We start from the raw sequence: 72089 nt of genomic DNA on the forward strand, positions 1-72089 counted from the left end.
TTCCTTGGTGGTTCTGCTACAGCAACCATCAGCAAGGGATCTTTAATGCAAGTGTGAGGGTCAGTCATGGACTCTTTGCTCACAACAGGAGAGGAAACTGAATGCTTTCCACACACGCTGCCTCCGACGCATCCTCGGTATCAAACGGCAGGACAAAGTTCCAACAACAGTCCTGAAACGAGCTGGAATCCTTAGCATGTAGGCACTGCTGAAACAGAGACGCCTGCGTTGGCTCGGTCATGTGGTGAGAATGGATGATGGCTGGATCCCAAAGGATCTCCTCTATGGAGAACTTGTGCAGGGCAAGCGCCCTACAGGTAGACCTCAGCTGCAATACAAGGATATCTGCAAGAGGGATGTGAAGGCCTTAGGAATAGACCTAAACAGATGGGAAACCTTAGCCTCTGAGCATCCTGCTTGGAGGCAGGCTGTGCAGCATGTCCTCTCCCAGTTTGAAGAGGCACTTGCCCAACAGACTGAGGCAAAGAAGGAAGGCCCACAGCCAGGAAGACACACCAGGGACAGACTACATTTGCTCCCAGTGTGGAAGGGATTGTCACTCCCAAATCGGCCTTTTCAGCCACATGAGACGCTGTTCCAGAACCACTTTACAGAGCGCGATACCATAGTCTCCCGAGACTGAAGGATGCTGATGAGGATGAGGGTCAAACTAGACCTGACGATTCTGGGAACAAGACTATGTCACTTTTTAAATACATAATAGAAGCCACCACCTCTCCCCCCCCCCAATTCATATGGTGAACACCTTGCTGTTGGTGGTATTTTTAACCATTCCCCCTATGCTATTTTCCTAACTAATCCTCCTCTTCCTAAGCTGCCATTACCCACAAGACTAACCATACAGGCATCATATGAGTACTAAAAGTTTTTGCCCCAAATGGCAAAGAGAAACTTTAAGGGAACATCTTTATTCATAAACCTGTCACAGGAGAAAGGATCAGTACCATTAGTACCCCAGCATCAGTCTCTACCAAAAACAGCCCCCCTTCTTTCCATTAAGATTTGGCAAAACCACAGGATAGTTTCTCTCCCACTAACTAGTTCAGCCTCAAGAAGTGGTCTTTGTAGCTATTTTCAAACTGTATGATGCAGACCCCTTCCATGCTCACCAGGTATGCATACGAGTGAGACTGACCAGTAAGGGCACATAAGCGTTCCTCAAAGACAGCTGGCCCATCATTCCCAAGGTTCCACTCCCATGTGCAGCAGCAGGCATGGCGACTGCTTTCTAAGCCATGACCTTGGTTCAGATGCGGTAAACCTGTGGTCTACCAAACCTGACCAGTGCCCAATGAAAACAGTATGTTTGCCTTAAAACATGCCCCAATGTTTCCTACAGAGTATATGACAGACACTCAATGGCTCATCGACTTGCAAGTCAACATAGTCACTTTTCAAGATGAAAACTGTGAGGAGGAAACACCTGCTGTATTAGGCACAATTTGCTTTTTATTCATTAAGCAGCACCCTGATCTCTCACTGCCTGCAGTGCCAACTGGGATCAGGGCAACAGTGAGGGCAGAGGGTTAACCCTGTGCCCAACTATGGTCCAAAGCTGGCCATGTCTGCAGAAATGACAAGCACAGTAGACCTACTCATGCACCAAAAAAAAAATGCTGCCGCTTGCCTCAAACATGCATCATGAAGAGCTGAATATGTCAGCATACTTAGCTGAAATGTCACAACATTTCAGATTTTCCTAGTTTGCACATCAAGGGTATTTTAACATTGAGCAGAACAGATGGATGTTGCTTCCCCTTTCCAGTGCAATGTTGTTCAACCTTTTTCGTGCCACAACTCCAATAAGTATGAGACCGGGGACCCACTCCTGGTCCGGCTCCCTCCGATCCCCTTACCTTCCTGCCTCCGTCTACCCTGTTTCCTCCTAGTGACTTCACAACAACCCTGTGAGGTAGCAGCCTAAGCAGGGCCTAAGCAGGCATTAGTAGTTGTGGGACAAGATAATGAGAAGAAGTTGTGCAGGATTATATCAAGAATTCAGTTTTGAGACAACAGTACAATTATTGGATTGGATCTAAAACCTCTCTTGCGCAGGCTTTGAAACACTGCTGCAAACCCCCAAACTGAGGCTTTGTGGGGGTTGCGACCCACAGGCTGAATACTGTCCAAGTGGCTCTATGCCCAATCACAAATGTGAACAAAAGATACTAAAATATGTAATTTTATTCAAAGTAGATTCAGCTTTTCAACTTTTTTCAAATTCTTGAATTGAGACAATAGGACAGCTTTTTCTTTACAGGCATACAAGAGTTGGATGATACAATCAAGTTTTTCAACAGTGTTTTCATGCAATGTCAGCAGATTTCACCTACAGAAGGGGGTTTTACACACACCATATAGTTAAGAGCATTCTGCACTAACCTGCTTCAATCTAGCCCATCAGTTTTGCCACAACACTGATTTGACATATTGCTTTATATTGGATTGTAAATTATGAACATCTCCTACAGCCTGAGACAGAGAGGATGTGACCCAATTAGTAACACTACGCAAAGCGTTTTTGGAGATGACCATTAGAACGCTTAAAATCTGACTACCTGCCAAAACCAGACAAGCATGGGTGCGACTGCATATGACAGTCCCACTAAATTTGAAATGCACCCACCTTTGGTTCCAAGTATACCAATAGTATGTTGGAGAAGTGGTAAGGATTGTATGTGGTAAACTTCTATATTTTTCCTAGCAGGGTCCGATACATCTGTTCGAAAAACTGCCTTTTCAACCTGTTCTGCTTCGGATATTTTCCATTCCCATTAAAAAGAAAGGCCAAATCCTTAGACTGCATTGCAACAGGATTCATCCCAGCCTGCAGGATGCTTCAAATCTAGTTTTATCCCTTCTGAACACAAGATACAATACTACTCTTTGCTTCAATACTTTAATTTTCAAATTGAAATGTCACAGCTGGGAAGAGTCACATTATGCAGAAACAAAATAAAGAGGTCATCTACAAGCCAGTTCTCGTTTATCCAAGCATATTTTTTTAAAAAAGAATCTCAACAGGATCAGTCCTTTGTGCAATAAAAAGCACTGTTAGTCTCTTTCCCCACTATGGAACTGGCCTCTTCTTTGGTGCCAAAGGTGGAAAGAGAAGGGGGTGGAGTGTTCAAACATGAACAGCCCCTTGAGCAGCAAATCATTTTTACAACACTAACTTTTAAAAATTTATTCAGACCAAGGCACCTGTAAAAATACTTGCTGGTGTAAAACAGAGTGGGCTAATTGCTGCAGTATGTTGTGGATTCTGCTGCCGCCGCTATTCATTTGTCCTTATTAGTGAATTTTTATGGAGCTGGTAGTTTTGGGCACTCATTCTTCCTGCAGCTATAAACAGACTTGTGTGTAAATTGAAAAGCTGTTATCTACATTCTCACACAAAATGGTACCAATACCATTTGGGAGGAGACAGGTATATTTGAGAAGCAGGTTAATGGTGCATAGATTTGTTCTTCTAAGTGGTCGGGGATAAGGCCTTCAACCTATGTAATACTGGATGTGGTAGATCTCCTGGATGTGGTAGGAACTATGCAAATATTTGACTACTTTTAGAATGCCGCAGAACTAGTCTGAATTTCACTGGCATCTAAAAATCATTTCTGAAGTCAGCAATACTGCAAGATGTAAACAAGGCAGACCGTACGTTTGGGAATCCATTTCATTTTTCTCTCAAACAAAAAGTTTACATGATAAGGCTGATATCACACAAATCACTTTAGTGGATTATACACAATACTGATTCAGGAGGCATTTGAGGTGTAATAGGGCCATTTGCAAGAGTGCTGTCCATGTTCACATAATGTTCCTAGCTGAACACAGAAAACGCTTTTGGAGACAACTATGTCACTTTGAAGGGCTCACTGTGACATCTGTAAAGTTTGCAACAATACTTGGTGACTTTAAAAAGACCACCCCTAAAAACTCTGCTCTCAAGGATGAATTATGAAGTCATGCAAGCTAAGATCTCTTCGTTGAAGAGAGATTAAAGAACCACTTTTACAAAAGTATGATCAGTGTCCAAAGTACAAAGAACTATACCAAAACATGCTGGAAAAGGATGAAGGTCTCCCATAGAACTTGATTTCTCCTGTTTCCACAAAAGGAAGTTTCACCAAGTGCTGGTCCACTGTTTTTTTTTTCAGCAACTTAGTCATTAAATGCCTCTTGCTGATCACGGTTGTTTCTGCAATTTTTTGGTCAGACTTGTAAAACATAATATCACTGGTAGATGAACAGTGCCCAAAGGATGAATGAGACTTTTGCAACTTCTTTCCGTAAAACAGAAGGGTAACACACTTTTAGAATTCTTCCTCCCCAAAGTAAATTTTGATATGCAACATATTTTACTGCAAGACTTTCCAGCCACTCTTCAAAGAAAAACCAAACAGTGCAATAAATCAATGCAAGCAGGATTTCCCTGTTCTAGTTCTCTACATAGGAAGTGTCTTGACAGTTGAATAACAGGTATATTCCAATTTCTCCTGGAAATTCAAGGGGCAGAATTTGTCTCATTTTTGCATCAGTATTATGGGCAATTTTACAATATTTTAATCCAGAATTTAGCAAACTCAGGAAAAACTCAATAATTTAAAAATATTGAAGCATTTTAAACACTAATGTCTCCCTCACTCGCAACTCTTGTACTGCTCTGTGCACATGCCCATCACAGGCTGGCCATCAAAAGAACTTCTTAGCTGCTGCTTCTTGCTGACTCCTGAATGTAAAAAAAAAACACAAATAAAGGAAAACTCAGTTAGCTAAACTGAAAGTAAGAAGCCTTTGGCTTATTTTGAGACAGTGGTGCATCTCTCAGATATAGGAACACACTTGAATTCAAAGCTGAAAAGGCCAGAAATGCGACTAACTTGAGTTCTCCATCTTAATTTTGAATGATTAAGAGCCTAATCCTGTGGTCCGTGGCACGGCTCAGCGCCATGGATCAGTCGGAAACATGCCAAAAGGCACGTTTGTGGGGCTCACCGCTGGGCTCCTGCCAGTGCTGGGCTAGCGCCAGAGGGTGGCCCAGGTTCCGTGGCCTCCTGGACTGTCAGGCTGCGGAACGGGAAACGGGGGCATGGGGGAGGCGTTCCAGGGCGGAGGCTGGCGGGGTGGGCAGGAGGCATGTCGGAGGAGGGAGAGAGGTGGATCCACAGAGCTGTTCCCAGGCTGGTGGGTCATGACCTTCCAGTTTGGGAACCACTGCTTTAGACCTATAGGTTAAGAGTAGCTTTGCTAAGAGCAAGTTCAGTATCCAGAAGTGATAACTGAAAAGACATTTATTTAAGAGATGTATATCCTGCCTTCCCCTCTTCCTGACTAGCAAGCAAACAGCGCAATGGGGTGTGGGGGTGGACACAATTCTCTCAGTCCATGTTTTCTGGTACAGGCTGGGAAAAGGTGGCCAAGTCTCCCAAAATAAGACAGAATTAATATTATGTAGCGCTAAAAGGGACTATGGGTCAGCAAGGAGACAGATAAACTTATATTTATACTGAGTGGATGCTTCTTACCATTGGAAGTCCCACTTGACCCCCATGACTGTGTTTCAGTCTTACACAAAACAAGTGCTTAGATATTTTATGAGCAATCATGAAAGCTGAAGTTTGCTTTTTTTATTGTCCACATCAGGGGTCTCCAAACTTGCTCACTACTGATAGCTATGCTTAAGCTTGGTAAGAGTCCCAACATCACAGTTTCAGGGAACCTTGGAAAACATCTTGACACCATTTTTCTCTATTTCAGTGCGACTTCAGGGAGAATCCCTAGGTTGGGGCTTGTCCCTGCAAATGGACTCAGCCTTTGAGCTGTTCTGAGCACCACCCAACAAGACCCAGGGAGGAGAAACAAGGTTGGTAGAAAGCACAAGATAATGTCTTCACTTATAGACCTGTATTGATAACAGAGCACTTCAGCTATCCAGGTCATTGCTAGAAAGGTCTGACTTTTCCCCCCAACAGGTTCAGATAAAACATTTGTGCAGCTATATGTGGCTCCCTAGAGAGGAATGCTTTATATTTTGTGCTACTACTTTGCTTCTATTCAGGCACATCACCAATTATGTTCCAAAAGTGACTTACCTATACATGATGTAGCCAATGAAAAGTACTGTTTGGACTGTTACAAATATAAAGAAGTGTGTTGTAGATAAGCAGGATGGAAATTGTGGCAACTCTGGACATTTGGGTTTTTCATTTGATGGCTAGAAAGAAAAACAGAAGAGTGATTTCTCAGGAAATGCAATAGAGATGTTATCTGTTTTTAAGAAGCATTCTCAGAAGCAAATGGCTCCTTTAGCTTCTATGAGAAAAAGGCAAGATGCATTGATCAATTACACAAAACACATGCAATTACCACAAGTAAACAGTTGTACTGAGCAGCTGTAGTGTAGCTGAGGGGTGGGGCAATGCCCTCCCTTGCCCCTACACCCCCTGCGCTCTGGTTGCATCCAGAGGGTGTTCTGTGCAGCTTCCCCGGGCCTCAGAAGGCCTTCTAAAGGCATAAAAGTGTTACTTCCAGTCATCGTCATCCCCCAAAACCGGAAGCGACATTCTAAGGCCTCCTGAAGGTGTGGGGAGGCTGCAATCCTCAAAACACTCTCTGGACGCAACTAGAGCACAGCTTTGGTTGCATTCAGAGGGGGCACGGGGGTAAGCAGCCCTGGAAGGTGTGCTCCGGATGGCACTCCCTTCCAGCTATGCTACTGCTCAGCAGCCATTTAGCATGTGCAGGTTGGACCCAAGTTCCTGCTCTGGGTACCACATACATCAGGCTGCTAAGAGTTGATCTGACTGGCTTAGCTCAATCATTTAACTTGTTCAGGACATGTTTCCCAATCCTTCCCAACTACAAATATCCCTCAGAGGCAGCAAGCCAACTCACAGGAGTTAGCTGCTTAACATTAATGTAGATCCCAGTACCATGTTCCTCTGGACTAGATGTTCAATGTCCCTCTTTACAACGTGGAGATGCTCCTTGATATCATTGAAGTGCTGTGTTGTTTCATAGACGCTACCAGCAGATCCAGTATGCTGAATGCCACTGACTAGCCTCAGTGTTTCTCCCATTGAGTTTCTAGAAAGAGACAAAAGCTATGGTGATTTTTCTCCCAAGTGCAATGCCTCACTCTTTCCCATAATATGCTTCCTTAAGTCAAGATGGAAAGATTCCAATCTCTCCCCATGATCACCAGGCCAAGTACAAGCAGTTCACTTGACAGCACTAACTTTGTTGACTACTTGGGAGAGCCAATGAGGAACAACAAGCAGAGACACAGGCAAAGGGGTATTTAATCTCCCCTTTCCCAGTGGAACAACAGAATTGTCTCCTGGTGCACCAATTATCCCTGTGCATGAGGCAAGATGCAGCATATAGGAATGAGCAGTTGTGGTATAGGAGGGAAAATTCTACCAAAGCAGCAACCACTGGAGACAGAAGCGTTAACAGGAGCCTGTACCTTGTTTCATGTGGGAACATGCCAAACTGCAGAGCAAATGCAGCTGGTTGCCCAAAGGTCAATTCAAGATACAGTATTGGTTCACTGGCTGTAAAGTGCCAACCTGTGCTGTTGCCTGAACACTGTCCCTAATCAAGGCAACACTAGAAGATTCTAGGCAGCAGGGAAGATTCTGAGCCTGCCCACCCAATGGATGTTGCATCTTTCTAGCAGACCAAAAGCACTTTGACAAACCACAGCTTTTAAAATCTATGCACTTTACCAGGAACAAGAGCCCAGCAACCCCAGCTTCATCATTCCACTTGATTTGGCAAATTCTTTCAATGGTGTAAAGACCTCTGAACTCTCAAGGTTGTTCTATACCAGGGGTGACCAAACCCCGGCCCGGGGGCCACTTGCGGCCCTTGAGGTCTCTCAATGCCGCCCTCAGGGAGTCCCTAGTCTCCAATGAGCTTATGGCCCTCCAGAGATTTGTTGAAGCCCGCACTGGCACAATGCAACTTCTCTCAGCGTGAGGGCGACTGTTTGACCTCGCGTGTGAGCTGTGGGATGAGAGCTCCCTCCACTGCTTGCTCTTTCACATCTGTGATGCAGCAGCGGCAGCAAAGGCCAGCCTTGCTTTGTGCAAGGTCTTTTATAGGCATTGAGCAATTGCAAGACCTTCATTCGTTCATGTAAGTTCATCTTTAATATATTCATTTATGTAAACTTATGTAAATTTATTCAAATTTTAAATGTAAATTAATTCTTTCCCCCCCCCCCGGGCCCCCGACACAGTGTCAGAGAGCTGATGTGGCCCTCCTGTCAAAAACTTTGGACAGCCCCGTTCTATACTTTAAAAACTTCTACAGAAGATAAGGATGATGTAGTTTTGAACATGTTCCAGTGCAAATACTGCAAAACCCACTTTGTAAAAAATATTTATTTACTGCCAGACTTCAGAGACTGCTTGGAACTCAAGTCTCAAAGCTTTAGATGATAACGTTCTGAGAAAGCTAAAATCTGGTTGAAAAAAAGATAACACAAACCCAAAAATGCAGCTGTATAAGAAATGAAGAAGCTTTAGGGATAAGCTAAGATTTAGGGCTGTGGTTCAGAATTACCTTTTACATGACAAATTCATTTCCCACATGGATCAATGCAATACATAATATTATCTTGGCATAAATTCATTTCCGCTCTTATAGAAAAGAAAAAAGCTATAAAAACACAGATGCCGTAACTGGTGATATCAGACATTTGAACTGATTGGATAAGAGAGATACACATTTCCATTTATTATTATTAAGAATACTTATACCACTTTTAATCAATATGTTCATATACATTTTCCCTATTGTGATGCCTCCTTCCAGTTGCAAAGAGGATTACTGTCTACAGCTAGATATCACCATGTGAATGATAATCTCTTTCCCTGTAAGCAAAATCAAAAATTTGTGTCTTAAATTTGCTTCTTTTCATTTACTTGAAACTTTACATTTGCTTGGACGAAGGTTTACTGCAACTCTCTGCTTAGTGCCTTACTCCAGTCTTTAGCAAAGCTCTTTATGCAGCCGTAACAATCATGATTGCAACTGTTAATTACAATGGATTTACTGTAAATGCCCAAACACACTGGAAAGATTATATTTGTTTCTAAACTGCTATGTACCAAAGTAAATAGACAGCATAAAGGCCTCGCATTTCAAGTTGCATTTTAACTTATAGCCAAGTTTGCAGACATTAATGTTTCCATTAATTATATAACAGTCACAGGTAATCACAGCTACCTTTTGCACAACATTTGCCATCAATGTTTTTAATACTGAATTTAATACACCCCAAGAAGAGTTTTTAAAACATTTGGAACAAGATGCAGACCCAGATCGCCCCTTGAACATTTCTGAAGCTCAGAACCTTAAGTTCAGATGAAGCTGATGTGGGGTAGTGGATGGATATTTGGATCTGGGTGTAGGTAAAAACAAACTCAGACTCTACTGAATCACTTCTGTTCCAAAGCTACAGTGAAATAAAATGCTTACATGCCACAAGAAATTAAGGTTCAGAGAAAAAAAAGAGTCCATCAACAGAAATGTAATTTGTTTATAGGGAGCACCTAGGTTTAAGTATATGGTTCCTTTTGGGATTGACAAATGTGCTAATTATTAAGACCAAATCTTTAGAAATATAATCTCTTGAAATAATAGCAATGCAAGCTTTGGAGCCCAAAAGCTCTGATAAATATTTGAGACAGGATGTTAATTTTCACAAGGCTCTACTCAAAAGGGATCACAGCCCGATGTCTTCTATTGTCTGCATAAAGCCAAAAGTCTTTTTCTAATCAAGTGATTACAAAACATACAAATCTTGACATGAAAATTACATAGACAATAAGTATTTTCCCTCCAGGGATGAACAACAAGACAGAGGGATGTTCATTTGTTCTTTTTTTTTATCCACCACAAGACATTATCTAATCTCAAGTCGAAAATATTAAGATTATGTTCCTTAAAAGGGCTCCTAATAAGTAGTCACTAAAAGGGCAGGCTTCTGATGTTAACAAGCAAATCTAATTTACTTGCCCAGTATAAAGATTTGTCAAGAATATTAAAACAAAAGCCGTCCCTGAAGAACAAGGGCAAAAATGGAAGTACATTCTAATCTTTATTCAATAAAAGCTGACCTACTTAGGCACACTGAAGGAGCTGTCCTTAAACCATTAGTACTGGCAAACATCACTGGTTTGAAATTGATGCAAGAAGATCCCAATGCGACTTATAAGATATCAGAGGATTTCGTTTGTGTGAAAGGGAAAAAATATTATAGGGTGAAACAAAACAAATTCTGACATGCTGACCCTGAATTTTTCATTGTGAGCAGCATTCAGCACAACTATATAGCACAACCTCATGTGAGGCAAATGGTCCCCCCATGCAGTATCAGAGCTCCAATCTTAATCCACCAGTTGGTATCACGTGGGGAATGCAGATTTGTGCCAGCTCAAAGGTTTCATGATGGCTGCAAGAACCTGTGTCTGGCAATTCACCCTCCACCCTGCCTGTTATGTACCTGCCACACACCTTCTCTCCCCACCATTTTTGTGCTGCGTTAACTATATATTTACTATGCACATCAATATTGCCTACACAGGAAAGCGTTACTGCATAATTGCTCAGAACATTCCCCAGCTGGGGTCAGAAGAGTAGATAAGCCAATTCAGGTCTTCCTACAACATCAACAAGCTTTGTCTCACAGTTATTCACAATCCTGATGTAAAGACTGTTGGTTTTGTAGGCTCACATTTAATTCCACTTTCTATGATAACTGCCATGATTACTCTTTTAGTCCCCACATAATCTCATATGCTATTTCAATTATCACTTGTACTGAAATGTATATCTGTCAGCAGTAAGAACACTCCTAAAAATCTACATATAGATTGTTCTGTTCAATCAAGAACAAGAATTAGCATATAAAGTTGCCTTCTACCAACCCAGAGCATTAGTATATCTGGGTCAGTTCTGATTACACCAATAGGCAATGGCTTGCCAGGATTCCAAACAGAGTGTCTTTCCCAGCCCTCCCTGGAAATGACTGAACCCAAGATCTTCTGCATGCAAGCCATGTGCTCTGCACTGAGCTATAGCTCCATCACCAGGAAGATGAGCCATCTAAAAGGTAACAAGCCCAGAGTAACTTCTTGTAACAAAAATGTCAGGTGTTTGAATTAGTGGTGCTTGTGAAGACACCCCAAGTCTCTCTTCGGAGATGCCTTGCTTTTTCCATATCACTCTCAACTGAATGACAGCTCTGTACTGCATCTAACACCACGAAGCCTATACCAGACCCACCAACACTGAACTGTTATGACCTCCTGCACACACATGTTCTTACTTCATTTCACCAACTTGTCTCAGGACTTCTTCTTGAGTTTTCACTATGGTGTCAAGTCCTTGCTGGGAGACCTTAAATAAAAATACATTAATTAAAAATCGCATAACCCTGAGCAATTAAAAATGACAAAGTGCAGGACTGGGACATCCGCAACACATTCACCAACTACCTGCCCTTGCTGGCCTGGGACACCAGCCCCCCTTCTGGAGATCTCCTCTGTCAATGCTGAGACATATCTTCTCTGCTCATCCAGAATCATGTCCAGCTGTCTGTTGAGTTGCTTTATTTCAAGGTGAATTCGATTTTGGCCTTCAAAGATCTGCCTCAGTTCACGATCGCCAACAGTTTCAAAGAGATCATCCGCTTAAAAAAAATTGAAAGGATATTCTATTTATTTCTATATAGCCATCATGCACATACAAGACTCTTGAGAATGTTAGACTGGTCCCTGACCCAAAGGGCTCACAATCTAAACAGGAGAGAGAGAGAGAGAGAGAGAGAGAGAGAGAAAGGAGAGAGAGAAGGGGAGAAAAGTGGAAGGGGAGGAAAGTGGAAGGGGAAATGAACTGGGGAAGAATATGCAATTATTTCCTGTATTTAGCCTGAACAAGGTGAAGACTGAATATCATATTCTGGTTGTACACTCTCAAAAGTTCACAACTGGCCATCCACCAAGATCGCCATCACTCACACTTTCAAATTCTTACCGCTTCCATAGTATTTTTCAATGTGCAAGTACTAGCTACAATTTTTGTGCACTTCTCTCTCATAACTAGTATTATCTTACACACAGCAGTTCCAATGCCCTTGTTTAACACTACTGAGTACAGATTAAGGTGGCAGAAACAAGGTACGAGTTGACAACTGGTAAGCAAGCAGCTAGGTCTATAGCTAACAGCTTGAAGCACAGCTTGAAGAAACAGAAACCAATGGGTACAAGAAACACTGAAGCACAAGAAACAGAAGCCAAGTATATTGGGAATTAAACTACTCTTCTCAAAGTTCCACAAGTATTCTACTGCTGGGCTGCTGAGGTGCTCCAAGCACATGGATTGCTTGATGCTAAACAATCACTTTCAGTCTTCTTATTCCTCACTTTGCAGCTGGAGAATGGGATGGGCTGCACAACTGTAGCTGTGCTTGGCAGAATGCAATCACAGAGCTGATGCTCACCCTCTTCACAGCTTCAAGTTAGAAACCCTCTTTTCAAGTGGTAAAGCAACACTCTCTACAACAAGAGTGGTGAGCAGAACTGTGTGGCCTTGAGATTGACACTTCATGAGGGAGACAAGCCCTCAAACCCAGTCATGTCTTTTCCCCACTCAAGTCAGCCTCTTACTTGGATGCCCCTGCATATCAGGATGCTCTTTCTGGAATTCTTCCTTCTTTTTATCCAGCTCTTGTTGGAAGTGCTCAAACTCTTCTTGATATTTCTCTTTCTCCTTTTCAGGAATTTCTGTATCTGGGGGAGGCTATGAAACCAATATTAAAAAAGAGGAACATATTTAAAAGTGTATTTTTAAGACGTTTCTGGCAAAATTTCTGGCATGTGACACTGAGCTACACCTCCAACTCCACACTTATTTGCCAGAAGAGTTCATTTCCTCACATGAGTAAGTTACTCCTAAGGACTAATTGGAAGTCAGTAACATCACTACCATCCATTCCACACAGAAGCTTTTGCACAGACAGGAACCACTGAACTCAGGTTGACAACGTTTTTCAAGGTTTCCAAGGTGTGCACACTTGGATTTTTTTGCTAGGGCAAATCAACCATTTAGGCGGCTTGGGTAGAAGTTTAAAAAAATGGGTATGTTTCCAGCTATTGCTTGGAATCCATCAAACTCATGAATATAATGCAGAAATCACATCATCAGTGACATGCAGTGAAAAATTACAAGCTACTCCCCAACTCATGATGAGGGCTGGAAAGTAATCACCTGAGAATTCTCAATGTGTTCAACATGTTTTAGTTAAAAGACTGATGTTTACCACGAAAGTTATCCTCATTACCCCAAGAGCAAGCCATACTAATTTAAGATTAGAATTTAAAGTAAGAAAAGAAAAGCATGTACGTGTTGCTGCCAGAATCCTATTTTACCCTTAAAAAAGTTCCCCTGGCTATAATGATTCATTTCTCATCCCACCATCATTTGGAAATGCTCGCCCCTTATGCTGAGAATGTTGCGTCAAAGGATGCCTACCGCTATTTTGCCAGGCTCAGTCAACTGGAAAGTCAGGAAAGACAAGACGTCATGGTCATCTAGATAGAAGACCCACCAAACACATCAAATTATTAGTCCCAAGTGTCATAACACAATAGAAAAACAATACATATAGAGAAAGATATGCCTCATCTGACTTGCTGCATGATCACCACCAGAAAGGGACACTGGGAAACACCACAATTGCGGGGATGCTTGTGTGTACACATATTGCTTCCACATTCATTGTACTGTATAGCTGGTGTTTCACTACAGCAATTCCCACAGGAAACTGAACGGTTTTCATTTGCATGAGGAGTTTTATTCAGAATTAACCACCAAACATAAGATGTTTGGCCACAGAGATTGTTCCTGTTTTAGGTTTTATATTGTGCCCTGTGCACACACATGAAGATGGCAAATAAAATCAATACAATTAAACTGATTGTGTGAATTTTCCTAAGACAATATTGGGCAAAGAATTAATCAAAGATGGCAGAGACATTTCAGAGATGAGCAGTTGATGGTCCAATTATCATCGGTGCCAGATAAAGAGCTTATGCAAGCCAGATATGGTCTGCAGGCCTTACTGACACCCCTGAACTAGTTTATCCCATTTAATTCCTTTCCTCCGTACCCTTCCAAAAATATTTCCACTTACTGTCAGTCATGGTTATGCCTTTGACAGGTATGAAGATTGCAGAGATGTTATATTTTATCAAATAATTTATTCAAAGGGGAAAACTGAACCACAGAAAATGCAACCTTAGTTTGAAGAAATCACCTGCAAGACCACCCGTTGCTGCAGAGATGCCAAAGTACCCCTGAGAAGGAAGCACCATGTTTTCTACTTTGGCACAAAATTCATAGTCCTCTTTATCTGGAGTAAAGCCATTGTTTATCAATACCTAAAAAAGAGAGTTGTGCAGATATGAAGCTGTCTTTATGTAGAGTTTAAAAAGTGCTCCACCTACTCCAATTGACACCAACATTCCAAAGCCCCAGACCATTCTGGGCAGCCCTGCTGCCTGGGATCCTTTAACAACAAATACAAGACAGAACATTAGTTACACCCACAGAAGTCCTCCACTACCCCATTTGGACTCCAAAGGCAAAAAAAAAATGGCCTCTGTATCTTACTATCTCTACAAATTCTGCAAATTTAAATAACACAAAATTAAAATCTCAATTATTTAGACACACCACCTAACTATATATATAAGCTGCAACAGAAGTTCCAAATTCACATCTACAGTATTAACTAAGGAAGTTGCTTCTGAGGTCTTCAAGCCAAGTGCTGTCACAACACGTTGTCAAGTTTTTCACACCACTACCAATTCTCTGGTCTGGCTAGATGTATAGGGGAAGAATTTAATCTGCAAGATGTGACATACCAAACACACACACCAGTAACTAAACAAACTGAAATCATTTTAAAGAAAGCTGGATAGCACTCCTCCACGACATACATCAGCAGCATTCCTGGGGTGGGGGAGGAAGGGGAACAAATGCCCCAGGGTGCCACACAACCAGGGGCAGCACTCTTTCTCCCCCCACCCCTGTCTGGGGGCCTTTGGAGAGCCACAGAAGTGGTGCAGGTGGCCTCCCTGGCTCTCCTAAGGCCCCCAGACAACAAGGGGAGGTGGGAGAATTCAACAGACGAGTCTGGCAGCTTGCAAACCTGGCCCCAGCTGGCACAGGGGTCAGCATCGGCAGTGACACAAACCATATGCACTGCAGGCACTCGCCTATAAGTCAATCCCACAGATAAGTCGAGGGCAGGTTTTGAGCTAAAAATCATGGAATTTTCTATGACCTTCGGATAAGTAAGGGGTGTCTGACTATAGTTTTGTCTGATTTTACTCGAGGCCAGATCCTGAACAATAACCTACCACTAATTGTTACCTAAGAACTGTAGTCTCTAATTTATTAAAAACATAGTAAAAGATCATAAGATACATTTTTATTCTTTTTAAATTCTGGTCTTCACCACCTTTTTGTAAACACTATCAGAGTAAATGCACTGTAAACTACATACAAGTGGTTCCCAACCTGGTATTCCTGTACTCCCAGGGACACTCACCAGGATCTTTAGGGGTACTTGAAAAAGAATGGAATAATGGCAGAAAAAGGCAGGTCGTGCTCTGGAATGCCTTGCAAGGATCAGCAAGGCAGGAAGGGAGGTAGCTAGTTGGCTGTGAAAGCCCCACCAATAGCTAGTTTTTGGTCATCCATTCATGTATGAACCAATGATTGAAAACCAGCACAGTAAAAAAACTGAAACATAATATGGAAAGTGATCTATCACCCAGAATTTCTCAGCACACTTCTGGTGCAAAACAGTGCAAAGGCAGAGTCTTCTGTTCTTCAAACAGATAAAAAGAGAAAGTATGTGATGAATACATGAAGTCTGGGCTTTCATATAGAGGAGATGAAGGTTTGTATTATTACAAACATTTTGCTAATATGAAGTGTACAATTTATGGAAATGGGCTGCCAAGGGATATGCAAGTGAAAAAGGTTGGGAACCACTGCAGGAGATTCATGAATCAAGTCAACCTTTAAGGTGTCTGGTGTGTTAAGCCAGACGCTCTACATACAACATACAACCCATAACACAACAGAGTGTGCAATTCCATTCACAGCAGAGAGATGCAGTTGCATATATTTGCAACTCAGAAGCAGATTCACTGCTTTCCATGGGAGTTATTCTTAAATAATGGTGCACTGAATTGTAGCCTGGGACTTTGATTCAAATGGAAAGGAGGATCCCATCCTGGTGTTGAAAAAAAAGACCTCTGCTAAATGCATGCATGAATTTGCAAAAAGGAACCCGGCTGCAGCAGGAGGAGAATAAAAGGTTAACTTTGGCTGGAATTTCCCAGGAAAGTTACTATAGAAACATGATCTCTGCATCTCTGCTATGAGTGGTGCCTGCCTGCTGCTTTTCAACTTTTCAGAGTTGAAAGGCTCTGCCCTCTGATTGACCCGGAGATAAGGCGAAGTGATAATTTGAGCTTGATTACTTGGCAAAAATTTTAACTTATCACATTCTTAAATATAACTTGTCAGAGCTCAGAACCATGAGAAAGCACATGAGCATAGAGATATATTTTTAAGAAACCTGTACAGAAGAGTAGACAAGAAAAATACAAGAAGTATATAAGAATTACAAGAACTTACAGTCAATGTCTTTTGGTAATATGTGATCTTTGCTCGAACAGGGTAAGGCTTGTTACGAAAATCTCTCAGACATGATGCCAATGCTTGCGTGGAACCATCACTTTCAAGAAAGAACACACAAGTACAAGTTTAAAAGCCCTGAAAAAATTGCTTAGCTTTGAAAAGAATATATAGACTCACATAGTAGAAAAGTTTAATTAAAAAAAGAATTTTAAGGCAATCTCTTTAATCAAATACAGTAGGAGGCTCTGTTCTTGGTGCCCTGACAAAACTCTGAAATAAGAATGAAAGTCTAGGACCCCCTGGAGAAAGGCAAGTTAAGGAATATTTTCAGCCCCAATTTCCACTTTGCAGCCAATGCTGCTGACTGTGGAATCCGAGCAGGAGCATTCACAGCCAGAGTTAGACTTACAGCAGCTCAAGTGCTGGACAGCTACAGCAATAGAGACAGTGGCTGGCAGCTGGGACGCCTCACAGTGCCATGCAAGTGCAGTCACATACTCTGGATCCAAGTACTTGGGGGAGTTACTGTACTGAACTGATGACATCTTCAGTTAACTCCCTTAGCATGCACCCTAAACAAAAATCTGGAGGTGGGGGGGGGTCTAAATCAGGATTTAGTGAGCTCTTAACACTGGGAAGAAGGAATCTGGTTATGATTTGCCATAGTTTGCACCACCAAACCAGTGGTTTCCAAGCTGTATGCTGGAAATTCTGGTAGTTTACTGGTAATGGCAGATTGACGTTCATGGAAGACAGCATGCAAGAGAGCAGGACATGTGTCTTTTAAAAAAGATTTATATCCCACCTTTTCCTTCCCCATTGGGATGTGTCCAAAGTGGTTTCCAGTTATTTAGATTTGCTACGGCTGTAGCCCCGGCCCCAGCGGGCTCACAATCTTAAAGAAAAAAATGATTTGGGGGATTCAAAAAAAGAGGGCAATAAATTAAATTTTTTTTAATTCTCCTCCATAGGGCCATTAACAGCCACTGTGAGGGTGGAATGCCACACTCTATGCCTAAGGAGGCAGGAGCAACTGGAAGTGGGTAAGGGGATCTTTTGCTACCTTCATTTTCTCCTGGGGGGGGAGAACAACAGCTGGTGTTTCTTAGAATGTAGTGTTCCAAGTCATCCTCTTGGTTTGCAGAGTGCATTAATGAGGACAGGAAAAGACCAGAGAGACCATGGTGGTGAAGGATGGTAGAAAATAAGAATTACAAAAGTGGGTTTATTTTGTGCCCATATGCAAAGGTACAGATTAGGAAATATGAGTGAGAAGGATTAACCTCTGTCACATGAGAAGTAGGTAACAGAAAGGCACAAAATGCTCCGGTGTTTGGGGACTGGAACGTGGAAGACTCAGGGTGGAGTAATTTGCTATGACTGGCAAAGACCAGCAAAGGGAGTCTCAATCCAATAGATCAGTGATTTTCAACCTTTTCCATCTCATAACACACTGCACTAAATGGTCATGGCACACCACCAGGTTTTTGACAACTGACGAGGCACACCATGCTGCTAGTGGGGGCTCACATCTCCCATTGGCCCTATTAATAAATGACCTTCCCCCAAATTCCTGTGGCACACCTGTGGACCATTCACAGCACACCAGTGTGCCACGACATATTGGTTGAAAGTGGCTGCAATCGATACAGGTTTTGCAGCGTTTTCTTGCCTATTTACAATTTTTCTATCAGTTCTTTTTAAATTTATTATAATGCTCAAACTGGGATTGGGAAAATTCCAAACATAAATCCAACAAACAGGATTAAAATTATTTAATTCTAGTTTAGAAACCCCCAAACACATTTCTGAAAAAAATGACAAAAGAGGTCTGATAAATACACAACTTACTTTTGATGATCATAATGGAGCCCACCATTGTTGCCAACAATGACCACTGCTGGGTTGTTTTTCTAGGAGAAAAATGCAAGTCACCACAAAAGCAGGCTCAGACACAAGAATATCTTTAATAGGGACTTCTTCAAGCTTGAAATATTAGGTGACTCATGTCCAAACAACTGTTCATTTTAACTGAAAACTACAATGCTTTTATACAGAAAGCACACAACTTCAATATTACATGAACTTCTCACCTGTTTCCAGATTCAATTTGAGATAATGAAAGTAAACTTCAAAGCCTTTGACCAGGGGTGTAAAACATAAACTTGAGGGCCGAATATGGCCCCTAGAAGCTAGTTATCATTTGGGTCGGATAACTGGACTCTCCCAGTGCCACCCTTTTAGCAGTGCTGCTTCTGCCAAGGTTGTGGGAGAGAGAGACAGGAGACCTCAGAAGGCAAAAAAAAGGGGAAAGAGGCAGACCAAGTGAAGTGAGAGGGGGAGACACTGCTGAGAAACTAGCCCAATTATCACATGGGCCGCCCTTTCAGCAGTGCCACTCCTGCCAAGGCATCACTTTACACAGCACCTCAGTTGCTGATTGGTGAGGTGACACTTGAGCAGAAGCAGCGCTGCTGAAAGGTCAAACCATGTGATAACTGAGCCATATCCTGAAAATATGATCAAGATTTGCATATTTTCTCTCCTGTCATTTGCAGCTAATGAGTTCCTACTTGAGAACAAACTGCTTATTTCTGGCCATCATCTGCTTACTGATGTCACTTCCTACTTAATAATGTCACTTCTGGCCCTTAGCAGGCACCATGAATGCTATTTGGTCCATTGTATCAAACAAGTTTGAACCTCCTGCCTTAGATGGTTTGGGACCCAAGTACCTCAACGACTATCTACTGCCACCTGGAATCTGCCCATATTTTGAAATCTTTGGAGAAGGTTCTTTCCTATGTGCTATCACTTGCTGAGCCTCAGCTGATACGTACGAGGGATAAGGCCCTTTCCGCAACAGCCCCCAAGTTCTGTAATCCCCTTCAAAAGAAGATTCAGAATATCCCTCTCCCTTTTAGATTTTAGACCCACCTGTTCCAATGGGCTTTTAATGAATAATTGCTGCTGTTCTCTCCAGATGTTCCTTATGTCTCTGAATTAGTTCTCATTTGAAAAGAATTAAAACTTATGTTTTGTTGTCTTTTCATTTTGCCAATAGGCCCCAAGGCAGTCAACGGTACAGGTAGAGTATAATTTCAGGCACCCAATTCATGCATCAGTCACAAATCAATACACACAGATTTACTTGCCGGAGACTTTCTGCATTTGATCTGGGCACCAACAATTTCGCTCACCAGGGTAAAGGCCCCTGGCTCTTTGGTCAGGAAAACTCATAGCAGCCCGTCTGCCTCTTTTCTGTGCTTCTGTGTATTTGAAGAACACAAGAAGCATTTCTTTCCCTCTCAAAATTGTTGTGAGACAGGATGGCTCCACCTCTCTTCCAAGCCTTCCAGCAAGTGCAGGGAGGTGCAATCTTGCCTCAGTCATGCAGAAGCTTAAAGGAAGGAATGAAGAAGACACTTCTGCTGTTTTAATCCCTTTCCTAAACTTTGGTGCAAGGGAGATGAGATTCTGGCTTTCTTCCAAGCGGGGCTTTATGGAGAATGAGCGCTTTTCTTCTCCTTCACTCAGAGGTTTAGGACAAGGGAAAACAGAGCAGGGACATTTCCCATATTTTTGATCAGTGGCACACATAAGAGATATCTCTGCTTTTTCCCTAGTCCTGGCATAGGCCAGAGAAGAGGGAGGAGAAGCTAATGACAAAACTTGGCAAGTAAGTGAAGCCGATATTTGTTAATCTCTGATCTTATCAGAGAATATATAACCTGAAGCATTTTGCATTCAAACTCAACTAGCAAGCTGGTAACAGTGAAAGCCTTTGTTCTCATATTTCTTAACAGCCAAGCAAAACCGCCAAGTCCTGACAGATCAGAGTCAAAGAGTTATAAGAGTGCTATTGCCCTAATTACAAACTCCAATATCTGAAATAATAATAATAATAATAATAATAATAATAATAATAATAATAATACAGGTATTTATATACTGCCTTTCTTGGTCTTTATTCAAGACTTTATTCAAGGTGGTTTACATAGGCAGGCTTATTAAATCCCCGTAGGGATTTTTACAATTTGAAAGAATGTTCTATCTTACAAGAACCACAACATTCAGGTGTTACTTTCTTGATCTGGTTTCACATTCTGGCCTCCATCCTCCCACGCTCAGAGCAGATGGAATAACTCGGCTCAGCTTGTCAGCTGCTTCAAGGTCGCACAGTGCCAGTGGCCTCGAACTGGCGACCTTGTGGATGTTATCTTCAGGCAGACGGAGGCTCTACCCTCTAGACCAGACCTCCTGCCCAAGTTATCTGAGTTAGGTTTGCTAACCAGGCTAAAACATACCTTCTAAGAGGTGGGTCTCATACTGAGCATGGGGGAGAGCAACTGTCCCTCTTCAACCCAGCAGAGTGTTTCCTTTAGAGGCTGTGGCTGGTATCCTTCTCTTTTGGGTCTTTTTGAGACTATGAGCCCTTTTCAGATAGGGAACCATCTTTTCATTTATTTTGCTACCACTTTGCAAACCTTTATTAAAAAGTAGTATATAAATATTTTTAATAAGTTACTAATTGGAATTTTAAAAAACTATAGGGCATTCTGGTGCTGGCGGGAGACAACCAGCACCAGAAGAAGAAGCCAGCACCAGTCAGACACAGGACAGAAGCACCAGGTGGTAAGTATCCCCACCAGGAAATGGAGAGGCTTTTCGGGGGGGGGGGGGGAGGGATGGAGTGGTACTGGACAAGGGGAGGGTGGGCCAGAGGGCAGATTGGGCCAAGGAAGGGATGGAGATGGTGGCAGAGGCTGCTTCCAAATACTATACCTCCATACAGGGCTGCAGAGCCTGACAGAGGCCTCCTCAGTTCTGCGCTCACTAAATAGCAGGTGTAGATCCAAGGAGACCAACTGGGGCCAGTATCTGGGGTAAGGGAACTGATGTTTCCTTACCCCAAGGAGACTCCACCGGCTGCTCTGACCCTGCAGGATACTGTGGCGACCATTTCAGCACTGCTGTACCTTGCTGCGACGGCAGCCCAAAGGATTGGGCTATTAGTTAGCCACAGAGGAAGAAAGAAGCCAAATTTAAAGGATTTTCCCTGAACCAACAGGCCGCTTTTTGTGTTCTTAAAATCTTTAGAAAATATGCAAAAAGCTTGTACATCTTATGCTTCTAAAATCTAGTACTAAGAAAGATTATTAAAATAGTTCTAGTCTGCATTTCAACAAAAAAAGTTATCCAAATGGCTTATACAGCAAAATGACTGAGAAGATGGTTCCCCATCTCAAAGGAGATGTGTGTACACACACTCTCTTTCTAGCAAAGTTATCACCTTATAAGTTTCGGGTAGTAGTCCTATGTACATGTACTTAGATGCAAACCGCATGGATAGAGGTGTTTGAAATTTTTTTTTTTTTTGCAGATTTCATGATTTGAAAACAATGAAAAGTCAAAGGGCTGTGTTATGTATTTTCATCAATTTTATATATTTTAAAAGCGTACTAAGTAGGTGATACAACATCAGTAGATGCAGTCAAAGTTTTATTTCTAACTGGAAAATTAAAGATATTGTCTGAAAATTAAAGATATTTTCCAAAAATTAAAATAAAACACCAAAATGTCGTATTTTGTGTTCTTATTCAGATATTTTAAAAACAAAATGTGGTGTTTTGAGTTTTTATGTATTTTTAACAAGAATACCCATGGAACTTTGTGGAAAACCTTTCAAAGGAACTAGTTTAACACCACATGTTCCATTTTTAACTGGGTCATAGAAATCTGCCTTATAGTGAATCAGACCATTGGTCCATCTATGTCAGTACTGTCAACACAGATTGGCTACAGCTCTGCATGGTTTCAAACAGGAATTTTTCTATGGCTCACCTGGAGATTCCAGAGATCGAACTTGGGACCTTCTGCAGCAAAGCATGTACTCCACCACTAAGCCATTGCTCTTCCTCTATTTCATTACACACTCCAATACATTTCAAGGAGAGTTACCCATTGTACTTATTCTGTACTTTTCTACTAACCTTTGCATCATTGTCAAAGGAGTCAAAGAAGATGCCGACACCATTCCAATTATCAGCTGCTCCAAAAACAGGTCCATCCAGGCCTTGTCCTTCTGTAAACCAGATTGCCTGTTCAGAGAAAGCAAATCTAAATTTAAGATGCTCAGATTGATATCTGCAAATAAATCAGGAAGATAACAGTTCTATGTACCAGTCCATCAGCTCCCACTCGTCCTCTTCCAGTTACTCGGAAGGTCACTTCAATCTCCCAGTACTCAAATACTGATTTGTTTTTTGTCCATACTGATCCTCTCTGACTTTTTAACGATGGTGTTATTCTTATCTGATCTGCACTGGGTATAGCATCTAAAAGAAAAACAAGGAATCAATTATTTGTGCTACACATCCTTCTCCTAGCACTTGTCTCCACTTTCCCTATCCCATCAGAAAGGGGAAGTACTTGGCAATATCCCTCTATACCAAGTAACTTATATAGCTGTAGAACTATTCTCACTGGCATCTAGCAAAGTTTCAGGAGTCTTTGTACAGTATTTTCTCAGTTATTTTTCCCACTTTGTGATTTACAAGCCTACAGAGTTAAATATGAGTTTTTGCCCAGTTCACATTTTATTTAATAGTATGTTGTTTGCTTACTTTTTCCAGTGCTGGTTTAATCAATGACAGAACAGTCAACACAGCACTGCAGTTGCTTTGGTCCATTTAAAAAAGTCCAAAAGCAACAGTAGCACTACACCATTACTAAGACTAACTAAAAGGTCACAGGGAAGTGAGAAAGCTCTCAAGATAATCAAAACCCTTAATGAGGAAAGATGTTTAAGCAACAATAGTGGGAGATAAATAAGTGGTGTTGGACTTGATAGCTAATACTAGGAGCCGGCCTCTCATTTCTCTCAATAGTGACACATCCCCATAAAGATGCAAATGATTTCACCTTAAGTAACCCATTTCCATTCCACTTAAAAAAACCCTACAAGAAATGAACCATACCAGCAACTGCATGAGAAATATTGAGAAACGAACAGCATGAAACTTAGATTTAAAGTTGTTTCATATGTTAAATAAAAATTACAATTTGATCTCTATGGTATACATCAGCACTTGCATTATGAACTGAGGTAACATACGTGTGCAACTCACCCTTCAAAACCGGGTCTAACACTGTAAGACCAAATACACATCAGCACTGTTTGGTCTTTTGGGTCTAATAAGTTGCTAAAGCAAATATTGATTTATTGCAACAATTTCTCACATTTCCAATGGTTCATAACAAGTTTATTCCCAATTCACACCCATGTAGACTATGCTAAATAACATGGAATTACTACCATTGGGTGGTTAAACAGCATTAAGCACAGTAGCCATTAAGTGACCTTGGGCAAGGCATTCCAGAACAAACAGAAAGCACAGCTTGCTTGTCAGAACACATCTGAAAAAAGTAAACCTTAGTGGGACACCTGCATGGCTTACCTAAGCACCATATGGTGTGGTTTACTGCTTGGAAATGCAAGATGTGACTAATGACAATCACTAACTTGGTGAAGCAACAGGACACTGACCAACTACAGTAAATAGCTCTGAAGTTAAATGAATGCTGCTCCATCAAGCAGGCACCACACAACATACACCAAAGACACAAACATTAATAATCATCTCAAGAGGTTAAGAAGTATGGACTGTTTAAGCCAAATCATTCATGGGGACACAAACTGCACCAGAGTTCTTTTTCCACTGAGACTTACTACAATGTAATAATCTTACCTATACTTACATGTGGTTTGTTTAGGGGGGGAGGGGGAACAAAGGCATCCAGTTATAAGTACATCATGCTGTCTGCTACGCAAGTAGTAATTTTTAAAGCACATTTCTGAGATTATATCCCATATTTTTCACTCAGAGCTCTGCTACAAAATTTACAATTTATGTCTATAACAGTGAAAAATACTATGAGATTATGTCCCCGTATAAACAAAACATTATTAAATTTATATGTTACCTTACTCTAGGAAAGATCAGGCTGTCTCTTACCCAGGTACTGATCAGACCAAGTATCAGATGCCTTTAGACTATGCCACAGACTTTAGGTACAGCTATCCTAGATAGCAAGGATTTGAAACAAATCTGTGTCCAAAGATTTCAGGGGTGGGGAGCAGTGGTAGACTTGAAGGTATCTCAAAGACAATGGGTAGGTGGTGGGTGTTTAGTTGTAAGAGGCATCTAGAACAGTGTTTCTCAAACTGTGGGTGAGGACCCACTAAGTGGGTCACGAAACAATTTCAGGTGGGTCCCCATTCATTTCATTTCAATTTGTATTTTTTTTTAATATATTTTTTAAACAGACCAGCAACTGCTTGGGAGAGTTTTTCTTTATTTTAAAATACATTTTTACTTATTGTAAACTTCTAATTTACTTAATTGGATTTGATTTTGTTGTATGGTAGGTGTTAAAAATGTTCCTGCTTGATAATGTCACTTCTGGCCATGACATCACTACCAGGCTAACAACATCACTTTGGGTGAGTCCTGATAGATTCTTCTTCTTCTTAGAGTCTGTCTCGTGTGGTGGCAGGGTCTGCTATTTTGGATCAGAGTCGCCATTTCTCTCGATTGTAGGCTTGGTCCAGGTGCAGACGGGTGATTGTAGGCAGGAGTGAGTCCTGATAAGATTGTCATTCTAAAAAATGGGTCCCAGTGCTAGAAAGTTTGAGGACCATTGGTCTAGAAGACATGTCCCCCTGCTGAGACTTTAAATCCTCTAAACAAGAGAGAAATCACTTCAACAGAATACCCTGTACAGTGTAAGTACTCAATACACTAGGCACATGAGCAGGTTTGCACCCAGATGGCTATACTCCAGTGCTATGGAATAGCAAAAAAAAAAAGTCTCATTCATGAAGTGATCAAGTGGGCAATATTTTCCACAGTATGACAGGGTTGAAAACTTCAACTCCAGGCCTCATGTGTTTATCCCTCCAACTCACTCAGAGAAACAAGTTTTCTATGTTGTACAAGGCTAGGATGGGCCAACTTCAGTCTTATTTCTTTTAAAAAAACAAAACATACCTGTTCCAGCAATGTGTTTTATATTTTCAAAGCAGGGGTGATACTCAAGATGTCTTAACATCTGAGGGATAAGGAATTCCAAGCACTTGAGTTTGCTCTAACATACATGCATTGCAGGTTCACACCAAGACACACTTAGCCAAGCTTACCTGTTGAGCTATGACTCAACTTTTGTCCACATTCACTACATGAAAACTCACATATACAGATAACTAATGAAATGGCCCCCAAAGGCAAACCTTAAGGTACTTGCAGAGGGAAGGGGGAAGATTGCATTAATTAAGCAATGAAGAGTGAAATCATGCACCCTGAACAAAGGGGTTCAGAACCTATATATGTCATTCAAACCCAATACATTACATATGTAAAAGGAAAGAAAGATCTGGCTTAATGCCAAATAAGGTGAAGTTTTACATTTGCTCCAATCAGAACACAAAACAATAGTTTGATTTCCTGCATAAAGAGGATTAGACATATAATTAATTAATAAAACACACACACATCCTATTTATGCATATGTGATGGTGAGATTAAGTGCAAGTGTGCGTAGGGGGGCGGGAGGGGAACAGGCAGAACAAGTCCCAACAGGTTAACTGGCAACATATAAGAAGGGGGGAAAATAGAATGGATTTGATTTCCAGTTACCATTTGGGCTATTGTGGCAAATTTTCACCTACAGGCAATAACACCAGAACCAGGGGATATCCACTCAAATTGAGTATTGGAAGAGTTAGAACAGTAAAAAGAAAATAATGAGTGTAATTAGTATGTAATTAGCAATTGCAGACACCATGCCACAGGATATGTTGATGGCTACTGGTGTAGATGCCTTTAAAAGGGGTTTGGACAGATTTGTGGAGGAAAAGTCCATTACAAGTTACAAGCTATGTGCAACCTCCTGATTTCTTAAGTAGGCTACCTCAGAATGCCACATGCAAGGGAATGACACCAGGATGCAGGTCTCTTGTTGTCTTGAGTGCTCCATGAGGCATTTGGTGGGCCTCTGTGAGATACAGGAAGCTGGGCTAGAAGGGCCTTTGGACTGATCCAGCAGGGCTTTTCTGATGTTCTTACCTTATCCTGCAAGCTCCTGTCCCTAAGCCCAGAAATGTGAAGATGCATTGCAGTAGCCCATGGCAAGATAACTGCATTCTGCACATGCCCACAGACCATCTTTTCTTCACCATGTGCTCCAGGGCTGTGCTCTGTCTTTAAAAACAAGTTCCTGATCTGAAGCCTTGCTGCCCCTCATCATACCCACTGAGCTCTACCCATTGGTACTTACTGCCAGTGTGCACCCAGAAGTGCACTGACCCTGTATTAACCCATGGTGAGGTAACTGCACTCTGCACATGCCCAGAGGCCACCTTTCCTTCACCATCATTCTGTATGCTCCAAGGTTGTACTTAAAAACTTGTTTTTAAAGACAGAGCACAGTCCTGGAGCTTACAGAGTGATGGTGAAGGAAAGGTGGCCTCTGGGCATGTGCAGAGTGCAGTTACAAATTCCCAACCTGAGACCCAGCTGAAGCCCTGCACCCTCTCGTTCCCCAACCCCCAGAGCTCTATCCATTGATAATTACTGCCAGCGTACACCCAGAAGAGCACTGAGCCTGCAGTAGCCCATGGTGAAGTAGCTGCACTCTGCACATCCCCAGAGGCCACCTTTCCTTCACCATCACTCCATATGCTCCAAGGCAGTGCTGTTTTTAAAAAGAGGTTTTTAAGCACAGCCCTGGAGCATACAGAGTGACAGTGAAGGAAAGGTGGCCTCTGCCCATGTGCAGAGTGCAGTTACACGTTCCTAACTCAGGGCCTGGCTGAAGCCCTACCACCCTCTCATTCCCCCACCCCCAGATCTTTACCCATTGCTACTTATTGCCAGTGTGCACCCAGAAGGGCAAGGACCTTGCAATAGCCCATGGTGAGGTAGCTGCAGTCTGCACATGCCCAGAGGCCACCCTTCCTTCACCATCACTCCATATGCTCCAGGGCTGTGCTGTGTCTTTTAAAACAGATTTTTAAGCACAGCCCTGGAGCATATAGAGCGGCAGTGAAGGAAAGGTGGCCTCTGGCATGTGCAAAGTGCAGCTACAAGTTCCTGCCACCCCAGAGCTCTGCCCATTGGTACTTACTGCCAGTGTGCACCCAGAAGGGCACTGACCCGTCCCCCTGCACCAGGTGCGGCCCCTTCAAGCTGTATTTGTACTCGAACCGCCTGTGGGGCGCGGCGGCGGACGCCGTTCCTCCTCCCGCCGGGTCGTTGGCGCCCGTGGTAGGAAGCAGGCAGAGTAGGCCGAGCAGCAACAGCCTCCCACCAGCCCCCGCCGCTCTGCCCTCCTGCGTCCACACCGCCGCCATCTTGCCCTCCGCTGCATGCAACCCGGCTCGGCCAACAGGGCGCTACCGGATTGGTCGAGACGCCAGAGGGGCGGAGCCTGTATTCGGCCGAAGAGCGAAGAGCATGGTGACTGTCTCTAGGGGGCGGGGCTTTATGGTCACCGCCCTCCACGCCGCTCAGCCCAGCCCGCGGGGCGTGGAGGCAGGTTGTCCGTTACGCGAAGGTTCGGAGCGTCGAATACAACTGGCCACGCCCACAGGCCCGCTACTCCAACCGCCCACACCCTCGCAGCCCTCAGACTCTGGTCCCGCCCACAGACCCACTGCCCACAGCCTCACAGCCCTCAGACTCTGGCCCCGCCCACAGAGCTGCCCACCGCCTCTGGCCCCGCCCACGGCCTCACAACCCCCAGGCTCTGGCTCCGCCCACAGCCCCTCGCGCGCTTTCAACGTCCACCGACGGTCGTTTACCTCAGTGTCGGTGGTTGAGATGTCTGCTCCTCAGACCCCCTGAGTTCTCATAGAGACGGGAGCAGTAAAGACCTGCAGAGGTCAAAGCCAAGCACAGAGATCCTCCCAACGGTTCAATAAAGTCAATTTTATTGTTAGTGTTACATGAGAAACATGAAGCAAAACAAAATTCTAAGTATTAGGAGCCATTTCAGAAAAAAAGCCATTTTCAAATTAGTCTCAATTTGGGACAGGGGCGTGTGGTGGGTGGGGAGGCAGGTGAGGCAGAGCCTCCCCTCGGGTCCTTCAACTAGTGCCCCCACAGTGTGAGGTGAGGCAGAGCCTCCCTGCTGGGGTCCTTCAAGAAGCACCATGGCTAAGTGTGTGGATTGAATGTGCTTGAGTGCCTCACACGGTGGCGGCGCGTGGATTGAGTGTGCTTGAGCGCCTCACATGGCGGCGGCGGTTCTCGAAGGACCCCAGCGGGGAGGCTCTGCCTCACCTCACACTGTGGGGGCACTAGTTGAAGGACCCCTGAGAGCCTCCCCACCCACCACTTCAGGCGGTGACGCTTTTTGAACTACTCCAGTGGGGAGGCTCTGCCTCCCCTGCCTCTGCATCCACCACCTCACAGGAGGTGGCATTTTTCAAAGGACTCCAGCAGGGAGGCTCTGCCTCACCTACCTACCCACGCACCGCCTCACAGGCAGTGGCCCTTTCCGAAGGAGTTTGGTAGGGAGGCTCTGCGTCACCTGCCTACCCCCTACCACATGTCCCTGGTCTCAAGGTAGGCCAACAGATATTGGTTTAGTCCAGTTAAAAATGGTTCTATTTTTAGAAGGCTGTTATATCCATTAGTTTAGAAGGTTCTATCCATTAAAACTATTTTAATGGTTCTATCCATTAATAATGGTTCTAAGCAAAAAAAAAGTATATTTTATTTCTAAGACTGGTTAAATTTAGAATTTGCTACTTTTTTTGCTTGAGTGTAATTCTATCTTTGAATAAGGACTATAATGTTAAAGATAGGTGATTGATAGCCCCATCCTATGCATGTCTACTCAGAAGTATGTCAATGGGGCTTACTCCCAGGAAAGGAAACTTTCCAGCACTGGTGCAGTCATAACACAGCCCTGAGGTAAGGGAACAAATGCTACCTTACCTTGAGGAGGCCTCTGTGACTGCCTCCCCACCAAAGGATGCAGCACACACCCCATTGGCATAGCTGCACCAGCACTGGAAAATTGGATAGGATTAGGCCCTTAGTCCTTTGGGCCCAATCCTATCCAACTTTCCAACACCAAGTTTAACAGAAACGTTAACAGAAACCAAGTTTAACAACACCAAGTTTAACAGAAATGAGGCAATTCCTTACCAGTGCGAACTCTTCTCTTAGCATGACATCCATATTTTTATATGTGCAAGCATAGGGATGTCTACTCAGAAATAAGTCCAACTGAGTTTAATAAGACTTACTTTCAGGTTAGTATGTGTATAGCATTCCAGTCTTAGCCACTGTCAAAGGGTACAGAGGATGGGCAGGATTTGGCTGACAGCAGTGGGAGTTAGAAGATCCTTTCCTCCCCATAATTTAAGCACTAGGGAGTGGAGCAACTGCGGCAAGGCATCTGCTACAAATTGCTCATCCCAAAACAGAAGCAAATAATCCCTAGTTTGTAGTCTATAGTTCATATGCAAAGCCTATGTCAACGAGAAGGTACATTCAATTTCTCTTCTGCATTTTATTCTGTATTAACAACATTCACCCTTACCAAAATTTTTGTAAGAAACTCAGGGCACAATCCTAACCAGGTCTACTCAGAGTAAGTCCTATTTTGTTCAATGGGGCTTACTCTCAGGAAAGTGTGGTTTGGATTGCAGCCTCAAATGCACTTTGTGTGCTATGTGCCCACACTATAGCACAGGGGTGCCCAGACCCTGCCCTTGGGGCCAGTTGCAGCCCTCAGGAGCCCCCAGTCTCCAATGACCCTCTGACTCTCTGGAGATTTGTTGGAGCCCGCACTGGCCCAGTGCAACTGCTCTCAGCATAATGGCGACTGTTTGACCTCTCATGTGAGCTGTGGGATGAGGTCTTCCTCCACTGCTTGCTGTTTCACGTCTGTGATGCGGTAGCGGCAGCAAAGGAAAGGCCAGCCTTGCTTTGTGCAAGGCCTTTTATAGGCCTTGAGCTGTTGGAAGGTATCAAGGACTGTTAGTTATGGTATAGGATGCTTACCTGCAAATGTAAACAGCATGGTTTTTGATCTCTCTCTCTCTGAATGTCCAAGCAAGTTCAACTTGAGTCTCACAAGCATTAGGCTGGGATTGGGCAGCCTGCCACAATCTGTTTTCTTAGAACAATATTGATACATTTGAATGAAGTCTTTGTCTTCAGAGCACAGGAAAAAAAATCTAGCAGTTTGAAATTCGGCTTGAAGTTTTAACATTGCTTTAACGTTCAGTTTGAAGACTTTTAGAGCACTAAGCTGTGCACACACATGCTAGAAAGCACATATTCATACCAGCTCTCATAGAAGCACACTAGTAAGCTTAGCTTTTTATATTTCTTTGTTTTTCATTTTGAAATCAGTTTTGGGGTACACATAAGTGTGACTAACAAATAGTAATGTTTTAACTGAGTTTTAGTGGGCTAACTGCATTCTAGAGTTTAAAGAGACATGATATCAAAGCACTTCCGGATTAACACATTGCAAAGTTCAGATTCCCAGAGAAAATCATTTCACAGCAGTTTTTAGATGAACACACACCTTGATGTCAATAGCAAGTATGTTGCATTTCACAGGTTGCCTTACGAAGGCCACAGAACATCATCCGATGGTTATGGATGAGGTCAGGTTTGTGTGCAGTGCCATTGGCTAACTGCTGGGGGTATATTGTATATGACAGATGTATGAGATGGCCTATTATAAAACAACGGATGTTTTGAACCCACCAATGAATTGTCTCCAAATGTGTTTCAAGGAGGGAACCCCAGATTGTAATAAAAGTCAGCTAAAGGAGGCGTTACACGCTTCTCTTCTCCCCACTTCTGGTGCAAGCAGTTTCCTTTGGGGCTTCTTCACACTTCCTATGCTCACAGTCTCCTTTGGGGATGTGGATGGATTTACAATCTTTTGCTGATGGATTTACAATAAAAGCCTGGATCTGATCACTTTTGTCTACTGAGTTTGCTTTGGTACCTGGGATTACAGTGCAACATCTGAGATCTCTTGTAACATCTAGGATCCCTTGTAACATCTTGGTTTTTGCACCTTGCAACAGAGCTATTTCACGACCTTCATTCATTCATATAAGTTCATCTTTAACATATTCATTTATGTAAACTTATGTAAATTTATTCAAATTTTAAATGTAAATTAATTCTTTTTTCCCGCCCCCCCCCGACACAGTGTCAGAGAGATGATGTGGCCCTCCTGCCAAAAACTGGACACCCTTGCTCTAGCACCTCATTCTTGTGTGTGTGTGTAGGTGAAAGCCATCTACCTCAGGGACTCTACTACCAAATTCCCAACTTATTCTGTTGCATATGTAAACCAAGTTTTTCTTTTATCTTTCTGGTTGGAACACCTGTTTCCTTTGCATTAGGAGAGTGTCTTCAGGAAAGATCTGAAGAAGCCTTGGTTAAAATGGTTGTCAATGAACTAACATCTGAACTCACACAGATGTGTGGCTCAGAAGACAAATGATTCCATAGCTCAACACACTTTCAAGTGCTCTCATTCTCTTATATCCTGCAGTCTGTGTTATACTGAGATTTTTTGCAAAATGGGAAACATTCCAAAGAAATGAAAACATCCTATTTCAAACCTGAAGGTCAATTCAGACCATTGCCTGATTCTAGCAAATAAATCCCAGACTTTCTTTCAGGAATTGTTTAATCCTGATCAAGTAGGTTTTAATCAAGGGCTGCCTTCTGTCAGACAACAAAAGGAAGACACAAACACGCAATTTGACAGGCTTGAGAATGACAGCCTCCTGCTGTGTGTCTGTGTTTATTACAAAGCAAATGCATTTGATACAATTCCCTGGGAATAATTCATAAGCAACTTCAGTATGTTGCTGAGAGACTGCAGCAAAAACAATATGATAGGTAGAACATGACAAACAATTGAAGATATCCTTCACCACATTTACTGGAGGAACAATCCTTTGGTATCCAAAGGATTCCTTTTCGCTTCCTTTCAGCGAAGGAAGGTTTTTAACTAGTGCATCAGGACTGGAAGTGGGCTGTTACTCAACCCATACCAGTGGATCATACCAGTGCTTTTGCCACCTATTTGTTTTGTAGTGGAGGCCTGCACAATTTATACAGTAGCTAAATCCTGGAGGTTTTGGCTTTGTAAAAGTTCCTCAGGCCAAGCCAATCCCCCCATCCAATTATCTCCCTCACCATTGCGCACTCCAGCAGCACCCTGCGCACTCCAGCAGCATGTCGACATTGGTGCCAATGTTGGGGGATAGGATTAGGCAGTTAGTGTTTGTATTCTCTCCCTTTTGCATGGTGTGATTGTTATGAGCATGTGTTTGTGAGTCTAGAACTTTGTGGTCTATCCTTCTGTCATTAAGTAGGGGCCCAGAAATTAGCCCCAGGGGTCTTGTTCAGACAGATTCTCTGAACAGTCACAACAGCTGTTCAAACAACTTGAATGCCCAGACTAGTATGAGGGGCATCCTTCAAGTACCTGCAGTGCCAGTTAAGAGGAACCAAACAGTGGGAGAGACAAGCTCCCACACTGCAAAGGAGTGAATAATCTCCCTTCCCTCCCCACACCCTGGGCTCACTCTTTCCTGTAGCTGCTGTTCTAACTACAGTTAAATCTGATCTGAGTCACAATCCTTCACCATGCAATACTTTGTCCTTTCCTGTTTCTTTCCCGTTCTTCCCAAAGCCCTTACCCCTCTTCTCCCTTCCCCCATATCACATAAAACCTGGTTCCTTATTCCCTGGCTTGTCTGAGTAATCTCCTTCCTTGTTGGCATCCTTCAGTCTCGGAAGACTATGGTGTCACGCTCTGAATGGTGGTTCTGGAACAAAGTGTCCTCTCCAGTGCGCGAAACCTGGGTAAAGTAGGTATGGAGGATAGGCTGTTACCCATGCAGCAAACCCCCCCCTCCACGTCGCTGAAATGGTCCAATGGAAAGGCAGAAGCCAATACGGTTGGTTCCAGCGGCGTCGCAGGAGTTGCCAGAACGTGACTGTGTTCAGCCATGAACTGCCTCAGGGATTCCGGCTCCGGATTTTGCCTCGAGGTTGACTCCTGAAGCCTTTTCCATAACTGGATGTAGTCACAAGGCAGTGGAGGTTTGGGATCAGAGTTTTCCTTCTCTCAGATGAGCTGCCTTCCCAGGCTGACGAGTCCCATCTACCCGGTGGGACTCCTTCACTTCTCTAGATACTAACATTTCACCCAAACAATCGTATTTGCCTATCTTCTATTTTCCGTGTTTCCACATTCCTCTTCCTTCCAATGATTTCCTCTGTACCTTAATGCGCCTAGTAACCAATACCATTTATGAAACTCTCTAGGTCTAGGTGTGTTACTAGCATGTGACTTATTTGTTATCCAGTCATAACCATAACAGACACAAAATAAAATTAACTGCAGTTTATTTGCTAGCAAAGGGCTGACAGCCCAATCCAATGCATGTCTACTCAGAAGTAAGTCCCATTAGAGTCAATGGGCTTACTCCCAGGAAAGTGTGGATAGGATTGGGCTGTGAGTCTGCTCATCTTCAGACAGCAGACAGCCCCCCCACCATAGATATGACAGTTGCTTATGTACTCCAAATACACATGCAGGTAGCTACAGAAGAAAGTAATGCTGAGAGACATACGGGAAAAGGTCTGGTTTCACAGAGTTGGGTTTTTCCCCAGTCTAACTTGTGATCCTTTGTGTGACTGCCAGGATTACTCATGCGTGGGAACCATCTGTGACCGGTTACTATTTTATTTCTACTTCAAGCAGCTTTATTTTATGAAACATTTCAAGCACCTTAACTATGCATCAAGCCTTTTGAGCATCTTAACCGTGCATTTGCAAAGACCAACATGGAGTCAGTCTGGTACAGCCTTAGTATTCCAATTATAGTTAAATGTTCCCCATATTCTGAATCCGGCCCATCCCACTCTCTCCACATCAGCCGTGTGTGTGTGTGTGTGTGTGTGTGTGTGTGTGTGTGTGCGCGCGCGCGCATGTGTATAAATATAGACCTATTTTAAATGGCTTGTGCAGCAGATTTTGATGTAATTTATTAACAAAGGGTTTCCAATTTTTTAACAAGAGGCCTCCAAGCTTTGGGTAGAGCCTCACCAAATCTAACTCTGGCACTGGCTACACCCATATTTTTTTCCTAATCCTTATTCCATCCCAGTCCATTGAGGTGTGTTGTGAACCATTGCACCGAGGTACATGCAGTCAGATTTCCTCATGTGTACATGTTACATGTGCCTAAGAGCACACCCAGTATCATTGCAGCCTCCAGTTGCTGTTCCCTAAAGTTACACATCCTGATACAGCATACCTGTCCTGTCCAACACATTTGCTAGCTAGGAAATCTGTATAATTAAAACACTAATGGGGGGGGGGATTGAACCATTTTCTCATTCATCAACTTTCTAGCTGGCTAATCAGATTGAGTTTAGAAGGAAGCCTAATAAGAAATGGGGAAAAAGGCTCCACAATTACCACTGAAAAGCAGCACAGAAAAGCTGGTAATATCTAAGTGACAGAGAAAAATGTGAAGGCAAAATGTCTATCACATGAAGAAAGATGAGTGGTTAAAGGCTGAACAATGCCTTAGGCTGTGGTAGGACCCTAAGGGACTGGATCGGTCACCTTACTTTTATTCATTCATTCGCTATAGGCATGCACTGCTATAATGGTGAACAGAGTGCTTGGACATACTGTGGGCAGGCTTGAAGGCAGCCCTGCACACTATTTCCTAACAGTGAAGCCGTGCATCACTATTGCTAGAGAAAGCTTCCAAATACAGTACACTGAGTCTGGCTGGGGGTCAGCAGCTTCTATGCATGGAGCATAGAAAAAAAATTTAAAAAATCAAAAATTAATGCCTGGCATGAAAAAGGTGCCAGGCAACTCTATGTTTAAGTTTTTAGGGTTGAAAATATTTCAGGGTTGGAAATATTTTAATTACTGCTGTTAGAACACTAACAGGTTCTATAAAATGCAAATTATTTCATTAATTATCCACATTAAAAGGTGGGAATTCTTAATATTTAACTGAAGGATCCGTCTGCTTAGTTTTGGATAGGGAGCTTCTACCATAATTACTTTCCAACAATAACACTTTAAAAATATGAGGAAAAAAAATTCAGCAGGCCCAAGTTGTACTTTTGCTGAAGTCATATTTGACACATTTAAACCACTGGTTGAAAAGTGGGATAAAATGCAAAAGTTAGTATTATTTAATAACAACATCAATAATACTAAAAGATATTCTGTAAGGGGAACCATTTTTGCTCAGGGTCACTTTTTAATTACACAGGCCAACACACATTTTGCTTCCTTAAACATTACACCAATTCTTGGGTATATTTGAGGTGCTGATTCCAAAAATGGCATCCGTTTTGCCTTATCACGTCTAGTTTGGAGACATGGCATAGCCTCTTTAGTGAATGGTTCAAGCAGCTTCCTCACGAGGAAGCCTACACCATGGCTTCCTCATGAGGAAGCTGCTTGAACCATTCACTAATGAGGCTTTGCTATATCTCCTAAACTAGACATGATAGGGCAAAACGGATGCCATTTTTGGAATTGGCACCCCATATTCATATCAAACCACCATAAAGTTTGGGGAAAACTTTTCTGACCCTCAATTTTGAAGGCCTGTGTTATTATTATTTTTTTTTATGTTTCTCATTACTTTTATGGTGGTGTCTTTTGTTTTAACGCAGGAAACCAGTTCTTAGTAAGTGCATGTTTTCTTTTCCTCTTAAAGCCCATCTACAAAGACTGTGAAACTTGAACAGGTATTATGGGTATACAGAAACACAAGATTAATGACAATAGCAGTTCTGTCCCTGAAACTTTCACAGATAAAGCTGCCTTACATGGAATTCAAAATTGGTACATCTAGCTGGGCAACAAGTGACAATGGTTTTGTCTCCAGGGGTCCTTCCCAAACTTAATTCCTGAGAACCTTTCAGTAGAGTAGCAATTTTCAACTGGTGTGCTGCAGCACATTAGTGTACCATGAAATGTTCGCAGGAGTGCTGCATGAGTTTGGAGCACAGTGGTCGAAAACAGCTGAAACGCACTTCTGGGTTCTGCAGCTGTTTCTAGGGCAACTGTCTATAGTGACAAACTGTCCCGCTTCCTCTCTGGTGGAGATGGTGATTGAAGAGGGAAGATGGATAGACAATTCATTACCTCAGACAATTGCCCAAATAGAGCTGCAGAACCCTGAAGCTGGAAGTGACCTCACAAGAGACAATGACCACAGAAAAGACCATAGACGTCAATGTGCCCTGAGAAGAAAAACTTGAAAATTGTTGCAGTAGAGATACCAGGGACTGAACCTGGGGCCTTGTGTCTGTCTACCAGGTACTTACTCTAGCACTGAACTTTGGGACCTCAATCTAAATTACCCAAACCTGCTGCTTTTCAACTCTCTTCAAATAATACACTCCAGATCCAGAAAGGCAGCAACCTTGATTAACCCCCACTAGGGCAGATAGGTATGTGTTCACATTCCAGCGAAATCCCTGTTGTTCATCTCCCATCATGACCACTTTAAAGGCTACACCATAGCCTAAAGGGAAAGTCAGTTTGCCTACAAAACCTCATTTCTCACAAGTTATGATCAAAAGGAGACAAAAACCTTTGCATGACCCCATCCTTAAAGTGTATCTCTGAGCTGTGCCATAGTCTATCTTACATTCACACCAACCTAAAAAGTATGTGGACCATTTTCTAATGCAGCAGAATGAAAATGAAATAAATGATTTCCAGCATTCCAGCTCTATCCACAGATCTGTGTCTCGACCCTAGACTAATTCTTAAAACACACAATTAAATACAATAAAGATATATTGAACAGAACTGTAAAATGCAGATGGTTTTGAGTAATGTGTTCAGGGTCCAAATTTTTTTTGGTTCCTTGCCAAACTCAAGTCTGGCCATCATGGCCTCCTTCAGACTGGGTTTCTTTCTGCTTCTTCTCCCAACTGAAGTCCTAGAGATGCTCGTTCATGGAAGCCCCATTTTTGTTCTCCACATGGCATACACAGATACAGCCCTGTGAATTGGGAGGCACACAGAAAATGCCACACTGATTTCTGCTACTGTGGTAAAAGGAATAGTAATAGCTTTGCCACCTGAAAGACTGACAAATTTACTTCTGCACTATCTTTGGAGGGGCTGCATTGGCAGGGCGGGATTTGGGTAAGCAAGCACACCCAGATGCAGACTTGAGTCTGCATACATGGGGACAAGTGCTGAGTCAGTGGCCTCAGACTTGAGTCAGTGTCTGAGTCATTGACAAATCTGACTCAAGTTACATGAGTCAGCAAAAAACACATTTTTGCTACTTGGACATGAGTCACCTAACTCGAGTTCTCATCCCCGCTTCAGATGGCACACGATCATGGAGAGGTGATCAGGAAGACTGAAACAGGCTTCAGCATATAGATTCACAGTATATGGTTTACTATCTTGCCTATGTAAGCAGGGGTGGATCTAAGGTGTGGCAAGCCATGGCATTTTTCCTGGGTGAAGAAAGGCTCCAGGTGTGGACTTACCCAGGCAAGGGGGTGCTCTTGTTGCCTGCAGGTGGGCCCACTTTCCCTCCTGTAAGGTCCATTTGGCTCCAAAATTGATCAATTCATGGAGGTGTGTTGAGCGTGTATGCCCAGGGGGTGATGTGATGACCCAGGTGGGTCACATTGTTGCATCACCACCCTGCCCCACCCCTGGTGCTATTAGGCCCTGGGATGTGGCTGTATGTAAAATATGACATTATCCAGATTTCGTAGAGAGTAATACTTATACCAAGTTATGCTCAAAAGTAGTGCATTGCAGCCTCCTTCCTCCACCTTCCCAGGTTCCATAACACTGGTGCGTGATCACCACATTAATGGTTTTTCAGTTTGCAAAAAGGACCTGCCCCTCCCCACACTCTTTCAGTTTCCATAGATATAGCTGCTTGATTTTGATTGCAACACTAATTGCCAAAGACAAATGAACAATGAATCCTTCGCCATAATTAATTTACACGATATTTACTTAGTTAATTTGTTCAGGCCAGATTAACTTGGGGCTGGAGAAGCGGGGCGAGGAAAGTGAGTGACAGGCTTATTCTCATGGTGCTCGGCCTCTCATTGGAAAAGTTCATCTTGGTTCTGAAAGAGACGCCTTCAGGGATCATGTATTTTGAATTCCCTGTGAATTTAGTGTCATCTCAGCTTGACCAGCTCTGGAAGAACATATTAACCTCCTCTTGTGATTTTTAGAAAACCATTCTAATTTAGCAAGTAATTAAGGGTCACATGTAGGATAAAGAGCTAGATAATCTTGGATTACGCACAGGAAGCTTTGTTCCCAAGGCAACCTGAGCGGAGGGGGGTGTTAATGCCGAGGTCAGTCAGTTAATGAACTGGGAATGGTGACTGCCTACAAAACATGTTTGAGGCATGGAAATTGAAATAACAATTACATGACCATTTAACGATTTGATATTGGAAAACAAAAGCTTACCAAGCTGGTTGCCACAGAAAAACATTGGTGACAAAAGGTTGCTGTCCAAGGGGAGAGATCTGCTGGGCTAGGTCAAGGGAAACTTGCAGTGACGCTGGACAAAAGCTCTTAATTTTGTCACTCCACTCGTCATCCGCGGATTCACCACGGTGTAAATAGGAGAGGAAAAAATCAATTGCATAGGCCATCGTATTCCAGTCCCTTAACTAGTAGGATTCTTCTCTTCCATCCTAAGGATCAACCTCTTCACCAAGCAGTAGGTTTTAGGACAAGTGGCTATATGGCCTAATTGTGCTTAAAATCTTGTCCTTACTCCATCTATGCATCAGCAGACTCATACCCTAAAGTTTTTCTTGGACTACGTCACATCAGGTTGCCGGAGGACTGTATTTTTTGAACTTCCACATACTGGGGGGGGGGGGGGGACTGCACTTAGAAAACTAGCATGTCAGGGACAAGTGCCCTCTGTTTTTGGTTTCTGTATGCAGGGTGGGTTGTTTGAATGTGCAAGCATTCAAACACCAATCATCCCTCACCCCTCAACCCAATCACTTGCGTGATAGGCTTTATTATAAGATTCTGCAGCACACTGGTCAACTGGCCCTTAGCCATTAAGATATTTCAGATATCTATGTTTAGTGGATGGCTCTTGGAGATTCCCAGTCAGCTGCAGCTCTAAAACTGTCCTGCCTCATAGATAGAGGTGTTCTTAAATGTCCTTATTTTTTCACAGATTTCATTTTTTCCCCAAGTGCAGAAAGTGGTGTTATATTTTTTTTTTATTCTAAGGGTGCATTTTTATAAATTATAATTATAAATTATAATTGCTTTTAAAATGTACTAGGTAGGTGATGTAGGTGGTAAAGTGTATTGCGGCTTAAGGATTTCAGCCTAAGGGATATGTTCTTTGGATTTTGGAGTATAGTGACTAGAGTGTTCGCCAGAATAGGGGGACAGAAGTTCAAATCCCCACTTGATCATGAAGCTGACAGGTGATTGAGACAGTCATGATCTCTCAACCTAGCCTACATCAAAGTGTTGTTCAGATGATAAAATGGAGTAGGGGTTCAGAACCTCGTACACAATCCTGACTTCCTTGTTGGAAGGATAGAGTAGCAATGTAAATACTAATTTGTTCACATTTCCAATCATACATGAGTGGAAAAGTATTGACTATGGCAAGTTGATACACTTTGTAACATTATTTTAATATTACTGTTAAATGGAGTGGGAGTATTGCTACATGTTCTCTTGATCCTTGCCCAATATGGTCATTATGACCTACCCGGGAGTGGAGTTGGCTGATTGGGCAGGAAGGATAGTAAACTCATCTCCCTAGGACTGGGAGCTGCCAAAAGCCTTAAAGGTGGTGGTGGGTCACCCTCTCCTCAAGAAACCCTCCCTAGATCCAAAGGTCTTGCATAATTTCCTATGCGTTTAACCTCCTGTTTTCGGACAAGGTGATCAAGCAGGTAGTGGCATCTCAGCTCTAGGGAATTCTGGAAGAAGTGGATTATCTGGACCCTTTTCAATCTGGCTTCAGGCCTGGCTATGGTATGGAAACAACTTTGGTTGTTTGACTGATGACCTGCACCAAGGACTTGATAGTGGGAATGTGTCCCTGTTAGTTCTGCTGGACCTCTCAGCAGCATTTGACACCATCAACCATGGTGTTCTTCTAGACTAGCTGGCTGGGTTGGGGCTTAGAGGCACTGTTTTGTAGCAGTTTCCCTCCTTCCTGGCAGATCAGACCCAGATGGTCTGGGGTTACCTGGAAGATACCTGTTTGGCATCCTGGTTGTTGACTTGTGGAATGCCACAGGGAACTATTCTGTTCCCCCATTCTGTTTAACATCTACATAAAGCTGCTGGGGGAGGTCATCTGGGGATATGTAGTTGGCTCTCATCAATATGCAGATGGCACCCAGCTCTCTCTTTTCTACCAGCCTCCAAGGGGGTCATGGAAGTGCTGGGGTACTGTCTGGAGGTGTTTGGAGCCTGGATGCGGGTTAATAAACAGAAATTAAATCTGGATAAGACAGAGGTCCTTCTGGTCTGGAAGACAGTGATGCAGGTACTAGATCCACAACTTGCTGTACATGGGGTAGAGTTTAAAATGCGGCAGGGTTTAAAAACATTTTTCTTCTGCTTGGCTTTTGAGGAGGGAGGAACCTCCGAGGACCCCTTTTTAATTTAACATCTATAGGTCTTTTGTTCCTGTTTTGATACTATTTTTAAATTAATTGTTATATATTAATTTTTATATTAATTGTTACTGCTGTTTTTACATCTTTTTACTGCACCAACATTATTCTAATGGTTTTAAGTGGTTTTATTTAATGTTTTAACTGTATTTTTAATTAAATTTTTATTGTTGTACATTGCTTTGAGCACCAGAAAAGTGGTTTAAAAAAACTTTTAATTAAACAAACAAATTACTGTCTTACAGCCCAATCCTGAGCTGCCCGGAGTGTGGGGTTGACTTTCGTCTTCTTCCCCCGAGTAAAGGAAGTAGCCTTGCAATATGGCTACTCGATTCTACGGCAGTTCTGAGCTGCCGCAGAATCAAAGAGTTCAGTGTTGGGTTGCGCCATCTGATACATAACTCAGGATCCAGTGTGATCTGATATATACCATGATGGACTTCGATCTCTGGGTTCACAACACAGTTCTGCACTCAGAGGGTGGTCTTGAGCAAATTACTATCTCTTAGCTTCAACAATCCTTATGGAAAACAGAAACACTGAAATCCCACCTTACAAGATTGTTGTGAGGAGAATTAGATAATCCTTGAGAAGCACTCTGCATAATTTTGTTTACAAATGCAAAAGCACTCCCAGCTGTTCACAGGTAGGTTTGTGGCCCACTGAGCTGTATAATCATCACCAATGACTTTGCAGAAGTTGGAGATTGAGTCACAGTTCAGCAGTTCATAACACCATAACAGACACATAACATTTGCAAATGCAAAATGAAGAGTCTATTAAAATGATAATGTATTAGAAAATATTTAATTAAATTGTAGTGAAGGGAAAGACTGGTGATGGTGTTCACATGAGTGTAATTTAATTATGCTACCAGGCACATCAAGAGACAGAATACTAGTTACCAAGCAAATTAATTTCTTATAATTTAAATACACTGGAGAACAACATTGTATCATGCCAGTGCAACCCATTGATATCACTGATTATTCATATTGTCCAATGTCCCCAGTTTTCCTTCACAGTACCTATCCTTGTGAGTAACCAAACTCTCTAGTGCCAATGCAGCCCCAAGGTAAGGGAACAAATATACCCTTACCTTGAGGAGGCTACCATGACTGACTACACGCACAGGTTGCAATGCCCACCCCATTAGCATGGCTGCATCAACATTCCATTCTGGCAGAGGACAGGTGCTGGGGAGGTTTTACGCAACAACGGACAAGAACATTGGGGGGAAAAACTTCATATTTGGTTAGAGTGGGCCCTAGAATAAGCATGGCCAATTGGGAGTTTGAGCTCTTGGTGCAGACCACCAAGATGCATTTTACAGACAACAACAGAAAGCAATGTTACCAAAATCTAATGCAAAAGTATAAAAGGATGCCAAAGGCATAAAAGCTGAGTGTCATCAAACCCTCCAACACATTTCATCAGAGGAATATTTGCTGCTGACTATAGCTACATAAAAGAAGAAATTTGGATCAAAACACTTTCCATGTAACTTACAGATGGATTTGGGAGAAGGGGCCATACATAGTTCAGTGGTACAGGGCATGCATTGCAAACCAAAGATCCTAAATTCCATCAATTAGCATCTGTCATGAAAGGCTGCATCAGGGCTAGGGAAGGCCATGCCTGAGTTCCTACAGCAGCAATTTTCAATCTTTTTCATCTCATGGCACACTCAACAGCATCCGTTTTTTGACAATTGACAAGGCACAGTATGCTCCAGATTGGGGGGGGGGGGTTCACATTCCCCATGGCACTTTTAACACTCCCCCAAACTCCTGCAGCACACCTGCAGACCATTCGTGGCACACCAAAGTGCACACTGGTTGAAAATTGCTGCCCTAAAAAGACACTATTATGATTATCCAAATGACATGAAACACAGTTGTAAACTGCTGTTGAGCAATTGATACAAGTCTCAGCCTGTGACCTGAGTATCAACTAGATATTGGCACAGGATATATGATGTTCCTAAAAGTGCTGTTTTTTGCAGATCTGATAGTGTTATTTCAGTAAGCTGTTTAAAGGAATTCACAAAACTTTTTAAGAACATTCCGAGGGCCCCAATGATATTATTATTATTAAGACCATGGTATAAAAGTTCACTTATGGTATAAATGGTATATAACTAATATAACACTGTTGAACAAATGTAGTTTAATGAAGAGCCCAATCCTATGCATGCCTACTCAGAAGTGGGTCCCATTATATCAATGGGGCTTACTCCCAGGAAAGTGTGGATAGGTTTGTAGCCTAAGAGCGCAATCCTAATCCACTTTCCAGCACTGACAAAAGAGCAATGTAGCTTCAAAGTAAGGGAACAAACATATCCTTACTTTGAGGAGGCCTCTGTGAGTGCTACCCAACTGTAGGATGCAGCATACATCACATTGGCACCACTATGCCAGTGTTGGAAAGTTGGTTAGGATTTGGGCCTAAGAGGCTTACACAGTAAAATAAACCAATAAATGCTTCTCTGTTCCCAAAGGGCTCAGAATCTTAAAAAAAAAAAAATACAGAAGAGACACCAGAAAGAGTCTACCGCCATGCTGGGGTGATAATGCTGGCTAGATAGACCAGTGATCTAATTCTGTACAAGGCAGCTGCACCCTCTTCATCCCACGGAGAGACAAAGCTAAACCAAAACTCACTGAAATCAGTTATTTCAGGCAGAAATAACTGCAAAGGATCGGGCATTTTCAGTAATGCTCTAGCCCAGTGTCTCTCAACATGTGTTCTCCACTGTAACACTTCACGTGGTCCACCTATCTGAACTACCACTGGAAGTAAGTGGCGATGGCATAATTGGGTTAGGAGGCCAGAAGTGACAAACACCAGTAAGAGGCTCAGGGTGGACAGGAGGGCTTTTCTGACCATGCAAAAACATACTTTGGAGCCTCCTACCACTGTTTGTTGTGTCACATTCCTGATCAGGGGTCTCACAAGTACCACCAGACATCACCTCAAGTACCATTAGTGGTACTCATACCAATGGTTGAGAAACATTGCTCTAACCCACAACTCTCCTCCATCTTTTGCTCCATCTCCTTCTTCCTTTAGCAGTCCAGGAAGAAGGAGGAAGAGAAGCAATGGAGGTGAGTAGGTAGGCGGAGGGAAGTGCTTCTGTTGCCCTCATGGACGGGCCAGCCCTGGCAGGAAGCTGAACAGATTTTGACTCTGCCCTCCATAAGGACGAGGCAAGTATTTGAGAGGGGAGAAACCGAAGTGCAAACTCCCACTCTCAAATAATGGGAACCCTCTGTGACTTGCTACCCCCTACCAGGTAGACAGAGTCCCAATTCACCAGTTCACATGGTTCACCACAAAGCGACCAGGGCACAGCTCCTGGTTCCAGTCATGGATGTTTCTGAGCAAAATTTCCCTCACAAGATATTTATAAAATGGGTTTCCCTGCATGAGCTCATTGCAGGAAGGGTGAGGAACAAATAAGTTAGGCACACAGATAAACTTGCCCCTTCATAATCCCAGAGACTGCATGCTAGGTACTCTGACATCCAGCCTGATGTGGCTTGGTTCTCGGTCCCACTGCGATTCCCCCTCCCCACCCTTGCTTAAAATTCTCCATCCTGTCATTGCTGGACTGAAAGAATGGGGAAAATATTCACCTTGCAATTAGTAGACAAAAGTAGGATGCAATTGCCATTGCCAGTATAGATCCAGCTGAATAAACAGTTTGAATTCCTACTGGAGTCATGTTTTTTTGGAATTCTCTCTCTCTCTCTCTCTCTCTCTCTCTCTCTCTCTCTCTCTCTCTCTCTCTCTCTCTGTTTATTGTCTCCAATTCCATTCTAATGACAATCAGGAAAAAGTGCACTCTGGCTTTGTCTATAATCACCTGCTCTTTTTGTTAGGTTAATAAGCAATTGGTCATGAAATGTAGCCTTTTGGGAATCGGATTATTGTCTCAACAAACAATCAGACTGTACCACAGGAACAGAACAGCAATACTGACTAAGTAGATAGCTTCGAGAGTATAAATGATTTGTGAGACTTGAAGGGGCTTACATTGCCCCTAGTTTATCTTCTTTGATCTGGTGCAAGGATGGTTTTTCCAAATGTTTTCAAAGGAAAAACAAGATACAAAACCCCAATGTTTTCATCAAGCACTACCCTGCCTTCTCACAAAGAAATTGTTAGGGTCTCTCTCATTACAAATATTCTACCAACAGTAGTGAAAGGTTCAGAATGCTCTCACAGAAAGCAGTTTTATTGACATGTTGTTACGGTTGGCAACCTTCAGTCTCGAAAGACTATGGTATCGCACTCTTAATGGTGGTTCTGGAACAGCGTCTAGTGTGGTTGAAAAGGCTGATTCGGGAGTGACAAACCCTTCCACACTGGGAGCAAGTGCAGTCTGTCCCTGGTCTGTCTCCCTGGCTATGGGCCTTCCTTCTTTGCCTCTTTGCTTCAGTCTGTTGGCCAAGTGTCTCTTCAAACTGGGAGAGGCCATGCTGCACAGCCTGCCTCCAAGCAGGATGCTCAGAGGCCCTGGTTTCCCACCTGTTGAGGTCCATTCCTAAGGCCTTCAGATCCCTCTTGCAGATGTCCTTGTATTGCAGCTGTGGTCTACCCGTAGGGCGCTTTCCCTGCACGAGTTCTCCATAGAGAAGATCCTTTGGGAACTGGCCATCATCTATTCTCACGACATGACCGAGCCAACGCAGGCGTCTCTGTTTCGGCAGTGCATACATGCTGGGGATTCCAGCTCATTCCAGGACTGTTTGGAACTTTGTCCTGCCAGGTGATGCCGAGGATGCGTTGGAGGCATGCATATTGACATGATACCTATATAAATTTGCTTGCATGACTTTGCCTCTCTGATTCCTGGTCACATTACCCCACCTGGTGGTCTGAAATTTTCAAAACACTGTCCCCTCAATGCACTGTCCTGCTTCGTCTATGGAACAGAAGCAGAAGGAAATCTGGAGAGCTGAAGGACCCGTTCAGAGATCTACAAAAGCTAGCACAAAGGCAGTTTTATCCTTTGGAATTTCTTCTCTTAATCCAATACAGATGCCTACAGCACTTTTTAAAAATGAAGATAATTTAGCTGCAAGTGGCTTATATGGAATTTGTCAGCAAATACATTTGCTCCACTCCAGAAAGAAAAATCTGTGCATTCTGTGTACACAATTGATGTGGAGGCAGATGAGCACTGAGATGTGTATCCACACTGGATTCGCTATCTACATCCCACTGAATTGCCTGGGTGGACACAGTGGCATAGCTAGAGGGGGGTCAAAGCACCAAGGTTTGCAGGAGCCTGAACTCACTGTTTGAGCGACCCCTCCTCCTCTCCTTCAGACCTGTTCCAGGTGGTAGTAGCAAAACAGAGGCAAATACAGGATGGAGTGCATGGGCAGTCAAGGTGAACGCCTCCAGTTTGCTCCCACTGCCTGGAACAGCTCCAAAGGGGAGGAGGAGCAGCCACTTGCATGGTGCGTTCATGTGCCTGCAAACACTTAGTGCTTTGTCCCCCCTCTAGCTACACCACTGGGTGGAGGTACATTTTCGAGTGCCATTGGTTAATGCACTTTACAAGTTGCATATACTAGAACTAAATGGGTGCCAATCTTTGTTTTACAGTATTTGTTTGCTTGGTCTAATAATTCATAAGCCTGTGAAAGTAACTTACAAGCAGCCAATGAAGCTTGCAACAAAACAAGATCAGGAACCATCTGCACAAGCACCACTGACATGAATAGAAATGCTTGAGCAAATCTCATTGGTCTCAATGGAGCATGGCCCACTGAATTGGCCTCATTATCTCAGCTTGCTCCATTTCTCTAGGTTCATCACAACAACAATACCTGTAACTTTCTATTAAGAGCAGAGACACTTTTTCCTTTGCACTCCTTTCCCTGATCTGTCAAGACTTTTTTTTCTTTGCATCTTATTGTATATCATGCTTTTTCTCTCCTCTTTCAATTAACAAGCCTGTTGCACTAATCTAATCATTTAACTTCAGCTCAAGGAATTAATTCCTTCTTACTACTGGCTCTTGAAAGATCCATTCTAATTTATGTTGGGTTTGCCCGCTTCCTCTGCACAAAAGTATTTGGGTCAAAATGAACGACTTTGTTCTTGATTATTTCAAGTAGGGTTTGAGCCAAGCCGACTTGGACATCTTAGATCCCCTTTGACCACTGGTGGCTGGAAAGTTTAGAATCTTTTAAAGCAAATGACCGGGAAGTGAACCATGAAAAGCCATGGAAGCATCCCAGGCTTTGAACTTTGACCTTCAGAATGCAGCCATGAGAAACAATTCAAGAGATCCATCTGATGGAAGGCAACTCCCCCAGCACCGCTATCAGAAAAATGAACACATTCCATGTTTTAATGCAACAGTCATATTCATTTGGCAACTTCCTGTGCCTCTGGTTGCAGGAGCTCTCTGAGAGCAAAGAAAGCAGAGAATGGTGGCGTCATTATCTCCTGGTTCAGTCTAAAGGTGAATGACAACTTGCAGCCCAATCCCATCAAGCCATTATACTGGTGGAATGTGCATTCCACCGGCATAACATGCTTTACTGCAGTCGCAAACACAACTCTGCTGGCGTGCATGGCCTGGCTGACACCACAAGCAGCAAGTGGCTACATCTGTGTTGCAATGGAGCTTGCTCCCAGTGAGCAGCTGGGGTGGAATGGGGTGGGGGGAGGGGGAGGTAGGTGGAACTGGGAGGAGATGGAGCAGGAAGGAGAACGAATTGGACCCAGGACAGGGACAGGTTCAGCAGCAGCAGTACCCACCAAATCCTAACCTCCCTTCCCAGACCTGATCCGCTTTCACATGCATCTGCTACAGAGCTATCTTCACTATGGATAAGGACTGGACACTTCAGAGGCTTGAAACAGCTTCCAGGGCCTAAATCCTACACTGAGAATTGATCCATGTCTTTGATGATCAGCAGGGATTATTAACTCTTTTGGCATTTTTTAAAGTGGGTGCTAATGCCTTTGTGACTAAACCAATAGGTACCTCCATTTGGAATCAAATTTGCTTTAAAACCTGAGACTCTTTTACGGAGCATTGTGTTTGTTCTTTCATATCCAAAAATAGATTTAATGGGGGGGAAAACACCTGTTGGAATGTGTTGGTTTTTTCTGGCATCCAAACAGCAACTGCTGCTTATAGTGCTGGCCTTGGACCAAAGGGAACCTCAAGTGATGAGAATCTTTGTGCCCCATCTCCATTTATCCATCGATTGAAGGCATTCTCCTTCACTGTAGTTGTAGTCCTTCCCCTTTGATGTATATTCTGCAGGCACTATTTGTGACAATAATTTGCAAGCACAGAACTGTAAATCTGCAGGCAAATACAGAAGCAAAGAAACACGAGTTGGTTTCCTCTAGTCCTTTCCAGGCTTTTTAACTCAAAGGATAAGAGACAGTGATAGGCACTCCTGAGCCTGGCGCCCCATATGGATGCCTGGGCCACTTGCCCCAGCAGTGCAGCTAGAGGAGGTGCAAAGCACTAAGTTTTGCAGGGAGTCTCCCCACGTTGTGCAAGGGGCTCCTCTCCCTGCCCTTTGGAACCATTTTGGGAGGTGAGAGCAAAATGGAGGCATTGCTTCACTTTTATAAAGCAAACTTGATAAGTATGGTGAGCCCCTCGACTGTGAAGCAAAGTTACAATGCCAATATGGCATTATGGAGGCCATAAAAAAAAAATGGTGGTTTTGCCCCACCGCCTGGAATGGCTCCAAAGGGGAGGGGCCACTTGCATGCTGCATGGTGAGGCCCCCTGCAAAACTTAGCACTTTACACCCCCTCTAGCTACATCGCTGATCCACCCCTGCCTGCTGACATTACACCATTTTCTTTGCCACATTCTCTATACAGCCTCCTGTCTCCTCTCCAGCTCCTTTTTGAAAGTGAACATTGTATATTGTATTGGCAACCTTCAGTCTCGAAAGACTATGGTATCGCGCTCTGAAAGGTGGTTCTGGCACAGCGTCTAGTGTGGCTGAAAAGGCCAATCCGGGAGTGACAATCCCTTCCACACCGGGAGCAAGTGTAGTCTGTCCCTGGTCTGTCTCCCTGGCTATGGGCCTTCCTTCTTTGCCTCTTAGCCTCAGACTGTTGGCAAAGTGTCTCTTCAAACTGGGAAAGGCCATGCTGCACAGCCTGCCTCCAAGCGGGCCGCTCAGAGGCCAGGGTTTCCCACTTGTTGAGGTCCATCCCTAAGGCCTTCAGATCCCTCTTGCAGATGTCCTTATATCGCAGCTGTGGTCTACCTGTAGGGCGCTTTCCTTGCACGAGTTCTCCATAAAGTGAACAGCGTAATTACATTTTATTATATCCCCTTTCAGCAGGACTTAACTACTCAACAATCACCCTGGGGAACCAGCCCTGAAATTACTTTCAGAGGGATGCACAGGTTGATGAGTGAATGATTCTCAGGTGCTTTTAATTATGACTCCAGAGTGAGAGTTTGTTGAAGGATACCCGGTTTTATTCTTGCTATATTTGTCTCTCAGCTTTTCTCTGTTGTGTTATTTTTGCCTAAATGGCTCCAAGTGTCTTGGAAAATGGGGAGCGTATGAATTATGTCAGTAAATAAATATGACACTCCCTCCCATGGTCTTGATTGATCTGATACAGCACCAAATTATGGGAGATGGTCCTGGGTAACCATATTCAGTGTGGGTCCCTGTCATGCTGGCACACCAGCACAGTCTGGGCAGCCATTCCTGCCTTTCAGTCCATTTGAACTCTTGCTGGAAGAAATTGCAGAGGCAAGATGAAGAGGGCCAACCTCTTTGTGCTTTTGCTGCTTGCCCATTTTGACAGGAGGCAGACTGAGCCAGTAGCATAGCTTCAGGGGGGAAGGTAAACAAGGTAAGTACTGCAGGCGCCACAACAGGCTGTGTAACCAGCTTCTCCCACTCTCCATCAGAGCCATTGTGGGCAGCAACAGCAACATGTTGAGGATCAGATGAATTCATGAAGGGGAGGTCAGTCAATAGCTATTTGCCCTGGTGGCTTTATAGGTTCCTCCATGGGTCCTTTTGGCCACAGAAAAAACAGTTACTGGCAAGCTTACCACAAGAGGTCTCCTGTCTCCCCACTTGTGGGCTTCCTGAAGGCATCTGGTGAGCCACTTTGGGAAACAGGATGCTGGCCTAGATCAAGCTTCGGTCTTATCTTACCTGGCTCTTCTTCTATCCTTTTATTATCACATTGCCTACAGACAATATCTGGAGTAACAAAAGGCAACCCTATGGTGGGTTTTAGGAGCGCTTATATCTCAGACCAATACATGAGTTCTCCACAGTGAGCAACTGTTGAGTAACTGGGAGTTCTGGGATATATATATATATATATATATATATATATATATATATATATATATATATATATATATATATATATATATATATATATATATATATATATATATATATATATAACACTGGACAAACCAAGGCTATAACTCAGCCCAAATTATATTCTTTAAACCCCATAGATATCAGTAGAAAAATTCAGCACATGTTCAGAACTCTCTTATTGAAATCCATAGGAATTAAATGAGATTAACTTGGGCTGGATTGCAGGCCTCTATTTTACTGGCCTGCAGGTTGGAGGAGGAGATGTTGTAAAACAACTCATCCTGCCTTCTTCAGCAAGTTGGATAAGTCAAATTTTAATTCATTTGTGTGTGGCTATTCAAAGACTTCAGATCCACTGCCGCTCCCACTCACTTTTGTAGCCACTGCATCAGATTAGCCCCCATTTACACCAGTTAATTGTAACTTGGTCATTAGGAAGTTTCTGCACTCCCCACCTCCATCTCCAGCGCCTAGGAAACCCTCAGTTTTCATGACAATTAGAAAAGAAAGCAAGAGCACAAAATTCAAAGGAATCTGGAGACAACTCAGCTCCCAACTGAAGCTATGAATGGAGGGTTACAAATTACACAATAAACATTTAGCCAGACCTTGGCTGCCTGCCAGCATGCATTCTGTGCCAAGCTAACATATAAGAAAGGGCTCTTTAAATGGGTATTTAATCTCTATATGAGTCAAATCAATCTCACTTTGTTTACAGTAGATATTGAGATAGATAGACCAAAGAGATTTTTACTAAAGTGGCTGAGATGTGGTGCACTGACAATTTTATGGTTATGATTGTCATAAATATTATGACTTTGCAAGGGGAAAGGATGGTTGCTGAATGATTTATTTATTTCATCCATTTCTATCCTGCCTTTCTTTGTTAAAACAAGCCTACAAAATCTATAGCATGTTCAAACAAATGGTTGGCAACCTTCAGTCTCGAAAGACCATGGTATAAGCCTACAGCACCCGGTATTCCCAGGCAGTCTCCCATCCAAGTACTAACCAGGGCTGACCCTGCTTAGTTTCTGAGATCAGACACGATCAGGCATGTGCAGGGTAACAGTTGGTTCAAACAACAGCACAATAAATGAATGTTGATCTCTTACCCAAGGAGGGTAAGAACTTGGTGGTTCTCCCTGGCCCAGTGGCATAGGTGCAAAGAGGGTGCAAAGCACTAAGTTTTGCAGGGAGCCTCTTCACAGTGTGCAAGAGGCTCCTTCCCTTCAGAACCACTCTGGGTGATGGGTGCAAAACCTCCATATATGCCTGGCTCAGGGTGACCAGATACAATGGAGGATAAGAGTGCCTATACTTTTAACCATTGTATATAGGACGGAATTTTTATACCCTTCCATGTTGAACTGCGCCTGCCAAAATTCCCTCTTCTGTACAGTGGTTAAAGGCAGGGGTGCCCAAACCCCGGCCCTGGGGCCACTTGCAGCCCTCAAGGACTCCCAATGTGGCCCTCAAGGAGCCCCCAGTCTCCAATGAGCCTCTGGACCTCTGGAGATTTGTTGGAGCCCGCACTGGCCCGACGCAACTGCTCTCAGCGTGAGGGTGACTGTTTGACCTCTCGTGTGAGCTGTGGGATGATAAGCTATGTAAATTTATTCAAATTTTAAATGTAAATTAATTCTTTTTTACCCCGGCCCCCGACACGGTGTCAGAGAGATGATGTGGCCCTCCTGCCAGAAACTTTGGACACCCCTGGTTAAAGGTTTAGGCACTCTGTCCTCCATTATATCTGGTCACCCTGGCCTGGCCTCAAAGGGGAGGGGATTGCATTCTTTCACATCCCAGATGACTCAGCTGCTCCGCGCTCCTCTCCCAGATGGCTGACATTTTGATGCATGGACCCAGCAGCTCTTAATCCTCTGGGTCAGTATAAAGGTGCTCTTTCCTTTGCTGAGATGTCCTTCCTGGGAGACAGAGGAGCAACCTTGCAGGGGTCTGCATTCCTCAGACCAATGACAAAGGGGTGCTTCCTTTAGAGTTTGTAGTCCCTGAGTAACTTATGGAAACCAATTTACAATATGTTGGATTGGATTCTGGACCCACCTTATCTCAAGGGTATGGGCAGGTAACACTATTCAAATAAATTTGTATATAAAATACTTCTAAAGCACTATAATTAAAATTGCTTCATTTTCTCATGCTCTGCCACTGAGCAAATATTTATGCATTCGACAGTTGCAAGCTGGTTTGAACAATATTTGGAAAAAGCAAGATATAAATGATTGAGGTCCAAATCCTAACCAATTTTCCAGCACTGGCATTGCTGTGCCAATAGGACGTGTGCTGCATCCTGCAGTTAGGTGGCACTCACAGAGGTTGCTGTCTCCCAACCCTAGCTCTCCATTTGTAAACAGGAATAAGTGACAAGTGACAGGGTTGTGATCTAATATGAAATGTGTGCACCTTTAACAGCCTATGTAAAAGTCCTGTTTCCATCTATGGCTGCAACCTCATGCACAATTACCAAAGAGGAAGCTCAACTGAATACAGTGAGATTTATGTTGGAGTAAACAATGCTGAATTGTTTTCTATGAATCATCATTTGCCTGCCTGGTCCAGACAGACTTTGTGGAAATCAGAGCACAATTATGTTTGCCTCCAAAAACCAAACTTGATAATTAAGAGCTCTATAAGAAGTGTTGCAGAAGTCAGTGTGATGTTTTCAAAGCACATTGTAAACTATGAAGAACTAGGGACATGAATATACATAGCAAGTTGGCGAGCCTTCATAACCAAGATAACACAGGGCAGGACTGTGCATTGTAAACTATCACTTTGAAAGGCACTCATCACAAGGAAGCCTTACAATGACTATTCAAACACAGAAAAACAAATCTTGTTTTAAGGATACTCTCCCAAGTTAACAACCGTTTGGTGATCTCCTGGGAGGATGAGGCTGACCCTGAGGTCAGGGTTTATTTGTGGAAAAAAGAATGGGTGATGGAGAGATGACTGGCTTACAGTGCAAAATAAATTACCAGTTTAAAGTTACTAATGACATCAACTTGTGCTGCTAAAATAAATACCATTAAACAACTAAAATACAATTCTAATAGTAGATGTGCATTAGTAATTAAACCCTGCAATCCTAGGCTTGTCTATTGAACACTATTGTGTTCAGAGGGGTTACTCAGAGGAAAGGGGTGTACAGGATTGCAGACATAGGACGCAATCCCAACCATGATTTGGGCTGGCGCAAGTTCCTTGCACCAGCCTAGAAGGGTCACAAACATGTCGTAAAGCATGTTTGCGCCTCCTCGGGAGCGAGGTGCGCTGGCACACAGAGGTTGCATCCACCCTCCGTGGCGGCTTGCAGGGCGAGCCTTGCATCAGCCGACTTTGGCTGATGCAAGGCTCTGGGGTGGGAGGGAGGCGTTCCTCGGGCAGGCTAGTGGGCAGGGACTGGGAGGCGGGGTTGGAATTCAGCTGTTATGCCAGATTTCAACCCCTGTTCCCAAGCAGTGTGGAATGGCTTCAAGCCGCTCCTCTCTCCTTGGACTTGTGCCACCTCAGGAGATGGCTGTTGTCACAGTAGGCCTTTGTAGCTGCTATGCTTATGCAAATTGACTAACAGATTTTGGAGCACTGCAATGAAAACAGGCCAATGAGACTTCTTGCTGCTGCACATAATGCACAACACTGTACAGTATATTGTAGACATTCCTCTTAGAAGTAAAGGCTCCCTTTTCCCAAGTACTGCCAAACATTCCCAAGTACTGTTGACACCAAAGAAGGAATGAGAAAGGTGCTCACAAGAAGCACAAGCAAGGCACCAGTGTTAACCACTGGGGGGGGTGCTGTGTGGTGGTGAATAGGGATAGTTTCATTTCCCCTGCCAAAGCTTTGAGATGCACTGCTTTAAATTGGACTGCTTTGTTCAATTAGGAAAGAATGACCCACTCAGTAACAGATGTCTCCCCTCTTCCTCAAGGAACTTCTGACAGCCTGAGATCCAGCCCTTATGCTTGCAGAAAGTGTTTAGAAAACACTGTGCACAGATGAAGTGACAACAGCAAACGAGAAGTGGCATTGTTGCTATTTCGGGAACATGCAAAATCTAGAGGCATTCAAGGAGAGCAAACACCTCCTTCGCAAGGCTTGATGCCCGCCAAGCTAGGAGGCTTTCAACAATGTCTATCGGATGAGTGTTGGGAGGCTCGCCCTGGTGTTGCCTCAAGTGCCAGGCCTGAAGTGTCGCTTGGTGTAACTGGGCCTCGTGAATAATGAAACCCACCGGTTCCAGGCCCTGCTCTAAGGCCATTGCTACTTCTCTCTGCACTGTTTTGCATTCACATCAAAGCTGCTTGGGCCCTATCTCTTACCGAATGTGAGGGCCCCAGAGCTCTGTACTGAAAACATTTCCCCCTTCAAGAGACCCCAGCCGCCATTCTCCTCACACAAATACAGGACCAGTACTTGCCAGGCTGTTTTAAAAGATGCCTTTCTTCCCTTTTTTATATTTCCCCCCCCCCCCATTTTGGCTAAACCCTCATTAACTCCACTCATGCTGTCTCCTTCTGTTTGCCAATGCTTAAGTAGCACTTAATTTTTTCCCCCCATTTTTTTTAAAGCCACCAATTAGCACCTCATCAGCTTCAATTAGAGGAGACAAAAGCAGTGTAAAGATAACTCAATGAGAGGGGGTGGCATAACATCATGTAATCACTTAAGACAGCATTGACCATTCAGTGCTCCAAGAGAGCCGGTCCTATTCACCCGCCTTTCTTCCCTTTGGGTGCATTTAGGGCTGCTTTGCTGGGAAGACTGGCCTCCCAGAAGTCTCATAGTCCCTCATTCAGGGGCTACCTGTTTACAGCTCACAGAGCAGAAGGGCCTAAACAATCCTATATTGTACGCTCAATGCTTCCTTAAACCTAGGCCTCCATGAAAGCATGTTTTCAGTGGCCGGGCAGAATAAGTTAAAGGCCGGCTTTATACTCATTAAGTGTTCTCCTTGTACTGTCTTCTAATTACAGGGGAAGGGCAACAATGTATTTTTTCCCCCAATGAGAGTTCTTTGGAGCAGTTAATTTGGTGACTGTATTAAATGCCTTTAAACATTAATTAGTGTGGAAGGAACCCTAATTTCCTCCCCGGCCTTCCTGTCCGTTTACCTCTCCCTTGTTTTCACATAGGCTTGGATGAGTCTCCATAATGAAATTACCTCATTAATGCCTTTTATTCTTACACAGTAACTCATTCAAAATCTCCCATTTAAGTTTTAATTTGACGCTGTCAAAAGTAAAAGGGGGGGGGAGAAGAAAGCGTTAGTGGTTTGATGGCTGCATTTTTACCCCTCCCTCCTATCCAACTCTCCGAGTGGACAGATTTAAATTATTAAGATGGCCAGTAGTGAGTTATAATTGGATACAAGCAGCACTTCAGAGAATATTAACAGCTTTCAAAGGCTGGCCTATATAGTTGGAGAACTATTAACTGCATCCACTGGGTTCCTTGTGGGATTTTATTCCTCCCTCAGAATTAATGGCACCTGAGCAACCATGAAGCAAATTGCTGGTTTTGACAAATAAGACTTTAAAAGTGTTGCAATTAAATCCAGAGGGCTTCCTCTTGTCTTATCCTGGCCTCATCATTTGCAACTCCTTACAAAGTCTCGACTGTCACCAGCAGGAACGCCCCTCCCCATTGCCTTCTCTCCTCACAAGGGAAAGGGAGAGGGTACCTGTGGAGTGTCAGGTGTAGTTGGGGAAGTCCACCACTGAACAGCTGAGAGGAGAATGTTGGAGATATAACACCTTGGTGGAAAGGAAGGACCAGGAGACATTTGTATCTACAGTCATGCTTATACTATTTTCTTTTTCTAAGGAAGCTCACTTGGGCAGCAGTCCTGTACACACTGACTTGGGGATAAGCTTCACTGAATATAGTGAGACTTACTTCTGTGTAAACTTATACAGGCTTGCATTTTAGGTGATGTTAGAGCAAAAGAGCAAAAGAAGTCACAGAAATGGATGAATTTTCCACAAAAGCATCCAGGAATGGATGAATTTTATCCAACTAGGTAAACAATGTTTCTTTCATAATTAATTCTAACAAAGTCTGTTCATGTAGCAGGCTTAGCTGTTTGCCACATCCATCTAATTCTATCGGATCTTTGGAAAGAGTCTGAGGGGCTTTCAGAACCCAGCTGCTTTTTCTAGCATAGTAGATCCTCCTAACAGATTTGATAAGAGACCCATATACCTTTCCTGATATTTTTCTTTGCTGCTTTTCCTTGCTGCAGCTTGTAACAGTGCTTTTCACTGTTACAATTACAGTGCTTTTCAACAAAACAATTAAGCTTCTTAAAGCTTGGGTTTTACTTGGGTTGCAAAATAAGGAACACCAACCAAATTCTGTAACATCAGATTTATGTCAGTCCACAGCACCATTGTACAGCTCGTCAACTGCCAGGTTCTTGAGCAGGGGATCCTTTCCTGGCCAGGCTACCTGAGATCCTTTAGGATGGAGTCAGGAACTTTTCTGGCAAAGGGGCTGAACATTCGACAGGATGTCATCAAATCATCACTGAATTACAGTACTGGGTTGCCAGGTTCCCGGATGTAGCTGTACAGAACTCAGCTTGGGAGGTGAGCCTCTCACCTATTTTGCCATGTGCCAGACAGGGAATGGCAGACCTACCTGCCCAGGCTCGTGGAGTCCCTGTACTCTGCAGTGACTCTGTGAGCCTGGGCAGGTGGCTCTGCCATTCCCTGTTCAGTGTGTGGCAAATTAGGTGGGAGGCATTGTCTCCCAAGCTTATGTCCATGCGGGTGGAATGATCTTGGGTGGCTATAGGTTGCTGAAAATAAGAGCCTTGCTGGATCAGGCCAAAGGCCCATCTAGTCCAGCTTCCTGAATGTCACAATGGCCCACCAGATACCTCAGGGAGCACACAAGGCAACAAGATACCTGCAACCTGTTTCAGCAGATCCTTGCTTAAGGATGTTGGGACCCTCTGCATGCAAAGTACATTCCAAGTACCTTTGAGCCATGTCCTCTTTCATGTCTGCATGAACTTACTCTTTAGGAAGAAACTAACATGTTTAGGATACTCAGCTGCAAAAGCTGGAAAGAGCTCCCGTCCTTTCACAAGAGGGAATTTCAGCAGAGGTGTCTAATACAGTGTTGCCAAGGTAAGAGAGCTAAATTTTGTTTTTAAACTTTGTTTTTAAACTTTGTTTTTAAACAGTTTTTAAACTGGCAGAAAGGGCAGCAAAATGGCAGGTGCGTTTCAATGTCAGTAAGTGTAAAGTCATGCACATTGGGGCAAAAAATCAAAACTTCACATGTACGCTAATGGGTTCTGAGCTGTCTGTGACAGATCAGGAGAGAGATCTTGGGGTGGTGGTAGACAGGTCGATGAAAGTGTCGACCCAATGTGCGGCAGCAGTGAAGATGGCCAATTCTATGCTTGGGATCATTAGAAAAGGTATTGAGAACAAAGCAGCTAATATTATAATGCCGTTGTACAAATCAATGGTAAGGCCACACCTGGAGTATTGCATCCAGTTCTGGTTGCCACATCTCAAAAAGGACATAGTGAAAATAGAAAAGGTGCAAAAGAGAGCAACTAAGATGATTACTGGGCTGGGGTACCTTCCTTATGAAGAAAGGCTATGGCGTTTGGGCCTCTTCAGCCTAGAAAAGAGACACCTGAGGGGCGACATGATTGAGACATACAAAATTATGCACAGGAAGGATAAAGTGGATAGAGAGATGCTCTTTACACTCTCACATAACACTAGAAGCAGGGGACATCCACTAAAATTGAGTGTTGGGAGGGTCAGGACAGACAAAAGAAAATATTTCTTTACTCCGCTTGTGGTTGGTCTGTGGAACTCTTTGCCATGGGATGTGGTGACGGCATCTGGCCTAGATGCCTTTAAAAGGGGATTGGACAAGTTTCTGGTGGAAAAATTCCATATGGGTTACAAGCCATGATGTGTATGTGCAACCTCCTGATTTCAGAAATGGGCTATGTCAGATGCAAGGGAGGGCACCAGGATGCAGGTCTCTTGTTATCTGGTGTGCTCCCTGGGGCATTTGGTGGGCTGCTGTGAGATACAGGAAGCTGAACTAGATGGGCCTATGGCCTGATCCAGTGGGGCTGTTCTTATTTTTGCCCTTTTCTGCCCCACTGATAAAGTTAAAGGAGTCTCCTGAGTCCTGACTCAAGCAATACAGCTTCTGTAGGGGACACCTTCAAAGATGTCAAATAGGAACCTTGCCTGTGTACATCAACATTCAATTTACTCTACTCACCTCTTCCTTTCCCCCCTTGTTACCCTTGCTCTCCACTTGTGCCATTGACCATTTCTTGCACAGTAAATCTTGGCACCCATTACAACCCTTGTGGCCTTCCTAGAAGCTTGGTGTACTCTGACTGCATCTTGGTACACAATCTGGTGCATCGCAATATAAGGTCTGCACAGTGGTTTATAGCATGAGTTGAGAAAACCACAGTTCATTTCCCACCTTAGCCATGGCAAATCATGAGTTTGTCCACCTTTCCACCACCACTCCTTGTGGTCATGCAACATAGGAATGTAATTCTGGCCTATTACATAGGATTACTGAGATAATGCATGACATGCTCTGAGTGCTTGAAATGCACTACGTGAATGGCAAGAATACCTAATAGGAGTTTTCCCAACTGTAAATTCTCACTTCCTAATGCTGGAAGCAGAAAATATGGGAAGATGGAAGCTCTGCAACGGGAGGAACAACAGGCTGGAGTTGGGGAGCAGAGATCTGGAGTAACCCAAACTCCCTTAGGGCCCAATCCTATCCAACTTTCTAGATGGGGCATGTGTTGCATCCTGTGGTGGTGGGGGCAGTCATGGAGATCTCCTCAAGGTAAGGGCACATTTGTTCCCTTACCTCAGGGCTACATTGCGGCTGCAGCAGCACTGGAAAGTTGGATAGAACCAGGCCCTTAGTCTTTCCCACCTGTAAGAAAGAATGTTCAGGAAAGTTGTGAGGATGGGGGGAAAAATAACACTGAGCATCTTTCTGCCCTTCTCAGACCAGGGAAGAAGAAGAAATGTGTTCCCTGCCTCTCAGATAATCAAATGTACAGAAATGACAAAGGGTTATATGCAGTGGCATTGCTAAGGGGTACGGGTAGTGTGGTCTGCACCGGGTGATGCTCATGGGAGGGGATAACACCACTACTGGCTCAAAAATTTTTAAACTTGGTATTTTCAAATAATACCATCATTTTATATATCAATTGATGTGTAATTTCATGCAGAAAGCAATGAAACAAACTCTATTGAACTATTTCTATTCCAGTGGTTCTCAAACGTTTTAGCACTGGGACCAACTGTTTAGAATGAAAATGTGTTGGGAACCACTGGAAGTGACATCATTAACCTGGAAGTGACATCATCAAGCAAGGACGTTTTAGCACCCCATATGACAAAGCCAAATTAGGTAAATTAAACGTTTACAGTAAGTATAAGTATAAAAATTTATTTAAAATAAAGAAGAATCCTCCTAACCCTCCCAAGCAGTTGCTGATCTGTTTTTTAAAAATTCCCCAAACATCTGAAAGGCTGCAATCCTATACACAGTGACCCAGGAGTAAGCCCCATTAATTATCATTGTTAAAAGCATATACGTAGTTACCTTGTAAAAATATAGATTTGAAACATTTCCCCAAATGAAGTCACATACCATGCAAGCACCAAGTCGAACATATTAAAAATAAAATCCACATTGAAATGAATGGGAACCCACCTGAAATTGGCTTGCAACCCACCTAGTGGGTCCCAAACCACAGTTTGAGAAACATTGCTGTGTTCTATCAAGTTATAGACAAGAAACCAAGAGAGGAGGTCCATCATGGGGGTGACACGCTGGCCTCCCACAACAGGTGATGCAAACTCTAGTAATGCCACTGGCTATCTGGGGCAACATAAAGTCTAACAAATTTAAGATGCTCCGAGAGTCTCTCTTGTTTTTGCTGTTGCAGACTAACTGCTAACACTCAGAGTAAAACATGGACACACTACATGCTACTACGGAAACAGTGTTTATTAAGGCTACCCAGAGGAGTGCATGTTCTGGTCTCATGAAAGATTCTGCAACTTGTTGATGCCATCTAGTGGACAAGAAAGGAAAAGCAGAGAAGTTCTGAGAACTAAGGAAGAAAATAAGGACACAGATTTGAGGTCTGCCAGATTTGAGGTCTAGGGTATTTTCAAGCAATGCTATTTCAACAATAGAAACGACAACTCTTTTTGCAAATGGCTTTGAAAAGTGCCCTCCTGCTCTCATTCTTGCACACTTGGTCTCAGAAAAGCTTGACCTATTGAATTTCTATATGTCATTGATATGAAAATGTGTTCCTGTTCCTGGGGAAATAACATGTGCCCAGTTCTAAATTTGAATATTATAGCATGCTCTGCATGAAGAAGACCTTGAAAAGCTTCCAGAAACATCAACTGGTGCAAATGATTGCTGCCAGGCTATTAGATGGGACTGGAGGTTAGAGCATATTGCCCTAGCTTAATTTGATTTGCACTGGCTATCTTTTTTTTTCTGTAATCAATTCAAAGCGGCTTCCTTTTACAGCCAGATCTCAGTGGTAAAGCATTTGGTTCCCTGGTGTCCCCAGCAAGGCCAGCCTTTGGAGCTGCAGGACCCAGTCGGAAATATTTTTTGTGGGACCCCAGGCTCACAGCCAAGGTCTGTAGAGATATAAATAAAATTTTGTATAGGTTTTACATCTCTATGGTACAATGGAACAGTCAAAATATGCACTTAAAAATGCATAAGCACATACAAGACTACAGTAGATTACCCTAGCGAGGGATCCCCTTAGGCACAATTGGTAGCGATTGGTTCAATTGGCTTAAAGCTGGCCCTGGTTCCTGGATCAGTCAAAAAAAGTCCCCTGTTTGGAATTCTGGAGATCTGGTGCCAGTCAGTGTAGACAAAATTGACCTGATGTCTTAGGAGGCAGCCTTATGTGTTCATATTCCAATGACACTGGAAGGAACAGCACTGCAGTAGGCCTGCCCTGCCAGGGTAGTGCAAGTCCTGGGTCTCAGATATTTTCCAAGCAGGTATGCAGGAGCCAGCCCTCTGTGCCTGCTCCAAATGCAAAGAAATTTTCCCTTTGCCCCCTGCATCCTACGCAGGCTACCTGGCCCAAGTATTCACTCCAATTAAAAGCACCCTGGCATAAATGAGCATTTAGTTGAATGGACAATTCATTCTGAATAGCACAAATATTTGGATCCGAGTGTATGGTCAACAGACACTTCACTGATATCTTCTACAATGAAAGCCCCCGTGGGAACAAAATGGGGATAAAAGGGTAGAAATGGGGATAAAAGAGTAGAGAGCCATTGACAGGGAGTGAGTCATCAATAAAAAATGGCCACAGATTTTTTTTTCCCCACTGTTCCTAATACACAGGTTATATAAACTGGCCCAGATTCAGGCTGGGCAATGGTTTAAAGTACTTCCACAACATCCAGAAAGTTGACATTTGATGTATGATTTGTTCAAGAAATGCGGATTACTAGAAAAATCTGACATTTAGAGGCTTTGGAATCCCCACCCCACCCCACCCCACCCCTGGGTGGCCAGCACAGCCCCATCTCACCAGTGTTTTTAATGTCTGCCTGGGGTGTCTAGCGGGCATTGATGATGGCTGCTGCTGACATTTTAGACTTTCTTCCTTGGTTTTATGCTGCGCTACTTTATTGGGATTTTTCATGTTTTATTGACTGGTTTTGTGTTCTGTGTCATTTTAGCACATACCAGAGAACAGCAGCTACAAAATGCAAAGATAGAGATGCTTGAATGTACCTAATAGTCAAAACCTTGACTGTGAAGTTTCCCTCATGACAGAGCCTGCCTGTCCTGCACTAAGCAAAACAAAATAGCCCAATCCTATCCCCTGCTAGTCCATGACATACAGCCATGCCAATGGAACATGTGCTGCATGCTATGGTCGGGGGTGATCAGATGGACAGAGAGAGGTATTTTACTTGCTTACCAGTAGGCTGCTGATCGCTGATGGGTCTCCTTGGACCCACACCAGTTATTTTGCTGGTTATTTTGAAGGACTACATGACTACAGTGGTCCATGCTCTAGTGAATTCTTGATGGGATTACTATAACACCCTCGATGGGGCTGCTCTTGAAGATGGTTCGGAAGCTGCAGTTAGTACAGAATGCAGCGGCCAGGGTGATTACTGGAGCTAGGCAGTTTGATTTTGTCAGACTGTTGCTTCTGTGACTGCACTACCTGCCCATTTCTTTCCAGGCCCAATTCAAGATTCTGGTATTGACCTTTAAAGCCCTTCATGGTTTGGGGCCAGGTTATCTGAGGGCCCACCTGCTCTCATATATTCCGGCCTGCCCTCTTAGGTCATCTGAGGGGGATTTCCTTCAAGTGCTGCCTTTCTCCCAAGTTAGAGGGATCGTGGCACAGGGCCTTCTAGGTAGTGGTGCCACAATTATATAACTCCCTACCAGGGGAATTAGGAACTTCCCCCTCCCTCACGGCGTTTTGGTGAGGGCTTAAAACATTTTTGTTCCATCCGGTGTTTGGCTGATGGGTTGTCTGCCTCCTGTGCCTCTACAGCAGTTCCTTGAGTGTAAATAGCTTTGCCCTCCTCCAAATGGTTTTATTTACTTTTTTTCTGATTTTATTTATTGTTTTTATATATTGTATATTTTAGCTATAAATTATAAGCCATCTTAGGCAGCTATTCCAGCAGAGGAAAGGTGGGGTAAAAAAAATCTTTTAAACAAATAAGCCCAAAGAGAGTAAAGGGAGGGTCCAGGCCAGGAAAAGGGGATAGGATCAATGTGTGGGATGGCCGCCGAGATCCTCTCTCTTCCCCCCCCAGCTCCACATTAAGTACTTTGTTCCTATGGGTTGGCTTTGTAGGCAAAGGTCTTTTCCCAGTCCTCTTTGCAGGGACGTGCAGTCGGTAGGGAGGCAGGTGGGGCAGAGCCTCCCCACCACAGTCCTTCGAAAAGCGCCGCCACCATGTTTGGGCGCCTCACACAGCGGCAGCACTTTTCAAAGGACTCCAGTGGGGAGGCACTGCTTCACCTGCCTCCCCAACAAGCGCACATCCCTGCCTCCTTGGAGGTGCTAATAATGGTTTCTGGGACCTCTTTCATGCAGAGCACTAAGAATTTTCTTCCACTAAGCTATGTCTCCTCCCTGATCTAAGGAATAGCTAAGGGAAAGTACACACCTTGAATCTCACGCAATCATTTGCAAAATGGTGGACTGGAGCTTGGTAAAATATCCTGGAGTGCATTGGTAGAAAGTATATACATACATTACCACATACATACATTATATACATAAGTATATACATACATTAGGCTACTGGGTTCTGAACTGTCTGAGACAGTTCAGGAGAGAGATCTTGGGGTCCTTGTGGCTCGATGAAAGTGTTGACCCAATTTGCGGCAGCAGTGAAGAGGGCTAATTCCATGCTTGGAATCATTAGGAAAGGCATTGAGAATAAAACAGCTAATATTGTAATGCCGTTGTACAAATTGATGGTAAGGCCACACCTAGAGTATTGTGTCCAGTTCTGGTCACCTCATCTCAAAAAGGATATAGTGGAGATGGAAAAGGTGCAGAAGACAGCAACCAAAATGATTACTGGGCTGGAGCACCTTCCCATTTCAGTCTAGAAAAGAGGCGCCTGAGGGGGGAAATGATTGAGACATACAAAATCATGCAGGGGATGGACAGAGTGGATAGAGAGACACTCTTTTCCCTCTCACATAACACCAGAACCAGGGGACATCCATGAAAGTTGAGTGTTGGGAGGACAGAGAGAAGAAAATAATTCTTTACCCAGCATGTAATTAGTTTGTGGAACTCCTTGCCACAGGAAGTGGTGATGGCACCTGGCCTGGATGCCTTTAAGAGGGAATTGGACAAATTTCTGGAGGAGAAGTTCATTACAGGTTACAAGACATGGTAGGTACGTGCAAGGTAGAGGTAGGCTGCCTCTGATTGCCAGATGTAGGGGAGGGCACCAGGACACAGGTTATGTCTGTTGTCTTGTGTGCTCCCTGGGGCATTTGGTGGGCCACTGTGAGATACAGGAAGCTGGACTAGATGGGCCTATGGCCTGATCCAGCAGGGCTCTTCTTGTGTTCTTATGTTCTTACGTTCTGACTGCATTTTGAAACAATGATGCCCTGCCCTTTTTGTCTTGCAGACTTGGCCAGGATGATGTACTATATTAATTTTAAAAAATCAGTAAATAATTATTTTCCAATGAAATAACTATTGAAATAATTGTTTTCCAATTAAAACAAAAATTTAAAAAAATTACAGCAGATCATGAAAAGCAGATGTGGCTTTATTGTGCAACATGGCTGGGGGTGGTGGTTGGTATTTCTATTTTGCTACTTTCTTTTCAAATAGCATTACAAAGAGGGAGGCTGCACAACATGGTGAAATTTTGGCAAATGGGAGAGGGGTGAAATGCTTTTGGGTTAAAAAAATTTCCATGGCAAGGGAAGTTTTTTCTCTAAACAAGTATTGCATGGAGCAGGGTGCATATGATTCGTATCAAACTCACAGTGGAGACAGGGTACTAATGCTCCCCCTACCTTCCACCTATGGTTTTATGATATTTTATGGGGGGCCCTCTTGCTATTTGAAAAGAAAGCTAACTTCCCAACCCAGCAATTTTGCACACCCAGAGACCCGTCTTGTCTAGGCCTTGGATTGCACAGAAGAAAAGATTTCAAAGCCCAGTTATAGAATTGCGAAAACAACAAAGCCTTGGCCTTGCACTGAAATGCCCAGACAGATGGAGCCAGATGTCTCTCCTGTGGGAGGCAGTTCCCCAGCCAAGCTGCTATTACAAAGAAGCTCCTCCTTTGCTTCCCTGCCAGCTAAACTTCTGGTGGTTTCAGGACATTAAGCCCACCCTGCTCTGCTGATCTCAGTAGACTACATGAGAAGAGATGGTCCTTTTGAAATAACTTGTTGCCAAAAATCACCAAATTTTTCCCACTACCTGAGATTATAGCAGAAGATGTTGGAAAAGGGTAACTTGAGCAGGTACCTTGATGCAACGCATGTCTAAAATAAGAGATGTAATATAAACCAGGGTCTATCATCATCATCCATCCTCTGTAACTGGGGCATGATTTCTAAAATGATAAGTGTAGGGACTCACGACTGCCAGGAAATTCACATAAGAACAGCCCCACTGGATCAGGCCATAGGCCCATCTAGTCCAGCTTCCTGTATCTCACGGTGGTACACCAAATGCCCCAGGGAGCACACGTGATAACAACAGACCTGCATCCTGGTGCCCTCCCTTGCATCTGACATAGCCCATTTCTAAAATCAGGAGGTTGTACATACACATCATGGCTTGTAACCCATAATGGAATTTTCCTCCTGAAACTTGTCCAATCCCCTTTGAAAGGCATCCAGGCCAGATGCCGTCACCACATCCTGTGGCAAGGCATTCCACAGACCAACCACATGCTGAGTTAAGAAATATTTTCTTTTGTCTTTCCCAACTCTCCCAACACTTAAATTTAGTGGATGTCCCCTGCTTCTGGTGTTATGTGAGAGTGTAAAGAGCATCTCTCTATCCACTTTATCCTTCCCATGCATAATTTTGTATGTCTCAATCATGTCCCCCCTCAGGTGTCTCTTTTCTAGGCTGAAGAGGCCCAAACACCCTAGCCTTTCCTCATAAGGAAGGTGCCCCAGTCCAGCATCCATCTTAGTCGCTCTCTTTTGTACCTTTTCCATTTCCACTATATCCTTTTTCAGATGTGGCAACCAGAACTGGACACAATACTCCAGGTGTGGCCTTACCATCGATTTGTACAACAGCATAATATTAGCTGTTTTGTTCTCAATACCTTTTCTAATGATCCCAAGCATAGAATTGGCCTTCTTCACTGCCGCCGCACATTGGGTCGACACTTTCATCGATCTGTCCACCACCACCACAAGATCTCTCTCCTGATCTGTCACAGACAGCTCACACTTCACATTATGGAAGAGGATAGTAATGGTTACTTAGAAGTGCAAAAAAAAACACAACACTTTGTTCTTCCTTATTTATTCACATGTGCCTGGGGTGAGTCATCATATGGAAAACAAGTTCCAGGAATAGCCATTATCAAAGTTGTTCTTAACACAACATAGTTTTCTAATCGTACACTCCACTGCAAAAGAGAAGTGTCGTCAGACCTCAGCCTTTGAGATGGCCTCAGAATGCTTTTGAGCTATAAAAATAATGTCCAGCTGTTTCAGTTGAGGATACTGAGGCCTGAATCATAACTGGGTGGAGTGATCATGACCACAGACACACCTGTTCCCTTACTTATCACAGAATCAAGCAAATTTCAGTGTCTCTTTTTAAAAGAAGTAGGTTTCTGGTCCTGACTGCCTCATTGAGAGCCTCTTTGTTGTGCTTTGACCACCACTGTGTATGCCATCCATCATTAAGTGGATGGTTGTTAAGCAATGCACACCTGTATTATATGTATATTTAGTGTATGGAAAAAAAAACAGTTGTTTTTGTTTTCTTCTACTGTATTCCAAGAGCATAGGGTGGGTATGAAAACACAAATTAATAAAACATAAACCTCTGTGATGAGCCCAGGAATATCCAGAGCATCTATAGAAATTGCAGAGAAGGGCTCTCTCTTGAGAGTTATGCAAAAGAGAGATAACTGTGCTGCTTGCCCGACTGCACCTTCCCTCCCCCCCACAAGATATATTTTGAGAGTCGTAAAGACCAGAAACTTATTTCTTTTAAAAAGAGACACCATACTGCCAATGAACTTAAGCCAGGTTGCAACTGAAAATTTATTTACTTAATAATGGCAGTCAACACACTGAAACCTTGAATACAACACACACACAAAAAAGAGGGTTGGGGAGAGGTGTGGAAGCAAGCAAATTCAGGTATCAGTTATGACATAATAGTACACAGTTGTTCTAATGGTCAGATGGAATGTCTATTGAGGATGACAGTTGAGAGGAGGAGGAGCAGAATGACATGATGGTTGATGAGAGAGCCTTGCTGCCTTCCTCTCTCTCAGATGCAGCCAGGTGAGAATGGCTGCTAATGAAGACAATTCTGAAGGGAAGGAGCCAAGCTGCCATTGGTTTCAGCCAAGCCAATGGACTGGACCTCACCGTGCCACTTCTTCCTCAGATGGGTCAAATGTTCATAGCTTTTGAACAACCGAACAGGACTAAGGCTCCCAAGGTTTCTGAGCGAACTTAGCCATCATGGGATAAGAAGGGTCTTCATCCGCAAACAGGAGGTAGGAAAAAGAGGACAGTTCACACAGTGGAGAGAAGGAAGTGATGGGGAACCCCCAAGATCTGTATGGTGACTGGTGGCATCACTATGGAAGTGTGGACTGCACTAGGTGACACAATGACACCAAAAGAGGGGAGTCAGAAATTTCCTGGCCAGGCCAAGCAGGAGGCCAGAACTAGAGGTAGACCTGGGCTCTTCATTGGGAAGCCTGATAGACTGGGATTCCAGAAACTTCTCTGCTGCAGCTGGGGTGGGGGGAACCTCGCCTATGGGCATGGCTGCTATGCCTGTGGGTGGGGGTGAGCCCCCTAAGCAGTTAAACCTGGCCCCATGGACAAAAAGGCAGACTCTGACTGTGAGGGCAGGTCTATATCTATTTTTGACATGGGCTCTCACACCAAGGATAAATCTTTAGTAAAAACATTATGTTTTCATTGGTTTTTGCACAACGGGGTGGGGGGAAGTGTATAAAAACACAAGCAAACAATGCAGCAGCTTGCAGGTAAGGACACAAGTGGATTCAGCAGGTCATTCGCAGGAAGCAGACAGAACCTGATGTTGTTGGGAGAATGCACATTAGTTGAGAGGCCAGAACATTGAACCAGAATGACTTGGGATATTTACCAGTGTGGACGCTTGGCCTGTGTGTCTCACTTTGCAGTCACTCTTGGGTTCCTGAAGACTGAAGTCCACACCATGGAATCCTGTTCTGGCTGTTATTGCTGTGTTCTGACTCAATAGCTGGGGCCAGCAGGAGGCAGGTAGATTCACTGCCAGCAAAGATGGGTTAGGGCTTTCAAGTCTTTCCAGTGGTCTGTGAGTAGCCTTTTGACTTACAAATCTCTTGGCACTGAATATGCTCCTGGGGGAGATAGGGGCATTCCAATGGACTCAGCTGTTCTCTGTTCATGGTCACACTCTAAGATCTTGTAGCATTTGGCCAAGAGAGCCTATTGGCAAACAAGGAGGCAAATAGTTTTTGGCTTTTGTCTTTACCAGACAGTCAGGATGCTTTCAAAATATAGAAAAGATGTATTATAAGATTGAAGGAACAGGCATAGGGCAACACTGGCAAAGTCAGATATAGTACTTGTGTTCACAGGTAAAATAAAAGAAAGCCAGTTTCTAACTCACAGCCCCAGCACTAAGATCTACTTAGAAGCACTGGCATTCCTGGGGCAGGCAGGGGGGCAAAATGATAATTTTCTCCAGGCACTGGCAAAATGCACCAGGCGAAATGCAACAGCGACTGGCTCTGAAGGCACAGAGAAGAAGCCACTTCACAGCAGTAGCCATCTGCCTGCAGAAACGTAGTATCCCCATCCCCCCCCAATGGCCATGCTTTGAAGAAACAAGTTCACCTCAAACACTGAAGAGGCTGCCTGGTTGAACCTCCTCTTTCTAACATGCTCACACAAAGCCCTGCCCACCTTCCTTTTTTATGAAGGACTTGGGGATTGGATTTCTGTGATTTCAAGGTCCCTTTTCCTATTGAACAATGGAATAGTCCAATCAGGGCTCCCTAACTGGATCATCAATAGCCCTATCAGGGCTTCCTAACTGGATCATGAGGATGGCAGGGGCAAAAGACAGCTGCTGAGTTGAGCTCTTCAAAGAGACATCCCCCAGTGGTCAGCCAGGGGCTGGGACCAGAACCTAGCATATGCCCCTCCGGCTAGTAGCAAGCATATTTATTCCTCTGCCCAAAATGCATTTCTTAGGGCTGCTAGGAGGATATCATAGAACTGGAATCGGAACTTGTCATGTCTTCAGTTGCTGGTGAGGAGCTGCATCTAATGTCAAGAGCATTCTGAATCAGTTAGGAATGTCAGTTGGAGAAGTGGAGTCTGTTGGACTCAGGTGAGAGAGCAAAGCTGTCTCTAGAAACAGCAACTTTTCATTTGCTTGTATACTGTTTTGTGATTTACTGTTAAGAATGTGTGTGAATGCTACGTTAGTTGTTAACAGGATTCGGAAAGGTTACTGAGGGTGGCACTTCATATTATTCAGGATGATGCAATTGTTATTGTCAAAATATGCAATTGTCTGACTTAATTAGAGCTGTCTAAATGGATCCATTTCACACAAAACAAAAGTTGAATTTGTGATGACTTCATACAAGAAATCTGCAGGCATTCTTACACAGCTTTTTTTACAGAACAGGAAACCAAAAGTTAATAAGGAAATTAGATATAGGAAAAGAAGTAACCAGTAAGTTATAGCCAATTAAAAAAATAGGTTACAGGCAACAAATCATATCCTTTGTAACTATACTCTGGTGTAGCTCTACTCACTTCTCCCACAAAAATCTCAAGCTGACTGCAATGAGCTCTGGCCAACCTCTCCAAACTGGGTGAATGGTCAATAAAATGGCAACGGAGGTTCATTGTGAGTAAACACAGTGACTCACATTGGGTAAGAAATCCAGTCTTTATATGTGAACTGATGAGGTCCAAACTGGTGATGACTATGAAAGAAAAATAGTTTTGGGTCAGGGTGGATAACTCAGTGACAATTTTGATCATGTATGCTGTGAAGGCACATTCTAGGTATTTGTTAGGAAAATCATTGAAAATAAAACTGCCAGTATTGCAGTACCCTTAAAAAAATTATGGTGCAGCCATATTTGGAACACTGTGCACTGTTCTGGTCACCAGATCTCACAAAGGGTAACCATAGACTTGGAGACCATGTGGATAAAGGTAGAAAAGTACACTGCCTCTGAGGAAGCTAAGGGCCCAATCCTACCCAACTTCCCAGGGCTGGTGCAGTTGCAATGCAGCCCCGACATAACAGAACAAACATTCCCTTACCTTGAGGAGGCCTCCATGACTGCCCCCCACTGCAGGATGCAGTGTGTACACCCTGTTGGCATGGCTGCATTGGCGCTGGAAGGTTGGGTAGGATTGGGCCCTAAGGTGTTGTTAAGGATCTCTTAATTTAGAAAAAAGAACCTGCTTGTAGGGGGAACATCTGAGGATCCCATCCAGCTTTCCAGTGCTGAGGTTAGGGAACAAATGTGGCCTTGAGGAGGCCTCTGTGACTATCTCCCCCATTGCAGGATGCGCTGCATGCCCTGTTGACATGACTGCATCAGCGCTGAGAAGCCGAATAGGAGTGGGCCCATGAGTTCTTTAAAATTATGCTTACTGACAAGGAAGTAGAGGGAACTCCCTAAGGCAGTGGTTCTCAAACTGGTGTGTCACAACCCACCAGTTCATGTAAAAGTTCCCCCATCCCTTTAAGAGGTGGAGGAAGGTGAGAGGCAGGGAAGTGATCCCCAGGATCACGTCCCTGGGGGGGGCGAGGGGGGGCGCTTTCCACTTTATGTAGATAGGGCTGCTGGAGGTGTGGGAGCCCTGTGCAGCCTTGCGCAGCTCTCCCCGAAACTTGGAATCATCAGTAAAAACTGGTGCAGAGCACTTCCATTTTGCAGGAGATGCTTTGAGCATGCTTTTATTGACGATTCAAAGCCTCGGGGAGTGCTGCGGAGGACTATGCAGGGCTCCCCACACCTCCTGCAGCCTCTAGCAGCCCTATCTACATAAAGTGGAAAGCACCCCTCTTCCCCCCCCCTTAGCGTCACGATCCTGGCATCACTGCCCTAGCCTCTCCCCCACAAAGACTTACTGAGGGAGCAAAGCTCCCTCAAAGTCTGAGAAACACTGCTGACCCTAGTGGTTTGCATGCTCACTCCCTATGCTACTTTTTTTTTAAACCTGTTCGGTTTCAACCTGTAGTGTGATAGCCTTTTTGTGACATCACACTCTGACATCATAGTCCCTTGGTTCAACTGTCAGTTGTTCAGAACATTGCCCTCACCAGACCAGAAAGAACTGACCAGATGGTCT

At 43.6% G+C, this 72089-nt stretch overlaps 1 protein-coding gene across 1 annotated transcript; it reads right to left on the reverse strand.

Annotated features, from left to right (window-relative positions):
- Positions 1-2906: 2906 nt before the first annotated feature.
- Positions 2907-28210, reverse strand: LMAN1 (lectin, mannose binding 1). Its single transcript, XM_066617138.1, has 13 exons — positions 27943-28210; positions 22939-23093; positions 22749-22856; positions 18607-18668; positions 16753-16852; positions 14354-14477; positions 13570-13628; positions 12705-12837; positions 11535-11728; positions 11366-11436; positions 6957-7110; positions 6117-6238; positions 2907-4753 (listed from the first exon to the last, which is right to left on the reverse strand). The coding sequence occupies exons 1-13, from the start codon at positions 28166-28168 to the stop codon at positions 4717-4719; spliced, it is 1545 nt and encodes a 514-aa protein (XP_066473235.1). The 5' UTR covers positions 28169-28210; the 3' UTR covers positions 2907-4716.
- Positions 28211-72089: the final 43879 nt, after the last annotated feature.

The sequence above is a fragment of the Tiliqua scincoides genome, chromosome 2 (assembly GCF_035046505.1).
Source record: "Tiliqua scincoides isolate rTilSci1 chromosome 2, rTilSci1.hap2, whole genome shotgun sequence".
In the NCBI taxonomy this organism is placed as follows: domain Eukaryota; kingdom Metazoa; phylum Chordata; class Lepidosauria; order Squamata; family Scincidae; genus Tiliqua; species Tiliqua scincoides.

Bases quoted from the DNA above. Each gene is read 5' to 3' on its own strand.
- LMAN1 (XM_066617138.1), bottom strand. From the start codon at position 28,168: ATGGCGGCGGTGTGGACGCAGGAGGGCAGAGCGGCGGGGGCTGGTGGG. The intron at 22,857-22,938 runs GTACATAGAACT...TTCTCTGAACAG, and splicing joins GAGTGGGAGCTGATGGACTG to GCAATCTGGTTTACAGAAGG. The intron at 4,754-6,116 runs GTAAGTCACTTT...TTTTACATTCAG, and splicing joins ATTGGCTACATCATGTATAG to GAGTCAGCAAGAAGCAGCAG.